The sequence below is a fragment of the Mastacembelus armatus genome, chromosome 10 (assembly GCF_900324485.2).
Source record: "Mastacembelus armatus chromosome 10, fMasArm1.2, whole genome shotgun sequence".
Classification (NCBI taxonomy): Eukaryota; Metazoa; Chordata; class Actinopteri; order Synbranchiformes; family Mastacembelidae; genus Mastacembelus; species Mastacembelus armatus.
In genome coordinates this window covers 18,561,664-18,633,195 of record NC_046642.1, presented here as the reverse complement: position 1 = coordinate 18,633,195, position 71,532 = coordinate 18,561,664, and the positions used below count along the sequence as shown (strand labels likewise).

Here is a 71,532-nt window from a genome sequence, read left to right as displayed (position 1 = left end):
TCCAGGAATGTTTTAGAACCTGTTCTGCTGTGTATCGCTGGTGAGGGTCCACATGAAGCATATGGGACAACAGGTCCTGGAAGAGTGAGAAATGCAGGTGAGGAAAAGAAGTGTTCTTCTCTCTCTTAATCCAGCCTGTTAATAGCTGCACAAGTCTGAGGCCGTAATGAACAGCTTTATAATGTTCTGAAACATTTGGATCATTTTGAATTTCGTCTCCCTGTCCCCTCTCACCTGGCCTAAAGAAGTAAAGTAATGCATAAATATAACAATGCACATAATAAAAGCTTTGGACTTTGAAAATAGGCTTCAGAAGCACCAACCAGTGAAAAGCTGTTTTCACAGTCACTGTATTTACCTTTGAGGAGTCTGATACAGTATCCCAGTTACCTCCTGTCAAAGAAAACTTTCCAGAACCTATTCGGAGAAGGATTTCCTCTGGTGTATCATTTGGCCCATTGGCAAATGGTGTGTACCTGATGGGGAGATAAAAAACATGAGTCAAGAAAACACATATTACACATAAAACACGTATTACATGCCAAACTTTTAATGTCACCTAATAGGCAAAGCCTGTGACATAAGTGCTGTTGTACATTGCTGTTGTCCCTGATTGTAGTCTTACCCTGCCAGCATGGTATATAGTAGAACTCCAAGACTCCATATGTCACAGGCTGCATCATAACCTTGCCGCATTAGTACCTTGGAGAAAGACTCGTCATTAGAGACTCATTATTAACAATGCCACTACATTTGATTACATGCAACTTTTCATTCTTTGTCCACTTTATTTCCATTGTACTGTTGCATCACCTCGTAGGTGTCTAGGTGCCACACATATTTTCTACAAACCAGTTTCTACATATTTTCAGACTCTTTGGTGCCTTTGCCTCCTCTCTCTTACCTCTGGTGCCACAAAGTTAGCAGTGTAACAGGGCGTGAGTAGGAGGCCATTGCCTCCCCGAAGCTGCTTGGCAAATCCAAAGTCACAGATCCTGATGGAGTCGGGATTTCCCGAGTCATCCATATACAGGATGTTACTGGGCTTCAGGTCTCGGTGTACCACCTGTGGAGAACAGAAGACAATATTAGAAAAACAAAAGAATGATCTGAATTTCATTTATGCTTGTATCTGTACAAGCGTGCTTCCTCACCCCTTGGCAGTGGAGGTAGTCAACAGTCTTGGTAATGGTGTAGAGCACAGCACTGGCCTCTCTCTCAGAGAAAAACTTCTGCCTAAGGATCTTATCCAGCAGCTCCCCTCCCTTCATCAGCTCTGTCACCAGGTATACGTACCTGCCCTCATCATACACCTGACAGACACACACAGACACACACGGTCTGTCAGTATGTTGACAGACTCTCTTACTATCCTAAAAAGCTCACACAGAAATTATACTGACATCTTTCAGAGTGATGATGTTTGGATGCTGTCCATATCGCATCAGGATTTCAATCTCCTCAGAGGGGTCCCTCTTGCTTTTGTCTATAATCTGAAACATGTGAAAACAGACAACAGTAGTTGTAGAGTATATCTTGACAGGTCAAATGTACTTAAAAATCTAAGCTGTCTCAGAAATGAAATAAAAATTAAAAAAAATTAAAACAGTAAACCATTGCCCTAACAAAGTTTTGAGAAGCCTCTCCAATATACCTTCAGAAGTTTAAGTTGAGCTGCCCTCTGCTGGTGTACTGGCATCACTAACCACTTTTACGTAAAAACCACTACTCAAGCAATTTCACACATCAAGGTTTGAATCATCCTCCATACAGCCACATTACAGATGCATATATGTAAAGTGTGCGTTCATTTTACCAAAAACAATTTTAATTTAATCTTTAAGCTCACTAACATTTAAAAATCACTGCTTTTTAAAGGGTACCTATTGTAGTCTTCAAATTGGATTCTTATCTGTGTAGAATATAACGTTACTGTAGATTTTAATTTAAATAAAACAAACAAGTTCACCACATGTGGACTGTCAGTGCAAGTATTGTTTATTTGATTTGAGCAGACAAGTTTTAATTTATAAATCAAATTTAATTTAATAAGCAGCTGCTGTTTGTGTATCTGGCTACCTTCACAGCATAGTCCATGGCAGTGACTCGGTGTACACAGCGTTTACAAATGGAGTAAGAGCCAACTCCAATGTCCTCCTGCAGCTCGTACAGATCAGAGAACTTGGCTGAGTTCCCGTGCATCTGTAAAAGAGAGAAGACATTAGCTGACATGTTACATTCTGTAACAATAATTAGATATGTTTTGTATAGGTTTTAAGTACCTCCCAAGCCATGCCTAACAATTATTTTCATGTGCTGTGATTATTCACAAATTCCCACAATGTCGCCACAATCCTTGGTTAGACCTTAAGTCCTTAAGTGTGTTGCATGTCAGATCATCCTGGCATTTTGAGCTCACAACAGCTCAATTTAACATGTTTATTCACAAATATACAAACAGTGGAACTTGAGTGGTAATGTTACTACATGTTTAGCAGTCAAACTGTCAGAACAGTTTTACTGCCAATGTTGTATCTGGCTCCCTGTTCACAGACTGCAAAACAGCAAAGTGCTGTCAAATTAACAGTTGCAGGTGTGAAAGTGTGCGTTTCCATTCGCATTGAAAGTTTAAGAAGACAGTCGATAATTGTGACTATTTTGCATCTAATTATTTTTCTATATTTCTGCTATCATGCAGATTATCTAAATTTCCCATCATTGAACAAAAACTGTCAGCCTTTGCAGAATATAAGCTAAGAAAAAAAATCTATTGGTTCTTCAGGACACTGGCTACCAGTAGACTCAAGAAGGAATGTGTTTTTCAGCACCAGAGAAGCACTACATGGATTGTAACAACTACAATGTTGTGATAATTGTTCAGTCACATTTACAGATGTGCTAACTAGAGTGTTATCTCCCTGTCAACAGTGGCTCAATTAGCTTTTGCGAAGGCTGCCTGCAATGTGAAATCTAAGCATCCACAGTAACGATGAATACACTTCTAATCAGTGTCCATCCATCCATCTTCTATACCCGCTTTTCCTGGTTCAGGGTCACGGGGATCTGCTGGAGCCTATCCCAGCTCTCTCTCGGGTGGAAGGCAGGGGTACACCCTGGACAGGTCACCAGTCTGTCGCAGGGCCACATATAGACACACAAAGACAGACAACCTCACACACTCACACTCACTCCTACGGGCAATTTTAGAGTCACCAATCAACCTAACATGCATGTTTTTTGGACTGTGGGAGGAAACCGGAGTACCCGGAGTAAACCCACGCAAGCACAGGGAGAACATGCAAACTCCACACAGAAAGGCCGGGATGCGAACCCACGACCTTCTTGCTGTGAGGCAACAGTGCTAACCACTCAGCCACCATGCTGCCCCTCTAATCAGTGTCCTATTGCAAAATGGTTTAAGTCCTCTAATGGAGACAACAGGATTCATTCTTTAACATTTTTTCACTGACTGAGCTTAACACAAAAGATGAAAAGTGAAAAAAATACATTTGTGTGTGACTCTAAGATATTAGTTAATAGGGTAATACTGAATTCACTCCGTAAATAGCAATACAGGGCACAAACAAATCAGAGAAAATGTGTGCTCACCTGAACTATAGGGAGTATGCTGACCAGTGGGGAGCTCTTGTTCTCATCCATAGGGGTTGGAGCAACAAAACTGAAGCCTTTGAAGAGCTGATGGGCATTAGCACTGGGTGGGATACCTGGGGAGTCTAAACATACAAAGATAATTCATAATATAGACAGATATACATACAAACACCCACTAAATTTCAGTGTAGTAGTCAGTAGTCATTAGCAGTTTCCATGGCTGCAGGAGTGGCCGTTGCTTTTAAGCTGAAAAGCGTGTGAATAGAACGTGTTTGTGTAGGTGTAGATTTACCTTTAGGCGTTTTAGCAGTGAACTCGGGGTCAAAGCAGAACGTATCATCTGGTTTACCTGCTGCTGGCTTGAATGGGGGCTGCAGCTCTCTCCTGTACAGTTTCTAAAGAAAATGCAGGTACACACACGCAGAAAACACACATACATGTTAGAAAGCAAACTATACCACAAGCAATTTGGAGAGAGTGAACATATCAGGAAGAGAAGCCAAGACCCCTCCCAGATTAACCCTCTACAGCTTGGTCCAGCCAATAGCATCCTGCTGGCTCTTAAACACTCATGCAGGGATATTGGTGTACACACAGTGAGACCTGGCCCTCTGCCCAGACACAGACACAGACACAGACACAGACACAGACACAGACACAGACACAGACACAGACACAGACACAGACACAGACACAGACACAGACACAGACACAGACACAGACACAGACACAGACACAGACACAGACACAGACACAGACACAGACACAGACACAGACACAGACACAGACACAGACACAGACAGTGTGGGTAAGAGTGATGGCCAGTAGTCACCAAGCCAACTGTTTGTTAGGTGTGATACCTCAATAGAAGCTGGGAGAGTTTTATATGAGTGTGCATGTGTGGATCTGTGAGAAATGAGGGGTGTGGGTGTGAGTGTGTGTGTGTGTGTGTGAGTGAGTGAATGCGTGCATGCTTACATTCCAGTCGATGGTGGAAAAGAAAGCATGGCGTTTGATCTCCTCCACTCCATCAGGTCCAGCCCCTAAACACACAGATCACACTGGTTTGTTTAACCTGGCACGCTTCTTTTTTATTGTTTTCAGAGGATTAACACACATTTTTCTCTCAGTTGTTTTCAGCATGTAATTAAAGTGGATTCCAAAATGTTAACAGGCTCAAGCTAAGCAAGTGTTGCAATGTAAGAATCAACACACCTCACTTTCCTTTATTCTAACAGGTATGTTAGACGCGCACGCATACACACACGCACACACACACTTTACCTAGTCTGTTAGCAGGGTTGCGTTTAAACAGCATTCTCAGCAAACTCTGGGCTTCCAAACTTAGGAACTGAGGCATTCCCAGCTTAGCTCTGGAGGGGAGAAAAGAGCGACAGATGACAAGCAATCACTTGCTGTATATATGAAGACTTTTAAAACTCAAATCATATATCATGTCGAGATCAGGCTGCACATAAACACTCACTTGAGAATCATGTTCATGGTCTCATTGCGGTCTTTCCCTTGGAATGGTAATGTCCCTGTTAGCATCTCAAACTGTAAACACAGTGGGGAAAAAAGGCAACAGAGTCTACATGAATTTTTTTAGTTCATATAAATGTCAAAGCAAATAGGTTTGTGTTAAGCTTGTGTACCATAAGTACTCCCAGAGACCACCAGTCTGCACTTTGTGTGTGTCCTCTCCTGTTGACCACCTCAGGGGCCATATACTCCACCGTACCACAGAAGGAATAAGCCTTCTTATCAGCATCTACTGACTCTTTACTCAAGCCAAAGTCTGTACAAAGGACACAACAGAATAATGTCAAAATGTTAAGATACTGCATATAATTATAGTGTTTAGAATTATAATTGCTGTACATGCTGGCAAACCTGGAGAGAGTCAGTCTATGAGTAAGAAAAAAAAATGTGGTACACTTAATTACAGGCTGCGTTTGACAATCCAATTCTTCTCTACAGTTAAAAATTATGACATGTGCATTACATTAATTTAGCATTAAGTCAAAAACATACCTGTTAACTTAATGTGACCAGCTTCATCAAGTAAGATGCTGAAAGACAGGAATGGTTTTACAACAGAAGTCAGCTTTACAAAAAACTCTTTATGACAAGTTAACAATACTTCATGACAGTATTTAAGTTGTCCTGTGCTTAATTCATCTCGTCCCATCTTAATTCTACTCTGTTGTCAAACTGGAACAATTTGGAACTTTTAATTGACAGATTAATTAATTTAATTGACAGATCAGAGTATTTCAATGAAAGCCACATTGGGCACATCTGACCAAAAACTGTGAACTCATTCAGATGGTGAGGAAGGTGATACCTCATAACTGTGTGCCCTGTGTGTGTGTGTGAGTGTGTGAAAATGCTCGCAGATATGACATGATACACAAAATTAGAAAGGGAAGGCATAACATTCAATATCCCTACTCAGATCACAGCCAAAACCTAAAACAAAATTGACTGGCTTCAAGAAATGTTCTTTATAGAATTAATTTTCTTGAAAACCTAAAACGTATTCCACTAGCTTGCATCTCCCCTCAGATCAAATTGCAAAACTATGTCAATTTTTCCACTAACACATAAATTTATGTAACATGATAATTTTATTTTCAAGCTGTGCACACAGTAAAATCTCAACACTTCCCAATAAGCTCTGACCTAATGTTAGGAATCAACTGGAGCACACTATGGTGCATTAGTCAGCACATGTTAGAACTGATGTTTATATAATGAACCAAAAGTAAATTACAGCTGCGCAGGTCCTTTCTGTATTGGCAGGGTGATGTTGAGTTAGACAGTGAAAGGTCAAAAGGTGAAGGTGAGGTCTAGGATTCATACTTCTCTGGCTTGAGATCTCTGTAAACTATGCCCAGGTTGTGCAGATGGTCGAGGGCCAGGGCCAGCTCTGCAAGGTAGAATTTCACATCTTCCTCTGTAAACATAACCTGATAAGAACTGGACACATTTACTATCTGAACTCAGAGGAGAGAAATACAACAGCAAATATATATATATATATATATATAAAAAACACACACACACACACACACACACACGCGTGCACACGCACGCACACGCACACACGCACACACACACACGCACACACAAACAGCTTCAATATTAAGCTTCAGTAACCACAAAGAGAAAACGGAGTATTATTATTGTCACAACATCCACATTTCAGATAGGTTACATGATCAAGCAAGCTGTTGATTTGACACTGCTGGCAGCTTTGGTTCTGAGACATGCTTTCAACACAAGGTCTATCTAGAGAACAATGACATATTGTCTGAGTTGACTGAAAGCATTTGAAAAGAGCTGATTTGGGCCTCTAGCTGTCAACAAACTGATAATCTAACAGCGAGTAAGGATTCCAAGAAAAGCACCGGTGTTTCCATGTGGAATTAAAGTCATCATTTGAATAAAAAGCAAATAGGAAACATGAAAGACAAATGACTTGGAAATAGTTATGCTCTTTTAAAAAAAAAAAAAAAAAAAAATGCTAAACTCACACTTGTTCCATTTGTAGCTGTCACTTTAACAGTTCCTAAGGGTTTTATAACACAACGTTTTGGCAAACCTCCTTCTCAGGGCTTTTCAGATATATGTTTAAAACATTTGACGTAAAAATAAAAATATTAACATTTTTAAATAAAAAGAACATGTTGTACTCTTCGGACATAAAATGTTAACAGATGGGAAAAGGGTGCAAATAAACTTCAAGCATACTAAGAAGTAAAGCAGCAGAATGTCAGCTTACCTCTTTGGATAAACGAGTGAATACATCCCCTCCCCTGAGAAAGTCCAGTATTAAATACAGTTTCCCTTCGGTCTGGAAGGCTGGGAAGAAAAGAACCAAATCATTTATCTACAAGTTAATTACATTGTGATTTCAAAGAGATACTCAGATGTTTGGGTTACAGGGTGGCGCATGTAAACACTGAATCTCACTTAACAACAGCTTGCCGAGATTAAAAGATTTACCATAGTGGTATAATGAAAGGTAAATATTAGCTTGCTCCCATGTTATAATGAGTTTTTTGACCATCCTGTTACAAACTGATATGTGACATTGAGCAGCAAACTGTCATTTATTTAGCTGTGCAGAAAACACCAAAAATATTCTGAGAAGTGATGAAGATGTTCTGACTGGAACATGAACATGCACATAAGCATCTCAGCTCTACTTCAACCTCAACTAGTAATGTAATCTGTACAGTATGATCATACAGTGTGAAAAAGTAAGGGAACCCTTTGGAATTTACTACATGTATGTACATATTTGTCTTAAAACAAGGTCAGATTGTCATCTAAGGCACAATTAAACAAAATCGGTTTCATACAGTACCACACAAAACATTGCACTGTTGTGGTCCATAGTGAATACATCCCTCAAGCATTCAACAACGCAAATTGGAATCAGGAGATAGAAAACCTGGGGTCCAATCTATGAAATCAGATTAGAAGTCTGTGTCAGTGCTACTTTGATTCCTAAAAAACATTCAAACATTTTGAGTTAGCTGCTCACAGGAAGCCCCTGCTGATGTGAATCATGCTCTGAAAAAGAGACATCTCAGAAGATTTAAAAGACCTGCTGACTTGAAGGTGATTTCAGTGAACGTAGATATCAGTTCATCAGTCTTATACTTGTATAGCACTTTTCTACACTCAAGTGTACTCAAAGGGCTTTTACACTATTTGCCCATTCACCCACTTGCTTACACATTCATACTGAACTTCGGATATACTTTGGCCTGTGGAAGCCAAGGATTGAACCACTAACCCTCTGGTTCGTGGTCGACCTGCTCTACCTCCTGATATATACCTCCCTATGCATAACACTATTCTTACATCTTTTCTTCTTTTCTCCTCCAAGGGCAGAACATCTATGAGTTGATATTTCTGTATTCCCTTGTTCCTACCTTTTCTGTGTGGAAGAATGGTCCAGAATTCACCTGACCTGTGCAGGTGTGATCTGCTAAAGTAAGTGCTTGATTGAGCTTTTGGCAGGCAAGGACCATAACTTATGATCCATCCTGCACTCCATATTCAAAATATGAATTCTTACATTCTGTCCCACAACGTAAACCGAACAGTCGTATTGATCGGAGTTTAAAATGTGCTGATTTCATAGGGTTTATGCGATATATTATTTAAATCATACGGCTGGATTTTTTTGTTGATGTTTTCCTTATATGTACAATTTAACAATGATGATGTAATGCAGGAAGCAACATGAAGACCAATACAATCTTCTCTGTGTGCACAATGAAGTATACCTTATCTTATTGAAACCAAGGGTTTCCACCAGCACTAAGAATGTTTAATAGGTGTGTTCAATAATGAAAGATTAGAACTGTTTGTGTGTTAATAGCATAAGCATGTTGTGTTTACCTATATTTGGCACTAGGGCTGGGCGATATGGCCTAAAAAAAACAAAACAAAACAAAATCCAGATTTACGACTTAAATGCGATTTTTTTTTTTCCCCTGGCAGGTGTGCTCGTGCTGCCGCGGTCTTATCCATTTTGTAGGGCACAACATCTCTCCCACTCTGCAGCATGCCTCTGTTTGAGGTGCTGCAGTAAATTGGTCATACTGCTACCTTTGCTAGCAACAGACTTCAAACACACTTTACAGCATGGTGTTCTTTGTTCTGCGTCTGACACCGCAAAACCAAAGCAATTCCAAATTACGGATGACACTGTGCCTTTATTGGGAACGAGTTCTTCCCTGCTCACTGCCTTGTTGTTTGTGTATCTCTAATATGACAAACGTACGGGGGGAGGGGCTGAGCCCAGACGGGAACGTCGGCAGATGTTAAAGAGAAAACCAATTTTCATTCAAACAAGTCGATGTGAACTACACAGTTGAGTTGATCGACAAAATCGGTTTATCGCCCAGCCCTGCTTGGCACTATAAAAAAAAAAACGATAAAATCATATTTTTTAATCAGTGAATAGATAAAGCCAGCTCATTCCAAATGCTTCAAGAGTTCTTCTTTCCATTGTGCAGTGGTCTGTGTACTGTGTAAATACGACTGTTTCACTTACCGTAGTGCAATTTCACTATGAAGGGATGATTTACTTCCACTAAAATGTCTCTTTCCATCTTAGTGCGAACTCTGTCCCTGACTGATGAAACAGGAAGGGACAGCATTAGAGTGAAATTTCACACCAAGGACAAAACAGTAGTGTTTTTGGTGTGTATGTAAAAAGATGACAACATTGCAGTACCTTTCAAAGATGCCTTTTTTAGAACTTTCATTGCATATAACTGACCACCATCTGGACCCACGATCTTCCTGACAAGAAATACCTGAGAGAAGAGAAGTTTAGAAACACAGAAACACCTACAAACAGAGTTCACGATGAATTGGCTTTGTCTGCTCGGTTTCTTCACCTTGCCAAAAGAGCCCTGGCCGAGGACTTTGAGTAGTTCAAACTGAGATGGATCAGCTTTCTCACAGCCCTCTTTTACATGATGGGTGATAGGAATCTCCTTATATGTCCCATCATCCTACGCAAACAGTATCAGTATGAGTGAGAGAGAGAGAGAGAGAGAGAGACATAGGTATGTCATTGTACATTAACACACACGCTCCAAGACCTCAAGTCCATTATTACTTACACAGTGTGAGAAAGACTCTCCCTCCTCCATGGGCTCGTCCATGATCTGATGTCCATTGATCTGTAGCCAAACCAACAAATTCCATCAGAGGAGGCGGCAAAAGTAAACACTTTCAGAAAGCTTGTTCATCCTTGTTTTCAGCTGAGCAGGACTATGACTGCAGCTCCCACACGCCCACATGTATGATGGAACATTCAACAGATGTAATCGATGACTCATATGCAATAACAAAGCATTTTACTTGTCCAGTTGAAGCGCTATTTGGTGTCAAAAGTATGGAGTCCATAGTCTAAGCCTGTCCAGCTGCCCAGCTCTCATCCTATCCCGATAAAGCCCCTCATTATTAGCATTCTATCCTAATCCCCAGCCAGGGCAAAAACAACATGTCTGACTGGCTCTCAGAGACTGATGTTTGCTAGGGCTGCAGTCTCTTGAGGGTAGACTAGAGCCTGGTTCTTTTATGGCTTTTAGCTGGTGGTGGCAAAAAGATGCTTTCTTTATGTAACCAATGTAAGCATGTTTTGTTCTCCTGCGGGTTACATTGTGCAGCCTGTTTTATTCCTCTCTCTTGTTTATTTAAATACCCACATGCTGTGGTAATATTATCAGCAGAGCATCTGAGCATCTGGAAGTAAAGCAGACAATAGACTGACCACTATAACATTAACCAGGGCTGCATATTTCAATTTGGCGCAGAATCTCAGCCTACATCATGTATTCAGTCCAGTGTGTTTGTGTGTGTTGAATTCCATCAAGCCTCTGAAGAGAGGGGATGAGTCATAGCACTACGCAAGCCCACTCAGTGGGTGGAGCCACCAACATACACTCACGTACATCCACACAACAGAAGCCAGCCAAACAATTTCCAATACCTTAGAGCTATAGGATAATCTTAACAACATGAACGCTCGAATCACTGAAGACATTCAAGTAAGCAATGTCAAAATGCAAGCCTGGGTACATGTGTGAAGAATAACATCCAGGATAGCCAAAGCCAGGGCATGGGCCTGTGTCATAATTCACACATACATTTTCACTCCCACCTTTGCTGTGGCTTATCACGCCTTGTAACAGGGTGCAACCTACACTTGCAGCACAACCTGGCGAGCCTTTTTCAGTCATTTGAAAAAGCTGTCTGACAGCCATAAACAACACCATCTCACAATCTACTGATGCCATACTAAGTTTCACCTTCAAAAATAATAATAAAAAAAAAAACGATACAAAGCACATTAAGTAACCAGCACTGCCACCAGCCGAGGTTAGGTAGCTACTCTGATGTTTACTTCTGCATTTCTGTTTTCTTGGCAGCTTTCAGAGGCACAGCATTCAATGAATAGTAGCTTACAGAGTTTATATATGGAGAGAGAGGTTCTAACCTTTCTAAGCACTCTTATATTGAGAACAAGGTAGGGTAGGTTATTCTTGTGTCAACATAAACGGCAGCCCTTAATATGAGAAACTTAAAAAAAATAATAATAAAAAACAAACCTGTGGCACAGTTCCATATAACTATGACTTGGGGAGAGTTTGGTTCAACAAAAAACAAAAAACAAAACACTAGGGTCAGATGTGTGTGTTACAATAGCTTTCTGTTGGCTTTTAACTCGACCACAGCAGCCACACACACAGTTGGGACTGTAGGTGTTAAAGACTGCAAAGAATCCCAGTCAGAGATGGAGAGGTTAGGATGCCAGGTTGGCTTAGCTGCACATGGAAAAGCATCTCATCATGAGACCCGTGCAAAAGCAAACAACTTCTCCACTGTTGTCACAAGGCAGCATTTCAAGAAGTCTTTCAAAAAGTACCACTGATTTCACTAAAGGTCTGAGAAATTAGGCTGTAATGAACATGAGTTTACAGCACGTTAGATTTAACTGAAAGGGACTTTGTAGCGACAACATTCACCCCCTCATGTATCAATATGCTGCCAACTACGTAAATGAAAAGTTTATCGAAATTTAAGTTATTAGGTAGCGTAAAAACCTAAAACCTAACTAACGCTAGCTAACAACAGCATCACTAGTTGTTGCTCACAAACCAGCCCTGAGTTGTAGAGACGTCTGACTGAATTTAACAGGTAAACTATGGACATATTTAACCTTTCTTGAATACATACATTAAGTGATTTTACCAGGTCTTCGTTAACTAGAAGAAAGAGGTCGAGCAAAAAACTTGTCTCCCAAGTTTCAAGCCTGCGAGCTGTCAGCCTGAAAGCTAACTACATGCTAATGCTACGTACGCTAAGCTAGCTTTGAAGCAAACTCCTCCTGAGAAGTGTAAATAACAATAAAAGTCAACACGATGCCATGTGTCATTGGATGGATAAACAGCCCGTCCTCTTTGCGGAATAACGAGCGCTGGTGAAGGACCGTGCGGCCAACTATCAAACTAATAAACACCGGCAATGCAACAAAAATAAACATCTAACCAGCTGTTAGCATTAGCTGGCGTGTTAGCATGCATCACGGTGCGCTGCGGGTCGTGACGCGGATTTAAGCTCTACCCAGCCCCGCGGGTCAAGCTAACTTAACGGGAAGGCACGAACCAGACACAATGCTAAGCTTATTAATGTGCCAAAGACGAATGTATCAACTCACCTCACTACTAACGCTGTTTACCTCCATCTTGTGCCAGGAATCCTCTTTAAGTCTAAGGCATCCTAGTCCACCTAGACCCCCGCTCCACGTTGCATGCCTTCCCCTCTGTGGAAGTCCGGTTGCTCTGCTTTGGTGATCAAATGCAAGCAGTGTAGCTGCGGACCGGTATCAGGACAGGATCGAGGGGTCGGTGCGGGGAATAGCTGATGTTGATGACTGGACCATACGCTCGCCGAGAGCACCGCTACCCTGCCATAGATGCGAATATGGCGGCTACCGTGGTACCTGGTCGTCAGTGAATGAGAGTTTATTGACGTATTTATGACGCAATTCAGTTAAGGATTTCCCCCGTCTAAACCAAAGCAGCGGATCTCGGGACAGGGAGGAGGGTGAGAGGGGGACGTGCTGGCGTGGGGGGACTGGATGCTGTGAGTGACACACATGCATCCGGGCGATGGCACATTTGCTTGCGACTGAAATGATCACTGAGTTCGGTTTGCGGCTGACGCAGGATAAAATGTGGGAGCAGATCAGACTCCTCTCGTGTTGAGTCACAAATCTAAGCCCCCGATTTTAAGTGTATAAGTTGAATGTTTTAAAGCCACTGTTTCATAAGCCTGTCTATGCCTAGTCCAAGTGGAAATAAGAGGCTTAAGGCTCATCCACTTTCTCTCTCTCTCCCACACACAAGCACATCTTTGAGTGGTAAGGTAAAACTGAAAACCTACTGATTTGATACTAGTACTGATTTTATTGTATCATATAATGGACATGGTGTTGAAGCTGATCAGGGGTGTTATGTCTAGTTAAGTTAAATCTTGCTTTTCTTTCTCCCAAATGGAAACCTGAGAGCTATTGTATATTAAACATGTTTGAATTTTATAATTGGGATCTGGACAAAAGGACAGTGATCTCTATTGAAGAGATTAATGACTTGTAATTTTCTTGCATGCAACTGTAATCTACAATAAGTCAGCATTTGTCATCTTTGTTATTTTTACAGGAATGATAAAGTTATCTAGCATTTTCCCAGCTTAAGACCTACTATAATCAAATATGAACCCACATTCTGTTAAATCAGTGATACAGAGAAACACAGACATAGTTACATTAGAGGTTGTTTATTGTTTTCTCTGGAGTGGTCCAGAGCAAGGCGAATGATATGCAGTAAAAAAGGCATTTGTTAGCCCAACAGTCATAGTGAAGCATCAATCCACAGGCACTGGGCATGGAGCATGAATATACCAGAGTGTTTGTGTAAAGTAAGATCATGTGGAAGTGTGGAAACATCTGTATGTGTGTGAGCTGATGAACATGAAATAAGTCACTTTTGTTCTGTAACTGCCTCCTGCAGTAGCTCCTCTGATGCAGAGGGCTCAGTAACTTCAGTTGTTGAAACGTCCTGGTTTATGGCAACCAGTGGGACTTCTTCGTTTGCTGCAACCAGTGGAGGCTCTACGCTGCATGCACCAGCTGCTGAGGAGTTGTCGTGGTTGGAGGATGTGTCTGCTGACTCAGCAGCAGGCTGGGCTCCTCTCTCCACGGTCATGTCCCAGTCCTGGTCTGAAGGCTGAGGTAGACTGGCCATGAGTTCCTAAACATATACACAACAGTTTAGAAATTAAAAAAAAAAAAAAAAACTCTTCCCACTTCAAGGTGATACTCAGATGGATCTTGCTAGTGTGTTAATGTGACAATGTACCTGCTGTCTCTCCAGGTCATTATTTCTCACAGCACTGAGCAGGCTCTTGGTGAAGCTTGCAAGCTCCAGGTATTTTTGTTTTTGGTTCTCTAACTCGTTCTCTAGGAACTGAACTTCTTCATGCTGAAATTAAAGGATTCAGAGTGGCAAAAATTTAATTCGAAACTTGAGATTGCTGCATGGTACAAGCTTTTTTTCATTTTCTGCAGAAAGACTAGAACGAGCAATGCTTGGTCAATCTGTTGTAAGCAATCACCTTGAATTCCAGCAGGTTTTGCATTTGCTCTAGGTCTGAAGCCACATAGTCACCATCATCATCGTCTTCTTCATCATTGTCCTCATCAGTTACTTCAATCTTCTATAAAAGAACAGATTATATTAAATGATCAAAAATTCATACAATGACAAATTACATATGTATAAATATAACATGGTTATTGTGACACTATCTGCCCTGGATTTTATTCATTCTGTTCATTTATGTTAATACTTGCAAATAGTATTGCAGTTTTGGATGAATGAACTAAATATGCAGATAAGCTAGAATTTGTTTTCTCAAAGAAACAAACCATACAAACCAACTTAACTTATTTTTGTTTGTAGAAGGCAGTGCTATCTCAAATGTTTTCTTTATTAATAATACTATTATAAAGAATTGTGTTTCATGGTCTACATTAGATCAATGTTATAAACAACTGGACACAAACAACAATGATAATACTTATTAGTGATACTAATGATTATAATAATTATATAAACAATTAAGGAATAAAAACTTACAATTTCTCAGGTCAAATGAGATAAAATGTGTGATATAGCGCATTCTCCAATAAACAAACATTACATTTGAAATATTACATGAAATCTAGCAAATACTACATTATTTGCTAGATCATTTATTAAAGTTATTATTATCTCAAGCTAGGGCAGAATAAGGATCACAACACAATATTCTGAGATTAGTTATTCGCCACAATTATCCATCCATTTTTAAAGAATAGAAATAAATAAATAAATAATAGTTGCACTTATTCTTACAACGATTATTCGTTATTTGCTTGTAACAAATGCCTGTGATTGGTCAGGAAGTTTGTTTATGATTTGGAGCACACATCCTAAACATTAGTGTTAAGCCCCCCATTAAACATCTAAACCACTGGGTAACATGTCCAGGCTCACACTTGCCTATAGCAACAAGCTTATACTCTTAAAAGTACAATCAATGAGCTCTGAACAGCTCTGAATGACCTTTGATGTATGTTAATACATAGGCTTGAACGTAACCCCAACGGGTGTTGTCGTGTCTGGACGACCTTGATGCTTTCTGTGAAGATTCCAACCTGACTATTCTCTAACTAAGTCAGTTTTCCTAAGTATAGATGACAATCCTCTTCACTAGGATTACAAACTGCAGAGGAACAACTGGATGCAAGTTCACAGGTGTTTATTCACAAAACACAGTACAGACAAGGTGAGTTACCCCAGGGTATACTGCCTGTGCTCTCCCAAACTCTTTACCTTTATACTTTAAGTCAGATTGATGGTTTTCACCCCCTTGGACCACCTTCCTTCATTTTAAGGTCACACAGGTTTGTCACACAGGTTTTGCCACCATTATTTTCCCTTTTTTTTTAGACATATCTGTATATTGTTCTCCCCTCATTCCTTTTTTAAGATGTTAGGGGACCATGCCCCACCCATATCACTCCCCTATAGATGGGCAGGCTTCCCCTGCTCGCCATCCTTTATTTAGTTTTGGTATATATTTACTTTCTCTAAGACTTATTTTAGCCAAGTCTCAGTCCTGTCCATACTTGGTTTCCTGTGCATGCCATTAAGGTCTTACATACATGCCATTGATGTCTTACATACATGCCATTGATCCCACCTGTTCCCGTAGAGTATTTTGGTATTTACATGAACATGTCTTCGATAACATACACACAGGATACCTATTCAGCCTACCCATGGCCTTAGATTTCTGGGACAATACACAACAGTGTCCATCCCTAACTGACTAAATTTAATTAGAGACTTTTTAATTTAATGAGCTGTAATATTAGAGAATTAATGGCATACCACATTATTGGCCATGGGAGCAGCAGTGGACACATCTGTTCCATCTTCTTCGTCTCTGTGTTGTGAGTCAATGGTGCCATCTAGCATAAAGAACAGCATGCATGAACACTGAGAATCATAAAAAAAGTAGGCGTTGTACAAAGTGTTTATGGTCTCACCTTCAGAGAGGCAAACAGATCCCTCATCATTCATGTCATCACCAAGTTCGGGCGTCTTGAGCCGCTCCTCATCAAGGCTGAGGGCCAGTGGAGATTCATTACCTGGAGATGGGGTTGTGAATACAGCAGGTCCTCCTTTAGGTGGTGGGATTTCAATACCCATCAGGCGGTACTTTCTCCGTCTGTTACTGATCCACGTCTGCCGATCAGAAAACAGAAACAGAAAGCAGAAAGACAACATGAGTAGGTGTTAAAGACATAAACAAAAGTACTCTAAAACTCATGCATCAGTTGTTCACAATGATTGCGAAGATAAAAATCAGGAAAAATGCTCAAAATGAGTTTGCTGCTCCCATATCAATGAGTATCTGGTATATATTTATTAAAGTAAAACTGATCTAAATTGTTCAAGTAGCAGTGTTTTATTACATATTTCTAGAGTGATTTGAACAAAGTCCTCAGAGTGACGTACTGAATAGCCCAAAATAGAGATTATTCAGGACCAGACTTTATATAGTAGGAATATACAAAAGTCATTTTCAACACTGAGTTAGTTACCTTGACTATTTCAGTGTCTACGTTAAGCTGGTTCGCAGCAGCTGAGATCTTTTCCTTGCAGACTGAGCCCAGGCTGGTCATGCCTCGGTCCCAGTAGCGCTTCAGTTGGATTAGATCCCCATCACTGAACTGGGTCCGATCCTGCAGCTGAAAACACAAGCCTCTGTTTGACTGGTTACAGATCTAACAGATTTAACACAACTCTAGCTTAATAATATAACAAACAGCAGCATAATACTGATTATGTTATAAACATGTTAAGTTTAAATATTTAGAAGTCCACAATTTTATGTTGGAGTTGACAAAAAAAGGTCTTACTGTTCTTTTTCTGGAGTTGCTGATAACCCAGGGGGCAGCAGACATACTGACTGAAGTCTGCACACAAAGACATACACAATCAGTTTAAGTCTTTCAGTTCAATTTGAAGGAATGCAGCAACAACATTAGCAGCCCAGCATACTTACCTGTGAGCTGGATTCCCCTGTAAGTGAGGTCTGTGCTGTGAGGGAGTAGCTGCCCTGAAGAGGTGTGTTGCTGTGAAGTAGTGTAGCTCTGGAGCTAGTCATTGGAGGTGTGTAGCCTCCTCTAGCCACAGAGACATCAGCCCCACTTGGGCTGGCTGATGTCTGTTCCGTGTGGATGTGAGTCTGAGCGGCCATACTTGCCAGCTCCTCTTCCCTTTGCCACTCATCTTCTTCATCTCCAGTTTCCATGGCGATTGAGAAGTTATGACTCGTGTCCAGAGAATGAGGCGCCGGCCTGTGACTCTGCTGGCCTTTCTGAGTTGATGCTGGTCCAGGTTTAAGTTGGCCCAAGTCACGCTTTTCAGACAAAGTGAATACCTGCTGGATACGAGGTGTCTGTTCCAAGGAAGAGTTTTGGACTGGTAGGGACACCTTTGTCTTTTGCGCAGCAGGTGGTTGAGGTTGGGGGTTGGAGTGAGGTCTGGGCTGAAGCTGAGCCTGGGATTGTGAGGAAGAGGACCAAGGGCGTGTTTGTGTTGTACCGTACTGCCTAGTCCAGCTGTGAGGTACTACCCCGGCTCCTGCACTTACCCCTGCCTCTGCCAGGGATAAATTTCCCTTCCTGACTGCAGTGTAGACTGAAGGTCCTGAGGCAGCTGTGAGGGATGGGAGATTCTGAGACAGTGACACCAGCTTAGAATGGAGAGGTGAGGTGGTGGAGGTGTTCCTGCTCTGTAGGGCCTGGTTGATTAGAGATGAGGATGTGTGTGCAGAAAGCTCAGAGTCTGACTGAGATGTGGGTGCTGTGGGTCTCGGCCTGGAGCGGGGGATGGAGTTCAGAGAGTAGATCCCAGTGAAGATGACGTCATTATTGTTGTTGTTGTTGTTGCTCCCACTGCTAAGAGGAGAGGAAGAGGAAGGAGAGGAAGATGTTGATGAGAAAGAAGGGAAAGATGAAGATGGAGGGAGAAGGTGTACACGATTCTGGATGCTCCGCGCTGCTGCGATTTCAGGAGGAAGCAGCGCCCCCGCTGCCAGGTTGTGATTGGAAAGAGCAGCTCCAGCTAATGTATGATTGGACAGTAGACCACCAGCGAGTCCGTGACTTGATAAGGAATGAGAAACACCTCCATTCTGGTCTACCTTGGAGGCAAGTTTACGTCTTTTGTTGCCAACCCATGTCTGTAGGGAGAAAAGCAATCAGCTCAGTAACATAATTTTAAAAAACATTCTGCAGAACACTAGAGGGCCTAATTCAGCAAAGTGAAAATAATAATTCATGACTTTGTACTAGATGAAGAATTAACAGACCTATGGCCTCAATTTCTTGCCCCAGAATTACATGAGCATCTCAAAGACAATGGTGCACCACATCACAGTGAAGAGTTCTGCCTCCCTTTTGCTTGTTCAGACACACATACAAGCACATTTTATTTGCCTACCCGAACAACGCTGAAGTCCAGTTTGGCCTCCTGAGCACATTGCAATATTAGCTGGAAGCAAGCCTTGCTCTGATTGGTCATCCCATTCTCATAGTAACGTTCCAGGATCCTCTGCTGTTCAGCTGTAAACACTGACCGCAGGTTCATCTGAGAGAACCATAGAGATAAAGTGCTCCCGAGAATTAGTCTTACATAAGAACTGGATACCAGTCAGAGTTCACTGACAGATTGTTAGGTTAAAAAGATCAAAGTTTTATTGTGAACTTAGAACTTCATAAGTTGCAATACAATAAAATCATATTAATTTATTAGATTTTTTTCCTATCCCATATTTGAATGCATTTCTCTATATACTTACAGTCTGCAGGCCACGTCTCTGTGGCCATGCATCCATTCTGCTACTGGAGGGGAACGGGGCAGCCATGCAGATCACAGCAAAACCGCCATATTTCTAGGTTAACACTAGTTGGATTGCACTCATCCTGTCTCATTGTACCTGGCACCCTGCTGAGTAATGTGGCTGAGGAGAAAACACAGCGGACGTAAACATATTTAGGACAGTACATAACAGCAAAAAATAAATAAATAAAAATTATAGCATCTCATTATAAGCAGATTTCTGTTCAACAATATCAGTTTCATTATGTTGTAGAGAAACAGTCAACACATTGTCATATATTACACAGCTTTGAAAAAAAAAGTTTCATCAACCACTGTGAAGCTGAAAAACATACAACAGGCTGTCAATCAATGTATAATAAGCTGTGACAAAGCCACTGTGTAAAACCAATAACACTATCAATCAAGCTAATACGTTGTAACTAGCAAGCCACTTGTATTTATCAAATGAAAACCCTTTTTAGTGCCTCTGGATAAACCCTGGAGGTACAACTACACATTTATTAATTACACACGTTTAATTAACCCGACCTTTTTGGTAAAACCAAAACATGTAATGTAAAAAAATAAAATAAAATCTAAGGTTAACTTAAAAGAAAATTGCAGCTTTAGACACGGGATGGTTAAATATTGAAGCCAGTTAATGAACACAACTTGGCTACAAAAAGGTATGTGTTATAAACAGTAAAGGAACAGTGTTGTTATGTAATGTTATTGTAATGTTGTTGTTTTTTTGGGCACAGCTTGCTTAACTTTTTCAACGTACCACAAAAACGGTGACACCAATAGGTCGAATGGCATGAAGGTGAATTGTAAATATTGGAAACGCTTGGCAGAAGAGCTGTGTTCGGTCAGTCCGGCGGGGAAGGGGGGAAACGAAAGGCAGGTAAGCAGCCTGGGTAAAGCTGAAACACCTGAACTTTGAAACAGCGGTGGCCAAGTTTGAAAAACAGCTACTAACAGGAGGAGGTTTTAATAAACAGGCACACACGGGAATGTTGTGTGACCAATAAGCATCCAGCTGGTTTATTTTGGCAGGCTGACTGCGCATGGCTACAGACAATATGGAAACATTAACATTACGGGGAGAATTAGTTTGTTAGCCACCGCCAGGGCAACTGCCCCGGGATTCAGAAACACGTTTAACCACACAGGACTCACATGCCGTAACTTTGCGACTGAGAGACAGACAGTAAACAAACCGGGTAAGCGCCGCATCACCACAATGGCCACACACACGGGCAGCTTACGTTAGCTTACAGGCCCGAGCGGCCATAGCCGAGCCAGCTATGCTAGCCTTAGCGTAGCTTCCCCACTGGATAGCTGCAGCTAAACTTTTCCTTCAAATCTCTGATTTCCCGACCCTGGCATGGCCATTCTCGCAGACCCTGGCTTCAAGCGGATATGAATAAAAACGATCCAGGATTGCCCAAAGCGAAAAGTATAATCACTTCCCTGCTTACCATTTTTGATGCCAAAATCAGACGGACGTCCAAATTCAGCAGATTTCTTCACCAGCCCCCTTTGCTAGACAATGAAATCAGAACATCCGATCATCAATTCTAATCATGATTGTGACGTGTTAGCAGACATGGGCCAATGGGGGCTCGAGATCATCGCTGTGACATTCGGGGGGACTGAAAACTGAGCACTGTAGTCCCGCCCAGCAGTGACTTTGTTCAGTGGGTTGTTGGAGGAGGAGGTCACAGGCATGGGAGCTGCCGAAACTTTGGATGGAAAATGTTTCAATTCCTCATCACCTGAATATAAAGAATTCTGTAAAGTGTTTTTAGTCAACTCTGCCACTGAAACTGCACAGACGGTACAGACTATTTTGCTGCAGACTACAAAAATAAGTTATTGTTAAAGCAAATCTTGCGTTCAGATTTCTATTTTTAACCTTTGGGTGAATTATTAAGCTTCATATTTACAGGAGAAAGTTCATGTATGTTTTCGTGTTTATGATGTATGTAGAAATTTGGTGCATGTTGAAATCAGCATTTTTAAATATGAATTTGGTTTAAATTGGGCTATTTTTCCTATAAGATATATTTACACAGTAAACCTTGTATGCCTTGACAATCCTGTACTTAACTATGGTTATGCAAATAAAACTAATTTAAATTTGATTGCACTTGATCTTAGTATTTGGTTTACTAAGCTAGACATCGCTACAGATGTTTAGAGGCTAAGTTTACTTACATACTGTCAGGTAGCTCATTGGCATTTTTCTTTGGTTATTATATGGGGCTGAGAGAGACAATACCAAGAACATAACATAGCAATCCAGACCAAATGGAATAAAAAAGGTTTGCTCATTTCAATCATGTTGAAACAAACACTGGCTTGTAATAGGAACTATTCCACTAACACAAACACAACCACATAGTCATAAGTAATAACTTACAGGACTTCTCAAGTCCAATCCTGCACTTTAAAGCAATTGTACTGTTGGTTATGTACAAAAGCAATAAATACAGTTGCTGTGTTTCATACATGCTGTGTTTTATTTGTTCTTACAGTGTTCTTACAATGTTCTTACATTTCATTGCACAAGTCCATATAGAAACACTGCCAGTGGTACAGACCTGTCAGATGGCTGTTGATGTATTATAAAACCACCAACCATCACAGCTTTCCTGCAGATCCTTTAATTGTGTGTGGGGGTTTTTTTTTTCAATTTACTTATTCATTTGTTTTCTACTTTATTTTGAGGGAACATTTAGAGTGAAGACTAAAAAAAGAAAAAATGTTACAGTTCAGTGTGATTTAAAAACGCACATGATAATAACGACATGCCCCCTTACGTTGTTTGTCTATTTGTATGTCCCTGCTTATTTTTTTACTTTGTTTCTCAGTAGTAGTGCGCCTGGTGTGTGTGTGTGTGTGTGTGTGTGTGTGTGTGTGTGTACGTGTGTGTTCGTGTGTGTGTGTGTTTGTGTGTGCGCTGGGGGGATTTGCTGCTTTAATCCATGACGTCACCTGCGTCCCAGGTGCGCAGCAGGGGGCGCTGTTGCTCACAGCTGAAGCCATGCACGGAGCAGCAACTGATGACAACTGATGCTGATTTCCTCATCTATCGGTGGTAAACCTTAAAAACACATGTGAGATAGCACAAGCTGTCAATATTCCGCCATACTGCTGAAAATGAAAAAAGACCATTAATGAAACCAAATTCTTTTTTTTCATTCACATGCTAACAACACCGGGCTCTATAACACGTACTTATAATGTGCATATAGCCCACACAACAGACCCCATTTCATTGTATAGCTATATCGTTTGTGGTGTGTTTGCTATATATAAAATGAATTGAAGTCCTGCTTAAGTTAATTTTGAATAAAGCCCTCCTCTCAATGTATGTATGTGCATTTGTGGTGTAAGGCTGGGAGGGAGGGAGGCAGAGAGATCCTCCCTGTATGGTGTGCGTTGCACCATTCCCTACTCAGTATTATGAGTGGTGGCCCTTGTGATGCTGCAGCGAGGCGGGCGGGAGGGAAAAGAGGAGAGGGGAGGGGTCGCTCCATCCCCTCGCACCCACCGAATCCACTTCTCACAGCGTGCGGGCTGCTGGCGGGAAGGCACGAGAAAGAGAGAGAGTGAAGTAAAGAGAAGAGGGAGGGAGAGGGAGGAGAGAGTGTGTGTTGCGTGTCTCTGTGTGTGCGCGTGGATTGCACCACCGCATCCCGTTCACCGTTTCTGCAGGGGGCCAGGCTCTGATGGAGAGAATAAAACTGATAGCCTTTTCTTTTTCCTTAGATTTATCTACCGCCGTGTCATTCCAGATGTGACTCACAAGTCGTTTTATGTCGCCTGCGTTGAGTCCTGTGCTGTTCATCTCGGAGAGACTGTGACACCATGGCTTTGGTTATGGAACCTATAAGTAAATGGACACCAAAGCAAGTGCTGGACTGGATGAAAGGTAATTTTGGATCCCTTTATTGCACCAGGCTGATCGTGCTCACGCTGCTTGTGGTTAGAATGAGGATGATGATGATGATGGTGGTGGTGATGATGGTGATGAGCAGCGGAGGGCCACACTGTGTGCATGTGTGTTTTCCTTACCCAAACCTGCAGGCTGAGGTGTGTGTGTGTGTGTTTGTGTGTGTGTGTGTGCTTGTGTGTGTGTGTATGTGTGTGTGTTTTAGGCGCTACCGTGTTACTGATTAAAGTCACCAAAGCAGGGTTAATGCGTTTGAGCCGGTGCAGTGAAATGGATGTCCCCAAGAAGCAGGGAGTGGAGGCTAAGCATTCTGTCATCTCGCTTGTTTGAGAGCGCACCCCTCGCAAGCAAGCCAAGCCTATAGGCTCATACTCATCAATGAAACTGCAAGACATGTCATCTGCTTGTTCACTCACTGGCACATGCTCTGCAGCTTATAGCGCCGTGTATGTGCGCCTGTGCCCCGCGTCCATGTACGCGCGCGTGTATGATTAATGTAGTTAGCTGCATGCAGCCCCCCCCCCCCCCCTCTCCCCTCCCCACTGCCAGCCGTACAGTCAGATTCAGCACCGTGGACAGCGCAACGCCGTCTGCCATATAAGGCAAACGCACCGATCGCACTCGCTTTTTTTATTGCTCGCTTTGCTGGTTCCAGATACGTGCCTTCAAACGCACACTATGAATGAGTAATCACTAATCATGCGTGTTTGTGTGTGTGCGTGTGCGCGCGTGGTAGTAAGAAGCTTTTCTCACACACTCTGGTCAGCTACGGAGCTGTGAGAAAAACTGTGGTAGGCCTATTGACAGACAATGGAAATGGGGAGAGAGGGTGTCCGCAATCCCTTTATTTGAGAGAATGACTTAATCACTATTTGTGTGATGACTCAAACCTAAATGCAATGTTCCTATAGATACTCACACTTTGTGCGTTAATCATTGTGCATTTATCTGCATTAATGCACATCGAGTGATCCGTTCTAGTTACCTATTTACCAAAGTTTCTATCTATTATAGAAATCAAGGTGGTCTATAGGCTCTCAGGGGACATGGTAAGGAAGTATATGGGATGCCTTGTGTTTAATTGTTATGATGATGCTCCTGCTTTTATAATTGCTTTGATCAGTCACAGTATAAGCAGTCAGTGGAATTACAGCTTCATCTCCCGAGCTACAGACTGCTCACTTGGAAAACTTTGGTCACCATGCAAGTGAGCCTGAGTTGAAATTTGGTTGGATATTAAATTAATAACAGGCCAAATGTGGTTAGAGTTTTGCAACATGGACGGAATAAAATGATAGTTTTGATTCAGTTTTTTAATGCAACACAAAGCATAAATGAATTATGGTTTTTGTACTCACGATATTCACAGTAAGCTAGCAAGTGAGTTAGAAGAGATCAGCATTTTTAAGCCATGACTGAAACTTATTAGCGAATGTAGGGTTAGTTAGACAGCGAGGCCAAATAAATAAACAAATGAGAAAAAAAACCTGCATGTCACAGTAATGTACATTCCACCAAGGTAAACCAATTATTTCTCTTCCTTTTACAGGCTCAGCTTTGAGAAATTAGAAATTCTGGATATGAACACTGCATGATAACAACAGGTTAAAAATATTGTAAGGCATGCTGAGTTTTGCCTGCTAATGCGGACCAGATACAAGTTAATATTTCAGTTGCCATGTTCCTCAATCTCAAATCGTGATCATTGTGCAATCAACACAGGAACTGAAAGTTTCCATGTAATGTAAAGCTAAGAGTGGAAACACAGCAAATATAAATATTAACGAAGTGCAAGATTCAATGTTTCAAACCTTCAAGCTGAATACAGAAATAAACATGATCATATTTCATTATTTTAAATGTTCAACTATGTTCAAGTTTTCAGTAATCCAACACACTGGAATAACATTTTAGGGCTCTCATTGGTAAAGACTAAAAGTGTAAATAACTGCACCAAACTCTTAAAGGAATATAGTAAAATAGTTATCTCTTCAGTGCTGCACTCATGTGACTTCTCATATGTGTTCTTTGAAAAAGAGTCTTGTGGCCTCTTCCAGATGAGGAGCTGGAGCTCAGAGATTCATTATCATAAACATTTGCAAACATCTCACTGTCTGTTCTTGTGAAGCTTCCTACTTTTCCACGCAAGACTTCAAACATAGACTGTCAGTGGCAGGCTTATGCTCAGATCTTATTTTCTTATGACTAAAGTAAAAGGCGAAAGGCTAGTATTAATCTGTGTGCTTACACTAGATTCACTTTGGCCTCTTTTCTTTTCTTCATCTCTGTCATGCTGATCCTGTAGGCTTGTGTCATATTTAGATAGATAGATAGATAGATAGATAGATAGATAGATAGACAGATAGATAGATAGATAGATAGATAGATAGATAGATAGATAGATAGATAGATAGACGCAGATAGATAGATAGATAGAACAGATAGATAGTAGATAGATAGATAGATAGATAGATAGATAGATAGATAGATACTTTATTCATCCCCATTGGAGAAATTCAGAAGTATAGAAGTACTTTTGTGATTTCTCTTGCAGAAAATAGTTTAAATGTACACAGATATAAGACACATGGGTGATGATAGCAACCATTTCTTCCTTATCTACACCTTTTAGACAAACTGGCCTTGATATTATTTTACCGTGTAGGATGGGGTATTAACTGCCCATCATAATCCTCGGTTTCTCATTCTTTTATGATAAAAATGCTGCACCTTTCTGCACATGCACTTGTAGGCACATGTTCAGCAGAGATATGTGTGCTAACTTTTTATTATCACTATTTGAGGGGGACTCCATTAGACAGCACCAGAGATAACAGGAAATAGTTGTGAAAGAGATGCAACAGCTGTCTTCACTCTGGCCAGAACCACAGACACTGAAGGAAATGGTCAGCACTCCAACTGTGAAACCATGGAGTGACCCCAAATTGTGTGTACTAGTCTAAAAATACAAAAATGATCATCACTAATGTGAACTTTTGAAAAATGTTTGTGCAACCCAAAAAGGCCAAATTAAGGACAAGAAATATTTTATTGACATAACATTTTTTTAAAAAATGCTTAACTACTAATAAAAGGCCTTTGTTCAAAACTATACTACACTCAGAAGACTTAAGTTAAAGTACTGCTAAAATATATAATATTCTAAGATCAATTATGTTTTCGATATAAAATATTTGTATGTAATGGAATATTTGAAGTAAATCGTAACAATAGCTTTTAGTAAAGTAATTGGTATAATACTTCTGTCTGAAATATAGTGGAGCAGAAGTTTAAATTAACATAAAATTGGAAGATTTAAGTAACCTTTAAATACCTCAACATTCTGCTTAAGACCTCCATACAGTACATGCATTTTCTTACTATCCTCACACATTTTGATCAAGTATTTCTTCTGTAGATCCTTACACATTTGAATTAACTGCAGTGCATTAACTTATATTTCAGGTTGGCCTTGTGAGACCATCAACTTGAACTGATATGTGAGAGAATCACAGGGATAGTATTAGATTATTTGGCACTTTTCACAGGGAGAAACTGAATCTTGCATTTCAAGGAATCCAGACTTCACTAGTACAACGAAACTGGAGAAAAGTCACAAGCTTTATCCTGGTCTTGTAGACAGCAGTTAATTGTCCTCAGCAGTCCACTCCTGTCATATGAAAGAATATGGGACAGCAAGATGGGACACTTAGTCTTCCTATTGAGAAAACCTGACACATCTAGCTACTAGGCCAAGCAGACTATACTGTATGCCTTACTACTGAAGTACTGCTCCAGCAGCAAAACGCTGGTGAGGCTCACAGAAAGATGACTCATCAGCATTTGTTGTGATTTGAGCACCCACATGGGAGGAGTTTCCTCTGTGTGTGTGTGTGTGTGTTTGTGAGGGTATGTATGTGCTTTGGTGTGTGTAGATCTGCATTTGATCTGTAAAATATGACACGTACAGATCTGTGCTTTAATGTGTGAGGCAGCGAAGAAAAATGGACTTTTTCTTCTCTGCTCTAGGTGCTGTGTATACCTCATAAAAAATGCTCCTGTGCATTCACAGTACAGTGCACAGTATTGGCCTGCTGATGCATACATTGACAGGAAAATTAATAAGGCCATTTATTTTTCCTGCAGTAGTCTCTCTTTTTGCGTGCCAATGTGTTGGAACAAAAATATTTAAAAATAAATGTGTGATTCAGACAGTGCGCGAGACTGTGAATGACTGAGATCATGAGATGTATATAATTAGATGAAATTCAACTTGTTACCTGCAGAATATTTCCACTTTCACTTTCACTTTCAATTAATATGTAGCGATGTTTTGACACAGATAAAGAGGCCTACTGTAATACTGTATCAGAAAAATGTATTCCTCAGTTCTAAAAATCCCCATGATGATATTTTGTTATTTGCATATCCTGGAATGTTGAGGGCCAGGATTACTACTACTATTCCATGCTGTTTCTCCTGATTTAGTGTCCTGCTGACATTACAAGCAAGTGTATGTGTTTGAAAACACGCTTCCCCTGGCTCTGACTGTGTGCTTGTTGTACTTTCAGGTGCATTAAAGATTAAAGAGCGTGCCTAATTATGGGGAATCACACACATATAGAGGAAACCCTTCCAGTCCTCCATTTCATACACAAAAAGCAGGTTTGCATGAGCAGTATATGGATGTCCATGGATACGTGCGTTCAAAGGAATAAACATGTTCACCGTAACACACAGCATGTATGTATGTATGCATGCTTACTGATACACATGCAGAGACACACAAACTCTGGAGCAGCAGCTTTAAGTGGGGCATTGGTAGCCATGGAAACCAGATCTGATCGTGTTGGAGTCAAAGCACATGTCATAAGAAGGGGAAACAGCAACACACACCAATGCCCAATCCACATCCTGTATGCCACATTCTAACACACATTCAGATTCGTAGCGAAGTGCATTTAGCTCTTGCATACACACACTCAGAAACAGAGAGAAGAGAGGGGCATGGATTCAGAAATGGGGAAGGTGTGAAATTAAATGAAAGAAAGGCTGAGGAGTCTAAGATGGGGAGCAAATGTGAGAGGGTGCAAGGGGAAGGGTGGGCATGACAGAGAAAGAGGGAGGAGAGCACAGAGGCGATTGCAGAGCAGTGCGGAGAATGGGAGATGCAGTGGGCATCATATCAAAGCACCCGCTCTATCCGGCTGCTCAGACAAAGGAGCCTGTGTGTGTGTGGATATACGTATGTGATTTACTAGGTTGCTTTTGCACCTGTTGTTCTGTTTACTTCAAAAAAGTTTCTCAACCTGAGGACCATGATCCCACAAGGGGCTGCATGATATATAGACAGGGACACTGGGGATTTCTGAATACAACAAAAATAGTTGAAAATTTCAAATTTACAACATAACTGATTTTACATACCAGCAAATGCTGTAAAAGCCTAACTTAAAGGATCACACTAGATTAAAAACTATAGATCTAGAACTGACTGACTGACCATGGTGCAGCCTGAACAGTTTATCTTAGCTGTTAGTGCTGCTATTACAGTAAAGCAAAGCTAGTTCACATGTTAAGGCTCAAACAAACAGAATATCACTGAAGCTTTATTGCATTATGGTTCTTCACTCATTTGTTTTGCTAATTAAGGGGAAAGCATTCGAGCTACAGTAATGCATACTGTAGTTGTACTGTCCAGTATGTTATAGCTCCAAGAGCTTATAATTAGTTTAACATTAGCTGTAATAACTTAGCAATTAAAAAACAACAAAAAAAAAAAAAAAAAAAAAAAAAAAACAGGAACCAAAAGCAGTCACAGAAGATTGAGGAACCAGTCAAGCATGAGTGCAAGTAACCTAGTAATCTTTTCTGCAAATTATTAGCTCACTTGTAATACACTGCCCAGTAAAACTGTGCACAGTTAATGGAATAATTATGTTATGTTTAAACCTGCATTAGTGCATTTTTTTGCCACTTGAAGAAAATGACAAGAATCTCTAAGCACAGCACAGATGTACTGTATCATGTTTTTAAAGTTACAATGACACATGTTATCAAGCTGTTGTTTGTTTACAGATCCAGCTGATATGGAGCAATATTAGCATTAGTTTTATATGACTGATATTTGCTCTGTTTTGCTCTCCATCAACTCCTGAGAAAGAAATTTGTCTTTTCAGCTCTTCAGTGCTCCTCTGTTACCAGTTGCCTGTTTTCTGTCAGTGGTTAGGTGCTTGGCATTTAGCATACAATTGGATTATCAGATGGAAACATATGAAGTTACTTTCTGAAGCTACACAAACTGGGATTTGTTGATGACAACTGTCAGGTTGAACCAAATGAGTAAAGTTGCATGCTATAAAAACAAAATAATCATTTGGAATATTCAAATACACTCCCCTGAGTGGCACTACATTACACTCAGCCATTTAATCCATTGTTGATTTTAAAAAATGTAATAAGATGTCCTTAATATAGACCTATGAACATCATAATTATGACACTGTTGTATATATTTTGTAGAAAAGCTATGTTTTTTTTTTTGCAAAAGCCAATTTGCATTTTCAAAAAGAGGATAACCAGGGCATACAACGTAAAGCTTCTAAAAATGTACGTTAACTTTTTCTTATAATTGCATTATGATTGTAGTCACAGCCAGATTCACTCAGGTATCTTTGATCCCCAGACCAGAGTTGAGCTGACTGACCCTGTTTTCCTCCTTCCTCTTTCTTGGGATTGCCTCTTGACACCTCCCTGCTAGCTGGATTTCAGAAAGGAGTCTGTGATGCACTATAGTCTTAAGTATATTTTGTCATGATGTGATGAATATTTCACAGTAGGAATATTTTTAGTGAGTGCTGCTTTTCTTCGCACTCACCCAACCACTTAAACCAACTGGAAGCTCACAGATGGGGGTAAGGTGATGGGACATGAGCCTTTGCCGCCTGCTGCCACTCTTAGCCCAGGCTCCACTCTGACCCAAACAAGGCCTCAGAGGAAAACACAGGGTTGACAGTCTAATTTCAGTGAATATTTATGGCCAAGCAGCAAAGTGACTGCTGTGTGTTTCAATTTGAGCCATATTCAGCTGTAAATGCAATGTCAAGCTTTTTATTTATTTATTGTATTATTATTAGTTTTATTTTTTGTGGTCTTACTTTTTCAGTCAGTGTCTGAAAGATGTATCTAGGCATGTCTGTGTGTGTATTTCTAGTGTCCATGTGTGCTCCTTAGCATAGCATCAGTGCAGGTTCCTGAGGGGCAGCAACTGCTGATCCTTCTCCTTGGGGGCCTCTCTTGCTCTGGTTGCCTGGCAACTCCCGTGTTTCCGAATGGGAGGGGTTTATTTTGCCCAGGAAAAAGCAAAATATTGGAGGGAATTGCATAAAATGTGGATGAAGGTGTCAACATGAAGTGTTTGCTCAAGTCTTAATACACTGGGATTCAGTGATGGTTGGAATCCCTTCAGTTTTTCTTATAGAGATACATCAGTTGCATTTAATCAAAATATAATTTCGTCTTAGATTTGGCACAAAGCAAACAATGAAGAAAGAAAAAAAAAAACCCATAAAAAATAACATAGTGCCGTCTTAGTACTATCAGGTTTGAATTGAAATTCAGCACACAAGTTGAATTATTGAATGTGAATACTTATAACTGATGGATTTTATCTGATGATACACAGCTGTGCAATACAATATTTAAAAAGTACATTCATAATACTTGTACATGACTTGCCAAATGTTTTATGCATTACTTCATGGCAATTAACAAGACAAAAGAAAGAAAGGATCTGGTAAGATTGCTGGAGCTTAAAAGCTCAATGTGTAATATTTTGACCAATCCATGAGCAAAAATGGAATATGCTATTCATAAATATGTTGTCATTTGTGTGTAATCACCAGGAAATACCAGCAGCTGCATTTTCTCTATCTTAGAATGAGTCTTCTGATTTTTTTTTAAATTATGAATTTAACATTCAAAAATATTGTTTCATCAGGTCTATATTAGTGCAGTTTAAATAGATTTGACTGAGAGTGATCTGGCAACCGATGCCATTATATTTGAATTCAGATGTTACTAAAATAAAACCTATAAATGGTGAATGGTACAACGATGTGTTTTTACCAACCAGGCCTGCCTATTTCAAGCTAGTGAGTACAACGTAAAGAACACAAATTCAGAAATCTTTAAAAAAAAAGTAATCAAAATAATTATAATTTTAACAGAAAATGTGTTTTTGTGTAGGACATGGGTGCCCTTTCCTGGTCCTTGAAGGCCAGTGTCCTGCTTGTATTTCACCTATCCCTGTCCTACCCACTGCTGATTACTGTTAATTGGATCAAGTCTGTTCAGCCAATCAGAAGCTGGGGGATACCATTTCACTTTATCTTCCCTCACTTCCACCCTCATTTGAGATGCTATCTTCCAGATTCTAATGGACTAAACACACCTGATCCAGGTAATCAGCAGTGGGTACAGCAGGGATAGCTGAAAAACAAGCATGCCAGTGGCCCTCAAGGGTTGGGCAGCCCTGTTCTAGGATATTATAGTAAGATGCTGGGTGGGACTGGAACCAAATCCCAAATGGATTAAGCTGTCAGATCCCAGCACTACTTTGTGGTGGTTTTGTCTATAAGATTCTAAGGAAAGCTTTTGACAACCTAAAATAGAAACTGAAAAAACCCTTGAGCAAACTCCAATTTGGAAGTCCAAGTGTCACAGGAGGCTCTAGAGTGTTGTGAGTAATTGGAGTAACATTTGCATGCAGTATGTTGCATGCAGCAGAAATAGAAAAACACTTGTGGATACTTTATTATATCCAACCATTCTCAGACTCTAGGTTAAAAAAGGCTATTCAAAGTGCAAACACATGAGTGATTTGCAGGCAATTCCCAGACTCAGCAAACACTGTCCAATATTAAGTTCCTGAAACACAACTGGAAAAACAACAGTTCCAGGAGAAACATTAGTGTGGCCTGTCATCACCACACAAGGAGAGCCCACTGTAGTGACTCCAAACACTGTGAAAGCTGGTGTAAGCACAATTTCAACTACCTACAGTTAAGGTATGATTAAATCATATCCTCTATAGTCATTGTAGATCCCAGGTGAAACTACAGCAGAAGCTTATGACTTGATTACACAGAAAAGCATTTCTGACATTATTTACACAAAATTACTTTTTGTTTATTTTAGCTGCCTAGACAGTAGGATTTATTTGACTCTTCTTACTCTGCATGTCCCTATTAAAGTGTAAGGTCAGTTTTCATATTTTCTGTAGTTTATGTGAACAGAAGGACTCTGGATGGCAGGAGAAAATATTTGTTGTTGTCTAATTTCTCAACTGCTGGAGAGCCTGAACAGTAACAGCTACGTTATTTTTATTATCGTTAACTCTCTGACGAGGTGCAGTACTAACAAACCTGACCCCTACGTGTTAGTTAGGTTGTGTGTGTGTGTGTGTGTGTGTGTGTGTGTGTGTGTGTTTGTGAGCACCATGTGCTATTTCCAGCTGGCATATGAACTCAGCAGATGAAGCAGGATCAGCTGTTTGTCCTCTAGGGGAGGCATTCTGACTCATCTGATTGGCTACTAGCTGTGTGTCACAGTGTGTATGTATTCAAGCAAAGATACATCTGTGTGCATTTCTAAAATATGTGGTTGTTTAAATATGTGAGTGAGTAAACATATGTGCACATGTATAGTCAGATATTTTAAAATGACAAATCCCATCAAGCTTAAAGAGAAAAGGCAGCCAGATGCACTGCGGTCAACATAGCAAGCCAATTCATCTATGCATGTGTTGCACAAGTAGGGCAAGGCTAAAGTATGAGGTTTGCATAGAAGAAGCAGTGGTAGTCAGCATGGAGCTATTTGATTATTTATTTATTGCCTCTTTATATAATTTATATCCTTTATACACTAATGTAGGTGAATGAAAGCAAGGCAAAGGTGCAATGAATTATCAGTTGGACACCAGGAACATGAGTGGAGAGATGACTAGAATAATAAGCATGAGAAAGTAATTTCACTTTTCGCACCTGCACCAGAATCTTAAATGTGCAATGGTCATAATTTTGCAAAGATAATCACATACTGTGTTTGCATTATGATGCTGTACTTTAAGCCTACTTTTAAAAGGTGCTTCCATGCTTTAGATGAAGAGGCAGGACTGTTAATGGGGAAACGACAAATGTCAAAGGAAGGGAGTGGCAGAGAAAATGAGAAAGGGGCATTGGTTTGGAACGGGAGGCTCACCTCCCTTAAGTCTGGACATAAAGGCTTACATTTTGAGAAATAGCATCTTTGTTTTTTGTTTTTTTTTTCTCATAGTGAGGGCCTGGAACCACATTTTTACAAATCCTAGTTTTTAACTGCTGGGCTTTCTTTCTGCTCTGCTTCCATCTGCTGCTGCTGTAGCTGCTGATTAGTTAAAGAAATCTGTACAGTTTGTCTACTTGTGCATATCTCTGTCAACACAGGTGATGATTTATTATACAACACTAGACTACTTTGCCACTGTATAAAACATTTTGCATTAAAACATTTACAGAAAAGAGGGGAGCTACAGGTTCACTGATAGGTCTCTGTAGGTTCATCACTACAAGCAACACCTTTCTAGTAAATATTAAGCTATATTTTGAAGACATTTTTAATTTCTTAACAGCTGCTGAAATATTTTAAAGAAGTATGACCTGACTACAATGCCAAACTACAAATGCATACTACATATAAACCTCTTGATTTCTAGTTGAGGTTTTTTCATCATAAAAACCTTGCATTTCACATGTGAAACACATGCTAACATGTGGTACATAAGGCCCTGTCCATTGGGAATGTGGCCTATTCCATTACACCATTTTCACTAGTGTTGCTACAGTGAAGAGAATCTTACTGATGTGTTAGATTAAAAATTATTATACAGTTCTGTATGTAACAAGACTGGTTGTCCATGCCAATCAGAGCAGCAGTATGCTTATATTTTGTCTGTTAGGTCCCATGGCATACCAACAGGAAGATGCCTCTTGTTCATTGTTTGCAGTGAGTGTGTGTGTGTTTATGTGTGGTGACTGTGTTAAGGTGCTACCACACTGTCTGCTCTTTGTCAGCATTAGTTCCCTTGGGCATCAGTGTTTTCCTCACAGCTCCACTCAGCTTTAGCAGCATGCCTCCACAGAGGTGTTAAGACCCTGAACAACAGCGGGTGTAATTTTATTTGTATGTGTGACTGTGTTTGAAGTGTGTGTTCACAGAGGGATAGTGTACCATTTGTGTTTCTCTGTGCCTTTATGTATGGGTGCATGAATTTGCTTGCTCCATGTGATTTTTGCTCTGTGTGCTCATTTTTTGAGCAGGTCTGTTCATTAGGTCTGTGAGGAGGTGTGGTTTTTGCTGATTTTGTTAGGTTCAAAGCCTGAAGCTCTTACTGATCAATTGTATCCTGAACCCTCTACATCTGTGTTAAGCTGATTGGCCCTCATCATGGCAGACAGCCACAGCATAACAGCAGAAGTCATACATCAACATTACTCACACCTTTCGAGTTATATTTTAGACACACAATCACTTAGAATGTGCATGAAGTACATTGTTTTCTTTCTGCAAACTCTGAAAACTTTTTTTATTTACATTTACTGAAATCACATTACAGCACAATCATCATCAGATACTGGAAAGCTGCACCTGCAGATTTGTTTTCTAGGTCACAGTTAGCAGGTTACACTTTTTCAGTGCTTTGTGTGTGTGTGTGTGTGTGTGTGTGTGTGTGTGTGTGTGTGTGTGTGTGTGTGTGTGTATGTGTGCACTCTGAATTCTGTGTTGCATCTAAATAGACAAAGATTTAGGATACAATATGACAATCATTTCTTCTCATTTTCTCCTCTTTTTGTTTCTGGAAGGACAGCAAGCCCTAAGATCAATACAAATATGTTGACAGTACATAGAATGATCAGCACAGACTCATCTTTATCTGCCTATTGTCTCTTCAGGTCTGGATGACTGTCTCCAGCAGTATGTGAAGAGTTTCGAGAGGGAGCAGATGGGGGGAGAGCAGCTGCTGCACATCACCCATCAGGAACTAGAGGAGCTTGGTGTCACCAGAATAGGGCATCAGGAGCTCATCCTGGAAGCTGTCGACCTCCTCTGTGCCCTGGTCAGTCAGCTTCTGTTTCTTACTGATGTTCTTTCTGTCAATCCATAGTACCTTGTAATGAGTGATGCATGTGTAAGTTTAAGATGTGTGTGTTTGAGTGTGTCATAGTATAAATGCCAAAGGCCAAAATTATTGAAGTCAAAACTAACAAATGGTAAAAAGCCTAGAACTATACAATGCGCACCATTTCCTATTTCCTAAATATTTACTATAAGAATTTTATTTCAAACATAGAATGTTTCATCTGCTTGTGTTATGACTTTTATATTTAAGGTAGTTGTTGCTCTGTTTTGCCAAAAAAGTTTTCCTTTCTGTGACCATGAAACAAATTGAACAATTTATATATTGGTTGTTTATTTTGTCTCCACCAGTTATTGATTTGGACTGAAAAAATGACTAGAACATTCCTCTATCATTTGGGCCATGCTTTGCGTGTACTTCCATAGTTGCTGCTGACTGACGGTGCAGTGGCCTTGCTCAGGATTAGGGAATTAGGGAGAATTAGGTGCTACTCTCCCAGAGAGAGAAAGAGAGTGGAAGGGAGAGTGAGAGGGGAAGAGAAAGAGAGAGAGTATGTAGAAAGAGTATGCAGGATGCACCTTATCTCACAGGCACACATGGCTGGATTAGTTGGGGCTGTTTGAATGTGTGTGTCACAGTGTTTGCTTGTGTGTGTGTGTGTGTGTGTGTGTGTGTGTGTGTGTGTGTGTGTGTGTGTGTGCTAATCAGCACCTCTTCTCATTTAAATGTTCTAGCATGGGAATGAGTGTCCTGGAGCAGCAATCACCATATGTCCTGGAACTGGACACACACACACACACACACACACACACACACCCACACACACACACACACACACACACACACACACACACACACACACACACACACACACACACACACACACACACACCCACACACACACACACACACACACACACACACACACACACACACACACACACACACACACAGATGCCAGGTAGACAAAATGAATCACTAAAAGTGCTGCTGAGAATGGCTTTAAAAGATAATGCTGGGTTATTACAACTTGGGTCTTTTGGCTCTTGGTCCTAGCAGATATAATAACACTGTACATTAATTCTGAGATCTGGAAGTGAGTGGTCAGGGTGTCAGACAAGTTTTAAACACAGCCCTGAGTTAGCCAAATGTATTTGGAAGAGAACTCAAAGAGGAATGCTAAAATTAAAAAAAATTACAGGCAGACTTTTACTGTTTAATTATAATGTACAATTTACTAAACTTGCCAAACTGTGTGCACATAGTTTTCCTGTGCAAAGAGGGATTAGTATGAACATTTTGGGTTATGGTCACTAGTGGCTGGTTTACAATGGACCACTGCTGATTTCACATTGGACCTAATCTCATTAATACCTTTGATGAATAAAGTTTTATCATGAACAATATAAATGATGATCAACACTACAAAAAAAATAACAGAATAAAATAATAATAAGTAATAATATTAAAACAGAGCTACCCTAAGGTATCTGGGGAAACTCCTAACCTCATACCTCTCATTAACGGTTCACTCAACGTAACAGGGCACAGCTCTGTAGTACCACTAGACTGTGAATATTTGGATAATAAAGGGCAATTCACCATTCTCAGCAATATAATCCATTACAGGGAAAGGAATACCCAGTTCCCCTGGCTCAACCATTATGACTTTCTGGTACTTCTGCAGTAAAAAGGGGCAGCTTCTGTGGTCCTGGATCAATGCAAGTTTCAAGCACTGACTGAGCCTTCAGACTCGCTGTAAATGTGAAAAGTCCCTTCCTTTATGGCTGAGCAATTGAATTTTTACCCCTAGCTTCTATGCTAAGTAGATTTTTATGTATGCAGTGAATTTTCAGCAAGATGTTCAGAGAAATGGGCATAATATAAGAATAAAATGACATCACAATGCATCCCAATATTTCTCAACTGAAAGGCACACATCAATGACACTGTTATAACAGGTGTGTCACTGTATTTGAGTTAGTTAGCCTCTAATCATAACCATAAAAAAGGTGTGGTGGTCGCTACAGGATGTTATTGTATTTTAATATCTAATATTGTGGTGGAAACCAAATGAAATAAATTGTCTGTGATAATTTTACTGATACTTTCAGTATCAGCACTTTTGCGACTTGCCAGTGCATTAATTAGCAACATTTCCTCATGAATAGAAAATGTAATCACATTATGCTTCCTTCAAAATGTATTTGCTGTTGGAATTTAGTTTTATATAAATGTTATTTCTAAGAGAGATTTGCCAGAGGTATGACATCATTCACTGTTTGATGCAAAATGCAGACAAACTCTGTGGTCGGCACTCTGGCTAACACACATATTTATGTCTCTTCTAATAATTTATCATTTTTATTTATACTGAGCTGCATATGTTAGGACATACCAGAGAAAGTATGCAAAGATATTCTCCCCTCTATATCCAAATATCAAGTTTAACTTCTTATAATATGTTGTCCTAATGTCTAATAGTAATTATTTATCTGTTTGGTCCTTTTTAATGCTACCCTGTGTGGCTACATATTTATTTTAAAATCCTCTTGGCTACTTGAAAGTTAGTTGGCTATAATTTATATTTTAAGCTCTTCTCAAACTTATTTGAATGTTACACTATTTAGAAAAAAGTCCTGAGATGTTCCATGTAGGAAAGCTTAATATTGGATGTTATTTCTGATCACTTATCTGGGTTTGCCCATTTGCCCATTATGGTCTGACCTCCCTGCTCACTCATGCTTAAACAATTTGTAACCCTAAGCTTCTTGACGAGTTGACTGAAATTCACTCATACAAAACGCATCTGTCTGAGTTGAGGATTGAACCTAGATCCTCTGAGTGTAAAGCAATGCACACGCAATCAATATTTTCTTCATGAAAAGAGGTTATATACAGTTTGAAGTGATCTACAAAGCTTATGTTCAAGAATAATGAGTATAATATTAGAGTAGAGCAAGACTGATTAATATCTTACTTAAAATGTAGTGAAGCCATCTTTGTCCAAACACTTAGATGTTAGGTGTTAGAACAGAGGTGGGCACTGAGGGCCACAGCCCTGCTTGTTTATCAACAATCGCTGCCTTACCAATGCTGATTATCTGGGTCAGGTGCACTGGAAGGTACCAATTCATTTTGTCTTCCCCCAATTTGCCCACTGTATGCCATGTTGCTATGTGCTTTAAGCCATTTGAACTTGTTTATCTATTTTTTTTTACTTCTTATCTAAGTTTTTTTTTTTTGCATTATTGTAATTTTTACATTGCACTATTTAGTATTTAGTGTTTATCTGTATGCACCAAGGGTCTGAGAGTAACGAAATTTCCTCATCTGAGATGGTATGTTCCAGCTTGTGATTGGCTGAACACACCTGATCCAGGTACTCAGCAGTGGGTAGTGCAGGGATAGTTGGAAAACAAGCAGGGCAGTGGCCCTCGAGGAACATGGATTGCCCACCCCTGTGTTAGAAATATCAGCATAGAGGAGAGGCCACTCTATGCATGGCTGCTATGGCAACCGCATTGACAGGAAGGTTTTGGTATTGCTCTAATGGTATCACCCTCTTCCTGTATTGATTTTACAATCGCACAAGCACACATATGCATGCACTGCTTAAATTATTTCAGTCTTTTTCTCCACGCAGTCATTCAAACAGTTGACACTGGACATTATTCCCCTGCTTTATCTCAACATGCTGTCCCCTAGAGAGAGCCACACACAGCTTTAGATCAAATCACAGGACAGCCTAATTACAGCTGTGCAAACATGTATGCTCCAAGTACATTCATACATCTACATTCACACAGAATACAGTCGATTATACAGAACACAGTGTATGCATGACCCAGTTTCAGCCAGATGCAGAGCTGGGCGCTCTCTCTCCCTCTTGTCTTCTGCCTTTCTTTCCAATTCCTGTCTCTGCTGCCACTGTGAAACACTCTCTCCTTTGTAGTCACTGTGGTCGTGACTGTGTATAACAGATCTAGAGGCAGAGGAGGAATAGATATGTCTAGCTCATCTTGTGAGTAGGGTGTGTGTGTCTGTGTGTATATTCGTGTGTGTGTACTTCTATTTTTGTGCGGATCATTTTGAGCATCAGATTGAGAAAATTTTGGCCGGTCCTCACTTTTTCAGACTACAGAGGGTTAAGTGTTGGCTTTATGGTTCAGGTTAGTATTATGTTTAGATTAGGGTTAGGGTAAGGATTTATGTTGTTAGGGTAAGGGTCTAGGGAATGCATTAGGTCAATGGTGTCCTCACAAACATAGAAGTATGTGCATGACTATGTGTGTGTGTGTGTGTGTGAGGGTGTGTGTGTGCGTGTGTGTGTGTGTGGGTGTTATAGAGCCTTTGTGTCAGCAGGCATCAGGCTCTGTCAGACAGGACATGACTAGAGGTGCCTTGGGACGCTGAGTGCAATGTGGCTCAGTGCGTCTGTGTGTGTGTGTGTGTGTGTGTGTTTGTGTATTTAAAAGGGTCACAGTGCAGTAATGGGCTATTCAGCCAGCTCAGTGTTCTTGCAACAGTGCAGAGTGTGGCTGTTTTATGAACGTGCTAATGGTTATTCGGAGACACTAATTCAAATTTTAATTCATTCCACCACTCAGAATGACCATTTATGGTTACACTACAGTACATACTTTACTGTTCAACAAATAACACGTTGTGGAAGGATCATCCTCATTTAGACATTCGGCATTTGTAGTTATGTTGTATTCATTTCGTCATACATTACAATGGTTTCACACTATAATGTAATGACTATAAACCTGTAATTTTCCATTTTATGAAATGTGCTAATTATTATTTTTGCTGAGTGTGAGATGAGAAGATTGAAGTGATATATTTAACAGCCACAGACTACCTATGCCCCCCCTGTTCCTGGTCTTTATGCTAAGATAGGATAATTTCCTCCTGTGCCAAGCTTCATAGTTAGCACACAGATAAAAGATGTATCTCATCTAACTTGGCAGTAAGTAAGCGAGTATTTTCAAAGCACTGCTTTCTAAGAACATCAGTAGAAATGTACTTCTAAAATGAGTCTGCTGTTTGTACTCTAGAACTATGGCCTAGAGACAGAGAACCTCAGAACTTTGTCCCACAAGTTGAACGCTTCAGCAAAGAACCTCCAGAACTTCATCCTGGGCCGGCGGAGGGGTGGACACTATGATGGACGAGCTTCCCGGAGGCTCCCCAATGATTTCCTCACGTCAGTAGTGGATCTGATTGGTGCAGCCAAGAACCTGCTAGCATGGCTCGACAGGTAGGGACGACACCTGACGCTGTAAAATTAATTTGACATTATCTCCCTTTTCTAAATTCAAAATTTTCTATACTTTTATTGCAAAACATAGTCAGTTATGGTCACAATATAAAACAGAAGAAATAGCCTTTTAATCCCCCAAATTAATGTCTCTCCACTGCTCCTTTTTCCAATATTTGAAATATTTGCCACCTGTGAAGCACATACTTATAATAATTGCTGGTATCAATAAATACCTTTTAAATTATAATTTTGTTAATTGACATAACCATGCATTGACTATAATGGGGCTATTTTTCATATTCATACACATATCATTTATCTTCATTATCTTAGTAGCTTCTTATTTATAAACAATAAACAACTAATATAGAACTAATTGGAATAGTTTGGTTATCATCTTTCTTGCTATGAGTTAGATGAGTACATAACAGTTAAAGGTTTACCACAAAGACTGGACAGAGGTAGCCAGGATAGCTGTTTTCTGCTTCTTCCAGTCTTTGTGCTAAGTCTCTGCTAATAGACAGATAAAAGATTGCTATCACACACATAAAACTGGTTTTGTTTTTCTGTTGTGAAGTTACATCAGATAATAGACCCATATGAAACTGAGAACACATAAAATAAAGCGATGTTGTGTTGCCTCCTGGCCACAATATAAAACCAAATATTGTTGTTTACCTTTATCAGTTGCTCCTGAGCTCTGAGAAAAGCAAAGAAATGCTTCTATTTCTTTCTCACCCTCACTGCCCTCCCACATTTTTTAAATTCACACTGCAGCAGAACAAAACAAACGAAGATGGCAATGAAAAATACAATTATATATTATACTTTTAAAAACAAAATAACCAAAGACATTAATTTAAATATCTAAAGTGTGAATATGAGCCTGTTTCACCATATAGACCATAAAAAAACGGAAGGGCAGATGAAAGTTCTATGAAAGTTCACCATCTTTTTTTGTGAATCAGATGTGTATTAGATTTCTCATTGTTTTTTATTATTAACTCTGTTCTTTTGTTTGTTTCAGGTCTCCTTTTGCCAGTGTGACAGAGTATTCATTACTGAAGAACAACATTGTGCAGCTCTGCCTAGAATTAACTACCATTGTTCAACAGGTGCTTATGCACACACTAACAAACACACAGTATGTATGCGCCACAAAATCCATCATGCCCTTATTCATTATGCCCATATAATAAAAGTCAGGAATTGAAGTGAAAGGCCAAAACTGAAGCTTGTTTTGGTTGGGGACATCATTATGTAAGCAGCTTGGTCTGGTCTATATCTCTTTGGTATAGATTTGATCAGAAATGGAAAAAATGTCCACTGCCACAGGCTGTTTGCAGCATGGCTGATGGGACAAACAGCTCTCAGCTTTAAGCAATGTACTCACTGATTCAGTAGCAGACCTTATCCCTTGAGTAAACTTATGGGCCCTGTTGGACGATGAACTAGAGGTCTTTCATCCCTTCATTTCCTATTTCCTCTCTGATCCTCCTCTGGATTACTCCCTCATTTATTTGCCACACACAAACAAATGCACTTTAAATAAGTCTGGAGGTCTATGTTTATATACTCTGATTCGTTAGAAATGTCATTGTTTGGACAGAAGCAATGTCTGGGCTTCTGGACCTCCTCCATGTCCTCCTTGCAAGAGCCTGCTTAGAGTGTGTGTGAGAGGGTGTTTGTATGTGTGCCCAGAGTGAGTCCTGGAGCTGAGCAGATAACACCCATCCCCTCATACAAGGGCCAGAGTAGAAGGAAGAGAAAGGGACCACCACAGGTCCAGAATGAGCCAAAGGAACATGTCAGACAAAGACATGACAAAGGTGGCAGCTCTGCCCACACTAATGCATTGAACAGATGAATTTACTGTTACCATGCGCATCTGGTGGATTCACTGGGCCCCTTTCCCAGAAATAGATTAACTATCAGCTGTCTTTAAATAACAATCTGTTATGATCAAATATTGTAGTTTCTAAATACTGTGCTTGCGAAGTGCCAGGCAGCAAAACAGATCCAGAATCAATCAATTCATTGTATTATCCTGCCTAGATTATAAAGTAATATACATGATGTGGAAAGTTAGAAATAAAATAGCTGACTACTGATGGTCTCCAGAAAAAGATGTCATCTATTTTTCTTCCTGTTGTCCAACTAATTTCTCTTATTTCTTTCCGTCCGGACTGGTACATTTGGAGGAGGAGAGATATTTGAGCTGCTGAGAGGATGTTCATATTGATGCTTTAGTCATCTCATGTTTTGGTCTTCTGTTTTTTTTTTTTTTTCTCAATTTACAGGATTGCACTGTGTATGAGACAGAGAATAAGATTCTCCATGTGGTAAGTTTCTGTTTTTCTGTTCTGTGTATGCTCAGTACCTACAATTCTCACTAATTTAGACCCCATCTATCATTTCTCTATACAACAAACTGAAAAAAAGGCCAGCATAACCCACCAGGAAACCGCAACTTGTCATTTTCACACTTTGTTTTTTGTACGGTACACAAAGACAACATCTTATGTAATAAGCTGTGGGCTTTAAATGTGCTGGTCAGTTGATTCTCCTTTAAACAGAGACAGGCTAGCTGTATCCCCAGTTTCCAAGCTTTATAAGCTTAAGCTAAGCTAACTGTATTCTGGTTTCAGCTGTATATTTACCATAGAGGCACTAGAGTGCTATCAGACTTCTAAAATCTAAATCTTGGCAAGAAAGTTGTTTCTCCCAAAATCCAAAACCTATATCTTTTTATCACTAGTAGACATTGTCTTTGGAAATTATGCTCCAATAACTGTTGTAATCATTCTGCATGAGAAACAAAATTACACTGCTTCAAAAACAAACAGAAAATAAATAGAGCTGATGTGTTTACTTATGTACATTTGTGTTTTCTGCGTAAGTGTGTGTGATTATCAGAGTACTGTGTTTTTTGTGGGAATTTCTGTCACACAATTGTGCATGTTCATATGCAAGCAAGCCTGAGGCCTTTTGAACGCTCCATTGTGTGTGCGTGTGTGTGTGTGTGTGTGAGCACGCATGACGGAGAACTGTCTGCGTCCACGTGTGAAACCGAGTGAGCAGCTAGTGTCTGATCCAGGCTGACAGTTGGCTTGGGACGCTTCCTGCTGCCATTCAAGGTCAGGTGAACGAAACCAAATAAAATGTTGGCTGGGGGAGCTCACAAAAAAACATACAGGAGCATTTCATGCCAGGACAATGCTTGGATTAGACCTTCTGTTGGTATATAGTAAATACGCAATAGCATTACATTATCTCTAGAAACAAAAGCAATCATAAAATTGTATTTGAGCTCTTGCGCACATGCATACACAAACACAGACACACACACAAAACACTGGGTGCCAGACTTAAAAGCTACACATGATTAAGTCTGTGTGGGAGGTTTATGTGTGAAATAGGGAGACAGTGTGGAGTGAGAGAGAAAGAGAGAGAGAGAGAGGGAGAGAGAGAGAGAGAAAATCCATCCATCCATCCAATGCTTATTCCTCACCAGGGTCATGGGGATCTGCTGGAGCATTTAGAGAGAGAGAAAATGAATTGTTTATTAGATGCTGCTTCCTTGCTGATCCTTGTTTACTATTTGTTTTAGAAATTAATAAACATGGAATAATGATTTTAATATTTTATCTAAGGGTTGTCTCAGGGATCTAAAAGTTTCATTTTGTGTGCTATGGTAAATTAAAAACGGAAATGGATGTTTTAAATATGGATGCACACAAAGTCTGCTGACATATGAAACATTTAAAAAGTTACTTGGAGACAGGTTAAAACGTTAAAATGTGTATGAGTAGTTTTTTTTAATAATCTGGCATTCAGTGCATAATGTACTTAAAATATATAAAACCTATATCCTTTAAAATGATATCATATATTTTGTTATGACAGATGTCTATAACAGCTTTGTGTGTGTCAGCAGAACATATCTTTTGATGTTGGACATGCAAATGAAAATGAAAACTAACAACTTACAAAAAACTGAGCAGTTTGTATAAAGTGAGCAAGTACACATATTTCACAAGCAATATTATAACAGCTATACTTACCAAGTTGAACGTTTTATCACATACATATTAGCATGTTGCAAAAGGCATATATATATGTTATCTTATCTCTTATTCTTGTAGATTAAACTACCCAATTACAATATATCCAAAGTAATTTAGAGTAATTCAGTGTTTATACATTGAATGAAGTGATTCATAAGTGTAAAACATAATAGTGAAAGTGAGCCAGAAGATGGTTAGCTTAGCATAGCATAAAGTGGGGAAACAGTGAGGCTATCTATGTCTAAAGGTAAAAATAGTAAAAAAAAAAACAACAGTCAAAAGTTTGCAAATGTACATGGATTTTTTGCTTAATCCATACAAAGTGTATAGGGATTTGGAATAATGTGTAGAACTGTTTATTTGCTTTCCTTTGGACCAGGCCAGTGACTTCCCTCAAGAAATAATTCATCATATAACTACAGCTTGACAAGTTGCTGTTGGCCTTTTTTTTTAATGTGGAGACAGGTTTCCCTTAGTTTTAAATCTTTGTGCTAAGCTAAGCAAACCATCTGCAGGCTCTAACCTCATATTTATAGTACAGGCATGCAAGTAACATCATTCTCCTCATTTAAATTATGAAAGCAAATCATTTCGATCTGTTCTGTTCCTTTAAGTAACATATGTATTGATTTTTGATCCATACAGTTGTGTATGTGAGAGACTCCAAGCCAGTGAGTTTCCAGTGTGTATTCAACACAGGGTTCAGAGACTGTTTAAAGCTCTGGTCAGCTCTGTTGTAGCTACTGTCATGGTAGTTGTACTTTTGTCAGCTTCTGCTCAATAATGCAAAACTCACTGCTACTTTGCTCGCCTCTTGACTACGGCCTGCAGCAATCACATGGACATGGATAGTGTGTTTGTGTTTGAGTGTGTGAGAGAGAAAGAGATGAAGAGAGATAAGATCTGAGCATGTGTGAGTCTGTGTCTGATAGAGCATGAAGTGTGTATGTGTGTTTTTATGTGCATGCATGCATAAGGATGAGAGGAATTACATAAGACTGTCCTAGTTGTGTGTTTTCTCTTTCCCTTGATTCCTCTCTGACTCTCCCTTCTACCTCTCTGAATTTCCTCCTCCTTCTCTCCATCTTTGTCTATGTTTTAGTTCAGGTTTATACTTGCCCCGTTTGCCCCGTGGTAAGCATGCACATGCATGTGGACATGAATATTAGTGTGTGTGTTAGAAGCAAGGTGCGAGTCCCTGAGGAAGAATGCAAGAGAGAGTACAAGAATGAGCGAGGTGGTGGGTGAGGGAGGCCGGCCACAGAGGTTAACTTGCCCAGAGTTGGTGTGCTGATTCTCTGGAGGTGTGTCAGATCAAGGCTTGACATTTCAGAGTAGGAGGACTTGAGAATCTTCACGCTGGCCTTTTGTGTTGTGGCCCCATGTTAATCCCAGGTCAAGAATATTAGTCCAGTGATCAAAGAGGGACACAAGCAGATTTGCAACATTGCTACTCACTGTGGTTTCCAGCTATGGACATCACATGATACTTATGACTCAATAGAAAGGATTAGAAATATCCCACTTCAGTTTTCCCTGCTTATTTTTTTAACATGTTTTTCATTTCCTCTTTCTTTTTTTCAACTTTTTTTCAAGATCAGCATTATTTGGGGTGTGAATATCCCAATGTGTATTGTTTACTCATTGATTAGACCACAATATTGCTATATAAACAGACACATGCAAAGCAATGCTCAGAGAACTGACCCAGAAAAGGATGGAAGTGTGTGCGAGCAGGAGACACAGAAAGAACATAAGCATCACATAGCCAGTTCACTGATGATTCTCCACCTTGTCTTTCACACTGAATGAATCATAGGCCCTGAGCTGTGCTGTGCTGTGTATGCGTGTGTGTGTGTGTGTGTGTGTGTGTGTGTGTGTGTGTGAGCAAATATGAGTGCTTGGATATCATGTGTGTGTTGAAAGCCTTTCCTTTCATAACTGTATTTTTTCATTACTGTATTTCTAATTATGGTTGACATGAGAAAATTACTTCATTCAGGGTTCATAATTGTCATGCTGCGTGTGAATGTGAAGAACATACTGTATGTTCGCTTACATGTATGTTTGTAACATCCCAGCATGTGTGTATGTTTGCATGCATGTGTGCACTATGCAACGATGTGATTAGGCTCAATAACCAGGGTAACAGTCTCGGTTAGCCTGCTGCAGTCAGTCAGCCAAGATTAGAAGGCAGAGATGCTACTGATGATAAATTAACTCACACGCGTGACCAAGCACACAAATTGCCTGAAAACCATTGGAGATTTATTTAGAACAAAGGCACAGGGAAGCCATGCTTTTTATTTGATGTATTTAGTCAGATGCCCTCAAATTAGTTAAAATAAAAGAGCAGTGTTTAAGAAATTAAAGCACTGATAATCCACCCACTCAACAATTTTTCTGATTTTGTTTTTAGTGGATGTGAAGGCAAAAATAGCCCTTATCTTCCAATAAAAAAAAAAAGATTATAGATAACACCAAATGAAATCTGTGCTCTGTAATTTAGATGTTAGAAAATGTCATCTGGGCGCCTCAGGGTTGGCTGCTATCAGTGATGTGTTGTTCTGTCTCTGACGGTGTCTTGTGGGCATGCCTCTGGACAGATTGTGACAGGAAACAGTTTGTGTGCTGGAATGATGGAAGCGGCGATGTGGAACAATCTGATGAAATGATTTCTGTTTCACCTCCTCTAGCTAGGTCACAACATCCCTTGTGGACCAAAACCAATCTCAATAACTTTCATTCTCTTTTTGTCACTCTCCCCCTCTCTCTTCCTGTCATTTTATTCTCTGCTCTCTTTACTTCCAACTCTATCTTCAGTGTAAGACCTTAGCAGGGATATGCGACCACATCATCTCTTTGTCGTCAGACTCTCTGGTCTCTCAGTCGGCACATCTAGAGGTGGTCCACCTTACCAGCATCATGCCCAGTGAAGGGCTGGTAAGATCCAAACATGCACACAAACATATACATTATGTCTGTTTGCCAGCTGTGCTAAGAAAATTTAAATTTTACCAATGGATTCAATTACTATATGCAATCGAAAGGAGTTTCACTTGTAGTGATGAAACCACAGAGAATTATCACAGAACTCAGTCCAACATCAAAACAGTTGCCCCTCAGCTCTATAGGCATCTTTGGCATCTTTTGGCTCATTGTTTTGATGTTTTGGTGAATGTTTTTTTTAAATCTGCTTTTTTGTAATCTAAATCTGACTAGTGTCGTGGCTTCAACTTTTAATCGCTATAGTACACATATATATATGCAGATACAGACACAGATTCACAGATGCAAAATATGAATTTTACATTGTTCCTTGTGTACTGTGTGTTCTCCTGAATGCTCCCTCTCTACCAATGTGTGCTTGTGTTCAGGGGATGTACATCAAATCAACATATGACGGTCTGCACGTTATCACCGGAACCACAGAGAATGTGAGTTTCTCTCTACCGCGATCTATGGTCTCATAGGCCACTGTGTCAGTGAATCCACATCTCAGTGTCTCACAAATGTATTTGTTTCTGTCTTTCGATGTCTGCCTCTGCAGTCGCCAGCAGACCAGTGTAAAAAGATCCATGCAGGGGACGAGGTGATCCAAGTCAACCACCAGACTGTGGTAAGTTGAAAAGTCAAAGAATCATGGGATATGTAGTTTTTTGTTCTCCGTTCCGTTCTATTTTGAGGAGCTGTCAAGTTACATGATATCTGCTACCACCACCATCACCATCACCACTGCTGCCATGGTGCTTTCTATCCTGTGCCTGTCTCTATTTAGGGTAATTAGGCTTGCTGCGGGAGCAGATTATAGGACAGCTGTTACAAGACCTTTGTTCAGTCCAGTGTGATTGTCAGCTCACTCTTCATGGAATTTGTTCCCATTGTCGTAACTCCTGAAGGAGGCATCTGGTTCAAAATATGAACTCATGTTCCACTTTCAGTCCTGAATAAGTTGTATTTCTGCTTTCAACTCATAATATCAGAAGGAGGCACAAAAACGGGCAGCCATTTTAAGTGGAACGGTGCCTTGTGAGAGCATGTGATTGAGCTTGGTGTCTATTGCCTGCACTGTCAGCTCTGGCACAAACGATTTGTTCCAGAGTCTATTTGAGATTTCTAAAGGGAAGGAAAATAAAAAAGCTTTGTGTCTGTGTGTAGATGTCTTTTGTGTGCTTTTTTCATAAGTATTCTCTCATACGTCTCGATAGGTGCTGCTCATGCAGAAGCGCACATGCAGGCGCTGGGGAGCAGCATTGATTGACGCATGAGGGAGCTGCCTGTTATCTTTCTCCCTCTCTCTCCTTGAGGTGATGGTGCAGATCGCACCATGCCAGGCTCTCAGCTTCAACCTCTCATTACTCCCCCAGCTAGAGCCTCACAGCAGTTTGATCCCTCACCCTGGGGGAGGTGATAAGCAGGGGGAGACAGAGGTGTGTGATGGGAAAGTGGGAATGAAGCAGTGAAGGGATGCTGGCATGAAGCAGAGCTGAGTATGTGAGGCAAAGAAGGAAGGGTGAAGTGAAAGGGGGACTTAGGGAAAGGAGAAAGAGGATGAAAAGAAAAGGAGGAGAGAAGGGGGAGAAGAGTAGAGGGAAGTCTCTAGTCAGTGTAGTTTTTTTTCCACACTAAATTGAGCTGCTGCGAAGGAAAGATGAATGTACGCTACCAACAAACTTGCTGTCAACATCACGGCTGATAAGTTTATCTAGTGAGACTCCATATTTAAAAATTTGATTAATGCGAATACTGAGTGAACAAATTCCATTACATTATAGAATCATTATGTAGGCCTATCCCACATATTTAACAACAGCTCTGCATTCATGTCTATGCAGGAGCTTCTGTTTGAGACCAACTTCAAAACAGGACTCGCAGTTTTTAGCACAGCTTCCCTTTTGAGGTAAAATGTGGAATTTGCTCAAATAACAAACTGATTGTTTGAAGAGGCAGCATAATTATGTGGAGATAATAGCATCTGGGAAAATAATGAACACCCCTGGGATTTGAAAAACCTCTCCAGCAGCAGTTTATGCTCCATTATTATTTTGGTAGGTCTCTCCAGGTTTTCCTTTGCTCTCTGAGTATTTGCATAACAGAACAGTAGTAAACTATTGTGCTGGATCAAAAAGGGCATTATAGCATCTTTTAATTTTAGCTTGATGTTTTGGTTTTTGGCCTGTAACTTTACTGTCTTGATTCATTTGCACTGCTCTGATTAATGCATTTAAATGTTGCCTAATCACAAGCAGCTGCAAAATAAGTTTGCCTAGATATTTTGCAAAATGATGATCTAAATTAGGAAACAAGTTTACAGATCTTACCAGAGAGTTGATCACAACTTTTGGTAAATACGTATTGAGGTTGTACACATGGATGTACAAATGGATGGTCACAGTCCAGGTGCATCCTTGCGTGTATTAGAACTCTTCCTTTTTCTTTTAGCTGGCACATCAGGGCAGGCAATACAGAGGTAACTTGTAGCTTGGTAACTTGTGCCTATGAACGCTGGCTGAAACCAGTCAAAGGACAAGAAACAGGCTGCTAAAGGCTACCACAGACTGGTCATCATTATGTCAGGAATAAAGTCAGAGCAGATCTGTCTGTGTATGAGTGAGCGTGTGGTGGCCTCTGTGGACACTTCCAGTAGCTGAGACCAGCTTTGCCAATCAATGGCCTGACGAGTGCTTTGAGAGCTGGAGACAGGCTGGCCAGAGGAAACACTGCAGTGTCAAGTCCTTACATTTTCACCGTTTCTCTCTTCCTTACAACCTAACCATGCTGACAAAGACATCCTCTGTTTCAGTTTGACAGTGTTTTCAGTCCAGCGGTGCTGGGACAATATGGTGCATAGTGGTAGTGTCTTCCTGTACTGGTAGCAACAAAACAATGAAAGTCTTGGTTACAGGGTACAGAGCTGTGTCTTTTTTGGAGTCCTGGCTATTATATGAGCTATGTATAAGCTAGAAACAATTCAGCAAACTTATGCCATACTGCTGAGACTGGACAAATTCCTAAACCTCTCAGATTCCTAATGTTTTGAAAATGTTAAAATATGCAAACTGGGTTCACCACATTTGTCCAGACTATCTCAACAACTAGCTACTGGATGGTACTCGGATTCATGTTTCTCCAGATCATGTCATCCATTGGCTTTACCTCTAACACCACAATGAAGACAGCATTTTTTGGTTTTGGAGTGAAGTGTTTCACCAACTACTAATTGCCATAAAATTCAGACATTCATGGTTCACAGTAGATGAATCTCACTAACTTACCTATGGCTTAAAGGAAATGTCAAAGGAGGCGGCCAGTACCAGATATGTCCATTGTTGCTTGTGAAACATTATCCCAAATGAGATGAAAGGCCAGGAACATTTCCTTTAAATACTACAATATTCATACAAGTCATATTCAAAAAAAGTCAGACTATGTTTTAAATCTAAATTTAAGGTTATTTTACTTAAAAAGACAATATTGGCAGTGCATATGTGTGTGGTATTTTGCAGAAAGTTTAAAATTTATTCATGGTGATTTTTCAGTGCATCATTTACAGCATAGTTATTGTATGTGGTTTGTGGCAGTAGTTCTGATAGCCCAGTGTGTGTGTGTGTGTGTGTGTATGTGTGTGTGTGTGTGTGTGTGTGTGTGTGTGTGCTCCTCAGGTGGGCTGGCAGCTGAAGAACCTGGTCAACGCTCTGAGAGAAGACCCATGTGGAGTCATCCTAACACTGAAGAAAAGGCCCCAAAACACCCTGAGCTCCACACCAGCTCTGCTCAGGAACGTCCGATGGAAACCGCTGGGCCTACAGGTAAATACCAGCAACACAAGGAAGTTTTGACTTAGGACCATTGCAACTGATATTTCAGCAATAAATTGAAATTTGGACAGAGCTTGTGTTCTCCCTCTTCTATACAGCCTTGGACATATATATCTGCACATCCTGTCTTTACAGTTAAGAATTTGTGGTTGAATGGTTTAGCGCTATGTACAGTATACTGTGTTGTGCTTCTGGGTTTATCATTGACTCACTCTCATCCCTTGGTTTCACTGCCCACTGTTTGACCTTGCATCAATCCTCCTGTTGAGTGTTTCCAACAAATCTCTTATTTTTAAAGGCTGTCGTACTGCTTGCACACCTCAAAGCCATTCACAAATGTGTTGATAGTGAAACCTCAACTTGCAGAGAATTAACACAAACGAAAAACATATTTTTAGACAGCAGTAACTCAAATTATGAAAGAGGAAAAACTACAAATTAAGTCTTATATTTGGACCTCAGAGATGTGTGAATGTTGAATGTTGGTATAGTATAACCTAAACTCTCTGTTCAGGAACTAATGCAGGGCAGTACCTGGATACCAGAAGGTCCATTCATTCTCCTACTCATATTTACATTCATTTATACTGAGACTTGGTCCTGCTGGTCGTAATTCATTCAGCATTTGCCCAAAATCTAGTACATTATTAATGTGCAGTAGATCTAAAAGGTAAAGTGCTTGTTTGATGGCTTACAGCTTAGAGCTGGTGCATGCACTTCACTTAAAGGAAAATACTTTGTAAATCTGCCACTCACTCAGAGGCCTGAGAACACCTGACAACTTGTGCACAAAAAGAACAGGTTGTGCCGAGACAGACGGTTGGGACAAGGTCTAGTCTGGCGCTTTCTGACCGCTACTGTCAACCCCCCTCAAATCTCCCCCCCCCCCCCCCCCCCCCCATTCCAGCCCTGCTATTTTTAACCTTGCATCAGGCTAATTCACTAATTCATCATGCTACATGCATGCTTTGATCTCTGCTCAGCGCTTGGCTGCTCTTTGGCTTTTTCTCTCTCTCTTTTTTTTTGTCTAGGTCTCCCTTTACTGTTTAATACCCTCCCTTCACTGTCTCTTCCAGCATATCTCTCCTTTGTTCTTTTAAAGCAACTCTTCTTTATGTTTCTCTTGTGTCTCAATGTCTGTGAGCAGATGATAAGACAAGATAAGATAAGATAGATAAGATAAGATACATTTTATTCATCCCCAGAGTGAAATTCAGGTAGTCTTGGACTTAATTAGAAACACACTAGTGAGAGTTCTATTGTCATATGCCATTGGCTAAGGTGTTTTAGAGCCTGATGGCAGTGGGGATGAAAGATCTCCTGTATCGTTATGTAGCGCAGTGAGGTGAGATGTCCACTGCAGCTGCCTCTCTGTTCTAGCAGGATGTTGTGAAGGGGATGGTCAGTGTAATCCAGGATGGACTCACCTTTTTCTGTCTGCATCTCTGAGGCAGGAGAGGCAGGAGACTGCCTCAGAAAACAGCACACTTGCTACCATAGTTTGGTAAAACATGTGCAGCATCTTCCTGCAAATGTATAAGGACCTAAACCACCTTAGGAGGAAAGGATGTCTCTGCCCTTTTTATGTATAACATCTGTGTTCACCGACGAGTCCAACTTATTGTCCATGTGCATGCGTAGATATTTGTAGGCTTCCAACTCTTCATTGTCTGCGTCACAAATGTTGATTGGACAAGAAAGGGGCTTAGACCTTTGACAATCCACTACCATTTCCTTGGTTTTTGAGGTGTCCACTAGGAGGCGGTTTTGGTGACTCCAGTCTTTTATCAGGCCCCTGTATTCCTTTTCCTGTCCACTCCTGATACATGCAACAATAGCAGTATTAAATGCATCAGTTAATGAATTAATTAAATGCAGTAGCACACATTTGAATGTTTATTCACATGAGATTCAGTGTTTTGTTATGTTTTCTCTCATAGCCTAGAAGCCATTAAACCCTTATAATAACCACAGAGTCTACTACAGCTTCATCTTTGTCTTTAACAAGTCGACTGTTCTTGTTTCCAGGTTGCTGCCTTGTTAGTTCACCAGTCTAAGTTGTTAGCATGAGCTTATTGTTATATTTACTGTGTGCAACAGTGAAGGATTGTGGGAATTCTACTCTGATGGGCTGCTAAGACATAAATGCCTCATGAGTGCCCAGATCATAGCACTGATATATCTGTGGGAGAAGAGAAGAAAGGAGTGTTTTAGATTTGTTCTCTCAGAAAGATTGGAGCATTTAATTATTCATAAGCAACTACAGGCAGCTCTACTGGCACTGAAACAAGAGCCGCTACTCAGCAAATACTGGAGATAATTTACTGAATCCAAAATATCCTGCCTCTGAGTGTGTGTGTTGGGGTGGGAGAGTGTGCTGTATGTATGCCTATCCATCTGTGTGTGTCTGTGTGTTTCTGTGCATGCTTGTACATGTGTGCAGACAGATGCTTTTTCTGTTATCAGTCCCATCGCTCCTTTGAGGGGTGAGCGAACTGGGTCAGTGCACTCTGTAAGCTTGGTTTTGGAAACATAATGTACATGCACACTTCCACAGCAAACACACATACAAACACATGCACACTCATACCTCTAAGCCTTGTTTTGGAGGAAAAATTGTACGGCTGTGAAGTTTAGCCCAAATGTGGCAAATGTTCAGCTGGATTGGTACTGAATCCACAAAGGAAACAATTTATCTCTGCAGATTATCATGTGATTCTATTCCCCAAATCCTTCCATGGCAACTTGGTTTATGCTACACTGTAATGCCACATATCATTCTCTCTCCCTTTCTGCGTTTGGGTGTTTATGGTTTGTCCGTGGTAGTATGGAGTAAAAGCTATTTTATGATTAACTGTAATTACAGTGATGCTGGCAGTGAGTTTAACAAAAAAAGACATGGTGCATATTGCAGATATCCACACATGCAGATCTGCTTTCTTCCAGAGAATTAGATAAGAAAACCCCTTTGCAAAAAATCATTTTAGCTCCTAGTTTTTTATGATTACACAAACAAGATATAAGGTGTGAGTAATGACATTTTACATGTTAGCATGCAAGTTTCTTTTGGACAGAGTCAAGCTAGTTTTATTAAGTATTTTAGTATTTGTGCTTAGGTAAACTAACTGACCGCTGGCAGTTACTTTATATTCAGTGCACAAAAGTGGAATTGATCTCATCTAACCCTTCACAAGAAAGCAAATAAGCACATTATCCGATATGTCAAACTATTCTTTTAATGCATTACTAAATGACTTATTCTCATTTTAATTATATAGGATTCAGATGAGACTGAACCGTAAATTGGTTGGACCTTTTTTAACAGCTTATGATTTTCTATATATATATATAATTATTAGCTTGTCTGTAGCTTATCAGGTAGAGCAGTGGGTCTTTTGGTAGTTCGGAGGAGATGCAGCAGAGGTCAAATGGTTTTAGTGCAGTTTTTACAGACTGGAATTTTGCCTGCTGTGGAAGTCCCATCATGCTCTACCACTACCACACCCCACCCCCCTTTTCCATGCAGGCAGTAGTGGGCTGTAATCACTAAATTACTGTTTTCACTCTCAGCTCCAGTCACCACACTGCGCAGCTCCCCTGCTTTGCTCTCCTTCTCCTTCCACCCCATCTTCATTATTTATTGTGAAGCCGTCTTACTGTAAGCTGTCTTCATAAAAGGAAGACTGCACAGGGAGCAGAGGGAGGGGAGGGTGGAAAGTTTGGAATATAAAATGAATTTTCCTAATGCACCACTGATGAAGTGATGAAACACCGGGCTTCCTTTATGCCCACCTCGCCATCACTTGGGCTCTATGTCTGTTTATCCATTCTGTCCACACTCAATTCTCCTTTCTCAAATGAAGCGTACTCCTAAAACATATGATGAAAAACTCAATTTTTCAAAACCTGGGAAACCTCATCCTCATTGAGGCACTGTCAGTACGAGCTACGTATTTGTCACCCCAGCTGTTCCAGCTAAGAACAAATATTATTCATTTGAAATTTGGACAGAGTTTCTGTGACATCCGAAGCAAGGCACTGTGTCCTCATGAAGGACTTGATGACAAATGAATCTACATGTCCTTGAGTCAAGCTGAGGTAGGAGGACACGCTAGGTTTCCTCAGTCTTCCTTTTCTTGTAGCGCAGGAGAGGGGAGGGGGGTGAGGAGAGGATGGGAGACGAGGGGTTGTCATGGGAACAGACATGGAGAGCCCTGTGTGAGTGAGGAGGCTTAAGACAAAATGACAGAATAGTGAAGTGACTGAACGTGGGAGAGGCCGCACAGTCAGATATAAAAAAAATACAGACAGATATAAAAAAGTACAACATACACAACATGGCAGGTTTGTGGAAATATCTCACTTGTGGTGATTCTGTTTTAAAATGGGTGTTGGATGCAGTACAGGGAAGATATCACAAATAAAAGATTTCACTTGTAAGAGCCTAAACCTTGTAACCTTGTGTTTTTTTTTTTTTGTTTCTCTGTGAGGTAGCTTGGTTTCTGTAGGTTGCGCTCCCCTCACCATGCTTTAATTATATTTCAATGAAAAGCTGCTTCTGTGATGGACTGGTGACCTGTCCAGGGTCCTGCCTTTCACCCAAAGAGAGCTGGGACAGGCTCCAGCAGATCCCTGTGACCCTGGTTAGGAATAAGTGGGTGTAGATATTGGATGAATCGATGATAAGTTGCTTATTGAAAGTCTTTCTCTGCTTCTTTCTCTTCTTTTTGTCCTCAGCCCATACCCACCAGCCCTACCAGCAGCTCCCCTACCCCCGGAGGAACTTTGGGCATGTCTAAAATCGATGCTCCCAACATGCAGGATGTGTATATCCTCTCTCCTGTCTCTGGACTTTATAGCACCAGGTCAGACTCTTGCACATGCAGATTGATGATGGTCATTACACTGAATATTATGATCCAGCTGATGACAGTGGTGATGGTACTGATAACGGTGATAATGACAGCTCTGCCCCCTCCAGGGATGAGCTGGGTCTGATGTCATGTGATGACATCAGCCACTACAGTGTGAGCTCCCAATCTGGCTCCAAAGGTTCAGAAGCGGTGAGTTACTATCTAGACCAGGACAGCGGTCAGTACTTCTCCCTTCTGGAGGGAGATGGACCACCAGGGCCTGACTATGACAGGGCACGCAATACCGGGGTTCGCCGCCGGGACAAGACCCCAACTCATGGTAAGACGATTAGTGGAATCCAACAGTGTGAATGGGGCAGGAATGGCTCCGGCTCCTTCTTTTTGTTTTGAAAAACAACATGTTATCTCTCATCTTTTCTTTTGACTTTTTCAAAAGTCCTCCTTACTCATCATCTCACTTCATGCCACTGCTTCTTTGTGTCTTTACCTCACGTACACACGTCCTAGAAACACTGATCACATGCCTAAGGGTCAGTCCACTGTGTTCAGCTCCCTGTCTGCCCCACTACCTGTATCCACCTTTCTCCCAGACAGCTTCCCAGACATCCTGTGCCTTCCCAGGAATCTCTCAAGGGACTGCTATGATGTGCAAAGCAAAGGTCATGTGAAACCGTTTGAAAGCATAATTATATGACAGTGCTGTTGCAGTACACTACTTGTACTGTAAGAAGGTGGAGAAGCACTTGACACATCTGAGAATTAGAAATTATTCTTTAAATTCTCTTCAGCAAATGTATGAAACAGTAGTTTTTTCAAACCATATGACAACCATATGAACCATATCTTATCTTTATCTTACCCACGTGTACAAAATTGTTGGTACCCAAGAAAAACTCGAAATGTTCACCAAAATAATAAATTAAAATGTACTTAAAATAAACTAATGAAAATCAGACACTGTTTTTTAAATGTGGTTCAACAGAAGCATTTAAAAAAACAAACTAATGAAACTAGCCTGGACAAAAATGATGGCACCCCTAGAAAAGATGGAAATGGTGTAATTGGCATCACAGGTGTCTTCACACTTGTAATCAGTCTGTCTGCCTGTTTAGAGGGTAAACAGTAGTCACTGTGATATTTGGTATCATGGTGTGTACTACAATGACCATGGACCACAGAAAGCTAAGGAAAGAATTGTCTCAGGAGATTAGAAAGTAAATGATAGACAAGCATGTTAAAGGTAAAGGCTATAAGACCATCTCCAAGCAGCCTGACGTTCCTGTGACTACAGTTTCACATATTCAGAAAGTTAAGGTCCAAAGGGACTGTAGCCAACGTCCCTGTACGTGACCGCAAGAGGAAAACTGGTGACAAATTGAAGAGACGGATAATATGAATGGTGACCAAAGAGCCCAGAATAACTTCCAAAGAGATTAGAAGTGAACTCCAAGGTCAAGGTTTATCTGTGTCAGATCCATCTGTCACTGTTTGAGCCAAAGTGGACTTAATGGAAGATGACAGAGGAGGACTCCACTGTTGAAAGCAAATCATAAAAAAGCAAGACTGGAATTTGCCAAAATGAAAAATTCACTCAAATTTCAGAATGCCAGATCAAAGAGATGCTAATCTTAGTCACTAATCAATGATTGTCAGCTAGCAGCAAACCTGCTAGCAGATTATCGAGCCAGCACTACTGCTGTTTTGGCTATTCCATTTGATATTTACTAGAAGTTACGTTAAATCTGTAGAAAACCACTGACTTAACTGAATTAGATGAAAATGTGGCCCTGTGTCCTTGCTCTTGCACGTCGTAGCAGCTCATAGACAGTTTTCCTTTGCTTCTCCCTCACCTGCACACACTTTGTCTCACCTGTACACCCCTCTAGCTGTCTCCCACGCTGCCTCTCAGACGCTCCCACTTCCTCCCCAACAGCCGACTCTCTTATTGCTGATTGGTCGTTCCAGGTGACCTCAGACCTGTTTCCATGCCTCCCGAATATAACTGGATGGCCGAGGCCAAGGAACCCAGCATGGTCAAGAGAGGGAGCCGAGGTACACACACACTAACACACGCAAAAATACAGCCCCTCACACACTTAACACAAACAGGTCAGACTGGTGCCGTGCTTCGCTCCATACTCAGCTCAACACATTTCAGCTCATCCTCTGGTTATTCATGGTGATGTGGTTGTGTGAGGATACATATCTGCCAGGTATGTATCTGTCAGAACGACAAATAAACATAAATGCAAGAAAATTGCATTTATACAGCTGCTCTGGAAATGAGGGTATTTCTATGTGACCAATTCTAACCGTTTTGGGGGTGAGACTTGATCTGTATTCACCAAAGGATCCTCCATTCTGCCATCAGAAAGTCTATGAATAACATTAAAGCACAAAACTCCTGTCAAGGCTCTCCCTTTCTGCTTCTCTTTCTCTGTCACCTTTTAGGTTTTCACATTTAAGTAAATGGATAATAAACAAATTAGGTCATAAGCTTTTACTGTCTGTAGCTGTCGAATAAAACTTTCCGTGACTGACAAGATTTAGCAGTAGCAAATAAGCATAATCACTGCAAACAGATTAGTTGTATGTCCTCAGCTCTGGATCCATATCAGATACTACAGCTCTAAGACATTTGTGTCACTTTCTGTTGTTTTGTTTTTTTTTAATCAATGAGGGTCTATTCATCCTCATCGCTTTCTACTCCTGGGTTACCCCACAAGTCTACAATCCCCCCATGGTTTCCTCTCCGTCATCCAGTCTTTTAAGTCTGTCCATCCTCGAACTGATTCATATGACTTTACCCCCTCCCACACAGATTCAGACAACTCCCTGCTGCGTTACCTTAGTGATGACAAGATCCTGGTGATCGAGGAGGAGCCTGACGGCCCAGGCAGGGAGAGCCGGCGGGACTCTACCAGACGCTCTCGGCGCAAGAGCCGCAACCCCAGCAGCCCTAGCTTTCCCATCAGCCCTTCCATGCTGTCCTCCACCCTGCGTCTAGACCAGCCACCTGACGCTTTGCCTGTATGTACACTGTCTTTTACATATAACTTTTTTTTTTCATCCTGTTCATATGAAAGTCAGTTATAAGGATTTCTCATCTCTTACTGTTCTTTTTGGAGAATAACCCTTTAATATCCCTCAAATGAATCATGAAATCAGTCATCTGTGCCTGGGATATATGTAGTTGTAACCACCTTTGTCTTATATTTATTTGTATTGTGTGTATATATATATATATATATATATATATATATATATATATATATATATATATATAAATATATATATAAATCACATATTGTATTATATATATATATATCAAGTCATCCTGAAAATATATACTTTTTATTGTCATTCAATTCATTTGGTAGTTTAAAAAACTTCCTCATAGTATTTGCTGGCTAAGTCTATGAGGAGTGTGGGTGTTTCTACACAGTATGGCTATTTCATGTACACAGATATAGAAATGCCTTTGTTTGACATTCATATTCATTTTCTTTGAATTGGGAAGAAATTATGAAAAGACCAAATCCAGGAATGAATGTATCCATCTGCCAAGTATTCCCTGTGTAGTCGAAAACCTAAAATTGTCTATTCCTTTGTGTCATAGTATGGCACTGTATTTAACACCAGGTTGCCATACTGTTGAACTAGGAGATGTTCCTTTGGACAGTCAGACCATGGGAAGGATAGTTTATTTTACAGAACCCACATACAGCATCCTGCTGTCATAAATTCTGACTATAGCACCAAATGTGTAATTCACAGCTTAAAATAGTACCCAACAAATGCACTGTTTACTCTGATTTGAATAACATTAGCTACTGTATGGTGTCCACCTGTTTTGAATTACTGATTCTTTTTCAAATAATATTTTTGTCCATTTAAAAAATTTCAATGCACACAACTTACTTCATCTCACAGTTGATGTCTTGATGTCTTTATGTGAACTATTTATGGTTGTGCAATAGGTCATAATGTCCCCAGAGTAGATTCACACACGTTGTTTATGTGTGTGTATATCAGATAGAGGAGACAAAGAAAAGTGAATGTGATGAATGTGATTGCTTGGCTGCTAGTATCACGGACTATGAGAATTACACTGACACTCTCAGACACATCCCTGTGCAACACTATGTTTTCTCTCATGCACAGGCCAGTACGTGCACACAAATGTGCACACACACATACACACACGGGCATACAAGAACAAACACTAACTAGCACACAGAAGTGCATTTGTATGCAGGGTAGTCATCTCACGACTTATCCTAACTCATCGTAATATCCCCATCTCCTCAGAAATGCCTGAGTCAAAATAGGAGTTTATTCTGGACAAACACACACACTTGTAAGCGCACACACATACACCCTCACAAACACGTATCCCTGTGAGTAGGTGTATGACTCAGCATCAACCAGACCAATTACAATTGCGACTGACAGACTGTACTTAAAAACACAGGGCACGCAGACATGCACATTCACAGGGTGCTAACAGCTTAGCTCACACCAGCCTCTCTAACCTTCTCAGCTATGCCTTTCTCATAGTAGTGACTCATATCTATTCACTGGCACAAGTCGTATACTATCCTGCACTATCCTGAACAAACACATGGTAACTTTAATGACCTGCTTGTTTCCTCTCTCTCTCTTAATGCAAAACACTAACGTTCTAGCAAATGCACAAACTTCCTGATGGGCAAGATTTGTGTAGTTTTGTGTCTTTGTGGAGTATTTGTGTATTTTACCACAGTGCAATACATATTATACCCCACACAGAGGAATGTAGCGATTTTCAATATATATATTTATATGTATTGAACATGAAGGTTTATTATTTCTGGTTAATGAATTATGAATATCATAAATAATCTTAATAATTTGGGGCACCAGATCCTTTAAATGGTGGATCAACCAATCAATTAATGAGTAATACAGGACATCAGTCTACAACCCGAGGGAGAGTACTCCTGATTCAGTGACATATTTACTGTGTGAAATAGCATTATTCATACCAGTCAATTGTCTTTTTAAGATTTATTCAGCTATTTACAATATATACATGCTATTTACACAGAGGGAAATGGAGGGAAAACTGACTGGAGTAATTAGGTGAATTAACGAATAAAACAGTCTAACAATAAGTTATTTGCAGTGGTGGAAAAGAAATCTTGAAATTAATTTATGTTCTGTGTTTGAGTCTGAGGTCTAAACACAGTTTAGGAGGAAACTCTAAGTAATTATGGAGACCAACTGAGGTTAGTGTGAGACAACCAGCACAGCCACAGGTTACTTGCTTGTGCTCGGGTTTACTGAGGCTCAGTCTGTTCCGCTATGGGCTGATCTGACTGCAGTCTGCCGGCGGGTTTACAGGAGAGAGTAGACGTTCCCCAAATCCTGGGCTGCAGGCCTGAGTCCATTCGTCGCCTTTCCTCACTCTCCGTCTGGCCGCTGCAGGGTCACCCCATGGAGTTGGTTGATGTGAGATGGTCAGCTGGAGATGAGCTGTAGGACAGTCACACACAGGGAGAATGTCTTTGTTACTCCTCTGCTGGGCAGTAAAATCACTCTCTACCTCATCTTCTTCTCAGAGACAGAGAGGGTCTCGAGGAAATCTCTTAACTTTCTCTGAATCGGTCTGGAACTCTGTCCATTTCTGTTCTTTTCAGGGTGTTCAGTTCCAGAGTTCCATTCTTTGAGAGTTCTCAGGGTGTATCTGTCTGTGTACTGTCTTTTTGTGTCTTGCCGCGCTGGGCAGGGAAATCCATCTGGTTTGTCCCACGACTGTGCTTGGCACGATGTGATTGGTCCAGGAAGTGCTGCATTCTTGCTGGTGATTGGTTTAAAGCTCACTGGTCATGTGTGAATCAAGAGAGTAACTTATTATGTTGTAAGTTTTAAGAATGTTTTTCTAACATGGGAACAATAATTTCTTTTTCCACCCAGCAAACCTCAAACATATAACAAACCTAGTAACTAACTAGTCAATAGTTCAGCAACATCATAAATGAAAATGAATAAAACTTCAAAGTTATATGGATTAACTACAAGCATGAATAACATAAACAATACAGTGTTCATTTTGACAGCAGATTTTAAATTAGTTTTAGTCATAGTCTTTTGACTAAAATGCAATTTTAGTTTTACTCATATTTTAGTCATCTTCTTTGTTTTAGTTTTAGTCTAGTTTTAGTCGACTAAATAGCATACGATTTTAGTCGACTAAATCTACTGTAGATTTAGTCGACTAAAATCTATTGGGTTTAATTTAAGTGTGATTTAGTAAAACTATTGTAATATACAAAATATTCTAAATTAAAATTAGATGAAAAACAAGTTTCATTAAATATATATGGAATATGGCTTTTCCATAAAAGACCAAAAATTAGATATGCATTGTTTATAACCTGCATATGACATTCTTCATTCTTTAAAGCAAAAGGTCAACTCCAAAATATTTAAGAGAAAAACTGTATTTAGCAGTAATGCCATTGCATCAAAGATGAAACTGACCCATATATCTTCTCTTTGTTTTCTCCAGCTGTTTCCATTTCATTACAGTTTAAGTCAGACACAAACCCAGTGTACTCGCGCATCCCGTGTCACTAGGTGGATCAGTTACTTTTCAAATGTGCGTGTGTGTCTAAGAAGATTGATTCTGATTGGATCTTTTCTAAAACATCCCTCACTCACATTTTTGTCTCATTTTTATTAGTCAACGAAAATGTCAATATATTTTTATTTAGTTTTCATCGTCATCACGTAATTTTTATTTAGTTAATGTCTTGTTTTCGTCAGTGAAAACTTGTTGACGAAAATTATAATGAAAATACTTCGTTAACGAAATTAACACTGAAACAATAGCACAGCTTCTATATCACACTGTAGTCTGACAATGATGCTCTGTAGTTCTGGTCACACAGTTGGTCTGGTCTGGTCACACACAGTCTGTGTGACCAGACCAGACCTACAGGATATAAAGACCAGTTCATAAGTCATTGTATAGGTTTCAGGTCTTGCCTGAAATGGGAGTAGTTTCAAAGTATTTACAGCAGGATGTAAAGCACCAAAAAGGGGGGTTTCTTTGTGAAGAGCCAGTGATCTGCTCTTTATCAAATGTAGTCTTGACAGTACAGTACTTGTTGGAGAGGGCCTGTACCGTCCCCTGTTGTTTACTGTAGTAAACAAAGAGTTTTATAGCCATAAATTGTCAGAGGGTTCTGAACATATTTTCCTGCCTTAGGTCCGCTACATCAAGTATCCTAAAATCATTCAAAATATTATGCATATAGTACATAGAAAAGAACATTCAGCATTTCTTGTGTTGCAAACTTTGATGCAAGATGGATGGATTATGAGATGATGGGCACCTGGAAAGACTTCTCATTTACAGTGTTAAACACCATTACCATTACATTTGTTTACTATACCTTCTTTATATTTAAATGATTCTCAAAAGGACTTTTGACTGATCTCTTTTGCACTCCGTCAAGAACTAATGCTAATGACTATGGTTTAGAGACGCAGCAACCCCTTGGTTCCCATGTCCACAGTTGATGTTGGCCAATAAATGTATTTTGATCTAATACCCAGATTGTGACTGTTTTAAAGGACCCCACAAACATTTTTTTTTTAGAATTCAGTGGAGGTTATGTTTTACAGAGACTATTTTATTAGTAGTTCACTCATGATGAAATTATAGTCATCATGAAATCAAGTCTGTAATGGGATAAAAAAAAAAAATGTTCTGCTGGTGTGTGAACTGATCAAAGAAACTGTAACAGCAACATTTCTGAGGGTGGGAAAATAACTTTGAATGCATTTTTTTTATGATCTGCACTCTTCCATGTTTTATTCATTTAAATATTTAATGAAATATTTGATGGTCCTTAGAGAAATTTTAACAAAGTCCTTTCCCTCTGTCTCTTAGCGAGGTGCGGACACACTGCGAGCAGACACAGCAGACAGGTCAGTTTGTTTTAGTGTTTGTTTGTGGTTTAGCCACATGCTTGTAATTGATAGAATGCATTGTAAGGGACATATGTTGTTAAATTCAATTTTGTCTGTCCACCTGCAGGTATTCAGGCTCAGGAAGCTCAGGAGCAGCCTCCATGAGGAAGGTAGGAGAGCAGACGGTATTAAGGCTCTGACTGTGTCCGAGACTTTTTCTAAATCTTTCCATACTAGTCTTGATTTTTAAACAACCCTGGCTTTGCATTACATTTTGATTCTGACTCAAACCACAATTTAATGAAGCAACAGAGGCTTCGCAGTTACATCATCAGTTTCCTAGCAACCACATCCACGGTTACAAGAAGATCAATGGTGTCCAAATAACAGCTGAATATACAGCCAGAGAAGAATAGGAGAGATACCTGAGATTTAATCCATTCAGGACTGTAATAATTAAATAAGAGATAACAGTGGGATGAGGTAAGTTGCTTCTATATTTAGGCCACTGTGACAATTGAAGCTGTCTTAGTCCTAGTTCTCCTTCAGAGCATTATGAGTTGCAGCACACAATAAATCAGCTCTGATGACTATAAACATGTGTATTCTGCTAGGTAGACCTAGATTAATAGCCAGCATGCTTGTCCAGCTATGTTAATGTTAACATCTGTTAAGCTAAAAGCTAATAGCTAACAGTGTGCAGTTCAGTAGCATGCTAGCATCCTGACATAATCTAAACACAAAATGTGATCTCAAAGCAATACTATTTAACATTTACAAGACGAAAAAGAATATTTAACTAAAAGTTAAATTCATAAGCAATAAAAGGCACAACTGTTCTATTTCACTTCAGTATGTTGGCTAATGCTAGATCATTTTAGATCAGGGGCAGTCAACCCATGTTCCTTGAGGGCCACTGTCCTGCTTGTTTTCCAACTCTTCCTGCCCTAGCCCCTGCTGATTACCTATGGCAGGTGCGATCAGTCGATCCGAAACAAGTGAGGACTGTAACAGGAGTTGCTTTAGATAGATTTTGTAAGGCAGATATTATTGAGTTACTGACTTTTTGACTCTTTTGATACACTATATTTTAGGAAATAAGCTAAACATGGGATGACATGGAATTGGTTGCTCCTCTTTGTAGGAAATGCTTCAACACCAAAACAGAAAATTTTCTTAAACATGGCTTTCTTCCATTTTTTGTTTTTTATTTAACCAACATATTTTTTTTTTATTTCTTCTCTGTAGCCTTTCCATTACACCTCTCTAAGAACGAAACCCAAAAAGAGAAATAAAGGTAGGCAAAAGGAGAGCTGAGACAGGCCTGATGATACAACAAATTGCTTAAGTTTGTGAAAAGTCGAGATGTGCAGTCAAGTGTCCTCCTCTCTCTCTTAGCAGGTTCACTCACTAGTGCAAGTCGAAGGAGAATTTCCTGTAAGGACCTGGGCCACGGTGACTGCGAGGGCTGGCTGTGGAAGAAGAAGGATGCTAAAGGCTACTTCACCCAGAAATGGCGGAAGTACTGGTTTGTCCTTAAAGAGTCCTGTCTCTACTGGTACACTAACCAAAATGTAAGGCATCACATTCAGCGAGCTCTCTACCTTTGACCTGCCTTTTCTCTCCTTGCATGTTTATTGCTAAAAGATGTGTACAGCCATAAGATATTACAACTTCAACAGATGTTTAGGGGAATTAAAGGGGTGCTGGATCAAGTTTACACATAAAGGTCAGTTTATTTATTGTGGACAGCATCACTCAGTCTGTAAAATCAGCTGTATAATGTCTGCTGGGTCCCCAGAGAAGCTGTCAGGTCTGACAAAGTTATCCTGACTATGTCATCAAACCAAGATGTTAATCATTAGACATCTTGTTTTGTCAGACCAGTCATCCAAAGAGTGGAGGAAATTCATTTAGAATGACTGATTTATAACCCAAATAGCTGCTGTTGGTCAACTAACTTATTCATCAAAGAAAGATGTGGTTTCAATGTTTGGATCAGTGGATTGCAGGAATATTTCATCTATCTTTAAGTTAAGCAGTGAAAGGAGTTTATCCTGGCCAATGTAAACAACATATGTTCTTTTCGTATGCTTGACTAGAGTTCTACTATCCCAAATAAAATTAAAATATCACCATACATGACATTTTGTTCTCTGTGTTAACGATGTACCACCACTCTCCATCTGTCTCTGCCTGCAGGATGAGAAAGCTGAGGGCTTCATCAGCCTTCCAGAGTTCAGAATAGACCGAGCCATAGAGTGCAGGCGGAAATTGTGAGTGTCCGTCACATGTCGCTGAAATTACTTATCAAATACATTTGCACTCGCCCACGCAACATGAACACTCAGAAACCTCTGATGCATGTACAAAACCGCTGATCAGTATTCTCCCTGACTGTCCGCAGTGCCTTCAAAGCCTGTCATCCCAAAATCAAGAGCTTCTTCTTTGCTACAGACTGTCTTGAGGAAATGAACCGGTGAGTGTGTGTGAGTCTCTGAGTATGTATTTGCGTCTTAATGCTGGCCATAAGCACAGGTGGGGACATCATGTGCTCTGCCATGAATATTTTAACTGACTAAGCCAAGTTTACACAAGGTAGTAGCGCACCAACACAACACTGTGCATAAATAACGCATGAACCTGGATTCATTTGTTAAATGTAGAACAGTGTGTGTGTATGAGATAGAGAGCGAGATTGTAGTGATATTTGCACAATCACTGTCTGATTAGCTCTAATTATCCATGCCTCTCCTCAATGACATAGAGTGATAATTGGGGAGAGTAATTAACAAGTTATATTTGACTTCCATACTATGTTTGGAAGTGCATGTGGCACTGTAGCACATAGTTACAGGTGGATTTTAGCACAGGCATCAGAAAAATTGGCTCATTCTATATGTAAAAATGATTGTGCCCATCTGGTGAACTAATATATTGTGTTGCCCTAGCTTGTGGATATTTAGCCTAATATAGTGTTTGCAGTTGCAAACAGTGGTCTTGATCTGCTGTGAAATGCTCTAGCATGCTTAACCAAACCACAGTGTTCATTATTACATTACACAGATAGTTCATAGAGTTTTTGTCTCTGTAAATCATTACAAGAATATGTTGCCTTCTGAACACATAAATCTTTAAAAATGGGTCATGAGTATATAGTTATATTTTTAAAAAAAATTTGTAAAACAGCTTGCAACTTTTGTCTTCAGCAAAGGTTATTTTAAAAGGGCTCAACAGCAAACTTTGAACTATTTTCAGATGTGGATTAATACACATTTTGTGCGGATTAATATATATTATAATATATATATATATAATAAGTTTTATCTGTATGAGTTTTATTTATACTCAAACAATACTTGTTAGTCAGATCAAGTCATCGTTAGTATATGTGTTTTGAATGAATTTGTTGGCAGTAAGAAAAATATCTAAACTCAGTGACAAAGTGTATTTCTGTTCATGCAATTCCTTATATGCTTAGTTTCCTGTTGCATAGAAGGTCTGGGCCTCTATTCTTAGTAGTGACCTTGTTATTAGGTGTCTGCAGAGAGACACAGGCTGGAATCTGCAATGAAGATGCACAGCAGGGTGGGATGAGGGCAGGAAGTGTGGATGTTGGAAAAGAACACCATCTGGGATTCACTCTTCAGAGAAAGTGGGACAGAGAATTGTCACTTTTCTTCTTCTCTGTAATTGTCTTGATGCTTTTTTTCTTCTCATTAGGGGGGCGGGAATCAGGTAGACAGGCATCAACTGTGAAGAGATACCAGTTAAATTATTTAGAGTGAAAGTTTTTATTTTTATAATTTATCACCTTTTCTCTCGTTTCTCTCCCTTCTGATGCTATACCTTTCATCTCTCACTTTTCATGCCTCCTTTTCTTGTTTCCTATAGGTGGATGAACCGACTGGGGCTGGCTGCTATTGGCTACACACCGGATGACAAAGTTCCACGTCCTGATGAAGGTGAGCTGTATTGGCTGTTAGAAATGATTGACTCTACCTTTTCATCCATGAATTACTAACATTCGTGTGTTTTTATCTCAATATCAGACTACTGGAGTGAGAGTGATCAAGATGAGGTTGATGGCTCAATGACTCTCAAGCAGGAGGGACCCTCATCCCTCTGTGATACCTATCACCGAACACCATCAGTGAGTACACACACACATATACATATTTCAACATTGTCTTTGTGTTGTTTTACTGTTATGGAATATTTTATACCTAAAAGCTCCAAGTTTTCAGAGCCACATAGACCAGAACTCTTTGCATTAATGAAATATAGTTTGTGAGACTTGCTAGGTGAGCAGACACAGCCATCACTTCTGTGTTCCTGTGCCAGAACCTGCTCACAGTCTGACCTCTAGGTGGTGACAATTGACAACACACATTACATCTATGATGTAACACACTTACAAAATACAATGTCTTCCTCCAATTTTCAGACATGTACATTAAAAGCCAGTGGTGCTGGTACCCCCGTTTTTTCATTTTTGGGGTTGTTCAAGAGAGTTACTCATTTGCCATCTCATTGCTTTTTTGTTCTCATGTTTTGTTCTCTATCTGCCCTTTACACTTTCTTGTCCGGTCTTTTTTTTCTTTTATGTGTCTGTCCTTGCGCCCCTCCTCCTTCTCCTTGGTTTGCGGGTCACATTTTCCTTGTTTCTGTGTCAACCCTTTATATACTGTATCCTTCCCCTTTATCACCCCATCTGCCTCACTCACCCTTGACCCTTCAGACTAACCTCCTGCACAGTTATGACCAACTGCCCCGCTCAGTCAGCTCCATGAGCCTCATGCGCTCCACTCCATCCCCACTTCCTCCACCAATGAGTGCCTCCACTTCCCCCGTCCCACCACAGATGGTCTCTTCCACCTCCCCTCTCCCTCTCCAGGTCAATTCTTCTAGTCCCTTCCCGGAGCCCAAGCACGGCCGGCACTTCTCTAGTGAGTCCACACACTCCCACTCCTCTGCTGAGGACCAGCGTGGAGACAGCATGGGCATGGGCACAGGCACAGGCAGCACCAGCACTCACTCATCCGGCTGTCGCTCTTCCCATCGTGAGCGCCGCTCCTGGCAGGACCTCATTGAGACCCCTCTAACCAGTGCGGGGCTGCATTTCCTTCAGACAGCGCCAGGAGAGAGTGATTACGGAGGCCTAATGGGGGGCATGGCTGGAGAGATGGGGCTGTATGGAGGGTTGGGCAGACAGGGCATGTCCCCGGAGAGACGCAGGCAGGCCACCCTGCCCGTTCGGAGACATCACGCCGCAGAGAGGGACAGAGAACGGGATGGGCCCTTCCCACTGGAACGGGGGCCACACACACACAGCCACACACACCGACGCTCCCACAAGCAGCGGAGCCAGAGTCTGCCCAGGAACAGGGACCCAATACCAGGAAAGCTGTTACATTCCTCAGCTCATATGGAGGAGAGGAGTGAAGATGAGGAGGCAGAAGGGCAGGCTGCAGATATGCTTGAGGGTGAGGAGGGTAAGAAAATTACACATTGTTTAGAATATACGAGCAGAATGGCTTTTTAGTAATAAACGGGTCACGAATACTGTGCTTCTCGGTTGTTTCCTGACTGTCTCAGACCTGCGGGAGTTGAGAGTTGAGAGCAGAGAGAGGAGGGTGTCAGAGGGAAGGGAGCGGAGACTGTCAGAGAGCAGGGAGCCGGAGCCACTTGATGGTCTAGAGCAACTGTACCGGGTGCTGGAGCAAGCTAACGTGACAGCCCTGGGAGACCCAAGACCCTGTACCAGGCAAGAGCTCCGACGCTGTTTCACCCAGAGAGCCAGAGACCCCCTGCTCAATGAAAGGCTGCACCGGGTCCGAGCCCTGCGCAGCACCTTGAAGGTAGCACAAGATGACTGTATGACTGACACAAGACAAATTTGGGGATTAAGTTTAAGGGTTCAATTTAGTAACCTTCCAATGTCTCTTACAGGCCAAAGAGTCGGAGCTGGCAGTAATCTGTGCCCTCCTGGAGGACCCTGGCCTGTGTTCCCAGACCTTTAGAGAGTGGAAGCAGTGGAACAGTGAGCTCTACTCAGATATCTGCCAGCTTAACCCTGGCACCAACGGCCAGAGCGACCTCTCCCCTCTGGCCGCGCCTCTCATGACCCACACACACTCCTTCATTGAGACACACGTGTGAGAATGTGAAGCAAAGCAAGGACTTGACACACACACACACATATATAGTAGACCTTTACATTAGCCAAAACATTTCGTCTGATCACGACACTCACGCACACACACACACACACACACACACACACACACACACACACACACAGGAACACACATTGTAAGATGTGTAAATATCATAGAGGGAACAGTCTGAGACCTGAGTGTATAAACTTTTGATAATCTTGAGGACCCCACAGGGTGCCTATTGCATGCCTGAACAGAAAGCATTAATCTTCCTTTGTCTGTAAACTCCACATGCTTGTCAAGCAAAATGGAAAAAACTTTTTAACATGTTTCTTTGTATTCTCTTGGTTTTGCTATTTTTTGGTTGATTTTAGAGGGGGGGGGGAGCTATGTAGCAGCAATACAGAGGAGAATCCTTTTCACCACAGCACTGTACTTTTGTACTGATGAACTTTGCACCCAGAGCCACCAGTTCTCCCCCTTTCTCTCGCTATCTTCTTTTTTTTTCTCTCTCACTGCATATCTCTGATTTACAGGGACCTCACTGTTATTCCAGACTGATCTGATGGGACAGTGTGGTTAAAGTAAGGGCA

At 40.5% G+C, this 71,532-nt stretch overlaps 3 protein-coding genes across 4 annotated transcripts in view; 1 reads left to right on the top strand and 2 right to left on the bottom strand.

Annotated features, from left to right (window-relative positions):
* The window catches only part of rps6kal (ribosomal protein S6 kinase a, like), a 17,581-nt gene extending 4,358 nt beyond the window's left edge, over positions 1-13,223 (bottom strand). The window contains exons 1-21 of the mRNA XM_026330206.2: positions 12,869-13,223; positions 10,269-10,328; positions 10,041-10,157; positions 9,875-9,956; positions 9,692-9,772; positions 7,400-7,479; positions 6,478-6,584; positions 5,647-5,684; positions 5,268-5,410; positions 5,099-5,169; positions 4,897-4,985; positions 4,591-4,655; positions 3,905-4,007; positions 3,610-3,734; positions 2,080-2,202; positions 1,404-1,493; positions 1,155-1,313; positions 905-1,066; positions 626-702; positions 359-476; positions 1-76 (exon numbers count right to left, since the gene is read on the bottom strand). The exon at positions 1-76 is cut by the window's left edge and continues 65 nt beyond it. Of these exons, the coding sequence (XP_026185991.1) occupies positions 1-76; positions 359-476; positions 626-702; positions 905-1,066; positions 1,155-1,313; positions 1,404-1,493; positions 2,080-2,202; positions 3,610-3,734; positions 3,905-4,007; positions 4,591-4,655; positions 4,897-4,985; positions 5,099-5,169; positions 5,268-5,410; positions 5,647-5,684; positions 6,478-6,584; positions 7,400-7,479; positions 9,692-9,772; positions 9,875-9,956; positions 10,041-10,157; positions 10,269-10,328; positions 12,869-12,895 (1,993 nt within the window). The 5' untranslated portion in view covers positions 12,896-13,223. The remainder of the gene's footprint in view (positions 77-358; positions 477-625; positions 703-904; positions 1,067-1,154; positions 1,314-1,403; positions 1,494-2,079; positions 2,203-3,609; positions 3,735-3,904; positions 4,008-4,590; positions 4,656-4,896; positions 4,986-5,098; positions 5,170-5,267; positions 5,411-5,646; positions 5,685-6,477; positions 6,585-7,399; positions 7,480-9,691; positions 9,773-9,874; positions 9,957-10,040; positions 10,158-10,268; positions 10,329-12,868) is intronic.
* A 750-nt stretch (positions 13,224-13,973) lies between these two features.
* On the bottom strand, positions 13,974-21,309 carry hdx (highly divergent homeobox). 2 transcript variants are annotated; one of them, XM_026331321.2, is made up of 11 exons: positions 21,134-21,309; positions 19,630-19,791; positions 19,272-19,418; positions 17,830-19,011; positions 17,684-17,740; positions 17,366-17,512; positions 16,808-17,006; positions 16,650-16,729; positions 14,827-14,928; positions 14,571-14,693; positions 13,974-14,462 (listed from the first exon to the last, which is right to left on the bottom strand). In XM_026331321.2, the coding sequence occupies exons 2-11, from the start codon at positions 19,693-19,695 to the stop codon at positions 14,193-14,195; spliced, it is 2,373 nt and encodes a 790-aa protein (XP_026187106.1). In that variant the 5' UTR covers positions 19,696-19,791; positions 21,134-21,309; the 3' UTR covers positions 13,974-14,192. The 2 variants fall into 2 exon arrangements, with proteins under 2 accessions (XP_026187106.1, XP_026187107.1); XM_026331322.2 differs by having other exon boundaries at positions 14,827-14,925.
* Positions 21,310-23,326: 2,017 nt separating this feature from the next.
* On the top strand, positions 23,327-71,314 carry LOC113144345 (connector enhancer of kinase suppressor of ras 2). Its single transcript, XM_026330337.1, has 24 exons — positions 23,327-23,592; positions 35,604-35,767; positions 40,852-41,054; positions 42,085-42,172; positions 43,358-43,399; positions 47,948-48,067; positions 48,502-48,561; positions 48,675-48,743; positions 51,787-51,933; positions 56,680-56,807; positions 56,924-57,135; positions 58,782-58,868; positions 59,638-59,846; positions 64,759-64,796; positions 64,906-64,948; positions 66,027-66,075; positions 66,180-66,352; positions 66,981-67,054; positions 67,186-67,257; positions 68,673-68,743; positions 68,831-68,931; positions 69,520-70,273; positions 70,377-70,639; positions 70,731-71,314. The coding sequence occupies exons 1-24, from the start codon at positions 23,529-23,531 to the stop codon at positions 70,938-70,940; spliced, it is 3,441 nt and encodes a 1,146-aa protein (XP_026186122.1). The 5' UTR covers positions 23,327-23,528; the 3' UTR covers positions 70,941-71,314.
* Positions 71,315-71,532: the final 218 nt, after the last annotated feature.

What these genes read in the sequence shown, in the direction of transcription:
- hdx (XM_026331321.2), bottom strand. Translation starts at nt 19,695, where the DNA reads ATGGCTGCCCCGTTCCCCTCCAGTAGCAGAATGGATGCATGGCCACAG. An exon ending in GCAACTCCAGAAAAAGAACA is followed by an intron (nt 17,513 to 17,683) that starts GTAAGACCTTTT and finishes TTGTGTTTTCAG; the next exon opens with CTGCAGGATCGGACCCAGTT. An exon ending in ATGACCTGGAGAGACAGCAG is followed by an intron (nt 14,463 to 14,570) that starts GTACATTGTCAC and finishes GTATATGTTTAG; the next exon opens with GAACTCATGGCCAGTCTACC.
- LOC113144345 (XM_026330337.1), top strand. Translation starts at nt 23,529, where the DNA reads ATGGCTTTGGTTATGGAACCTATAAGTAAATGGACACCAAAGCAAGTG. An exon ending in AGCCACCTGACGCTTTGCCT is followed by an intron (nt 59,847 to 64,758) that starts GTATGTACACTG and finishes TCTGTCTCTTAG; the next exon opens with CGAGGTGCGGACACACTGCG. An exon ending in GAGCAGCCTCCATGAGGAAG is followed by an intron (nt 64,949 to 66,026) that starts GTAGGAGAGCAG and finishes TCTTCTCTGTAG; the next exon opens with CCTTTCCATTACACCTCTCT.